This window comes from Syngnathoides biaculeatus, chromosome 10 (assembly GCF_019802595.1).
Source record: "Syngnathoides biaculeatus isolate LvHL_M chromosome 10, ASM1980259v1, whole genome shotgun sequence".
NCBI classification, from domain to species: domain Eukaryota; kingdom Metazoa; phylum Chordata; class Actinopteri; order Syngnathiformes; family Syngnathidae; genus Syngnathoides; species Syngnathoides biaculeatus.
This window is the reverse complement of record NC_084649.1, coordinates 10,232,607-10,304,695: the sequence shown is the minus strand read 5'-3', so window position 1 is coordinate 10,304,695 and position 72,089 is coordinate 10,232,607. Positions and strand designations below refer to the sequence as shown.

Below are 72,089 nucleotides of genomic sequence, written 5' to 3'. Positions count from 1 at the left end.
ACATAATGCACCCCCTTGCCACCGACCATTAAAAAAGATATAAAATCGGGTTTGGTACCAGTAATTTTTTTTTCAGTAAGCCACTACAGTCACAGAAGTCTAAGTTGGCAACACAGAGTAGCCTTTGCATAATTATTGTCCATTCTACCATCTTTTGTTGTCATGGTAACAAAAAGCCTACTGAGTTTTCCCTTGAGAGAGAACCCCATTCCCTAAAAGAAAATAAGAAATATGAAAAGTTACGACATTTTTCTATAATTCTTTATCCCTAATGTATTTTGTATCTGTCATTTTTTGTCTTTGAAAAATGTTTAAAGAATTCAAACTTCCAATAAAAACATACAAAACTCACATACTTTTTGTCTTTGCTGATACGTCTTCTCTGAATTTCATTTTCAAAAAGCTTGAAGGGCAGAGACGAGAAGAAATGATTGGTTTGTTCCCCACGCTGCAACTCAGACTTGATTGATCCAACTCATTTTGCCTTGGACCTAAGGAGAATTTTTTTTTTTTTTATTTTGAGTTATTTCTTTTGGGCTTTAGTTGTTTATGTTCGTCAATGGATACATTTATAGGTTCTTGCACTCCCTTTCATTTTTAATGAGTCTTCGGTGGCCAGCAAGCAGTTTCTTGTTTGGGCCTTGTGGTGTCTTGCCCCTCCCGCTCTCTCTCTCATTCTGTCTCTCTCTCTCACTTTCTCTCTCACACACTCGCTCAGAGTTCAATATTCACTGGAGTGAAAAATGCCATAAAGGATCACTTTAAAAATGCATGTTGTTGATGTGCACCATGAAACAATCTTTCATGCATCTGTTCTAAAAGGCAATAGGCAAGTAATATGTATGCTTCAAAAGGTCAGTCAAGCAAGGCAGGTTTATTTTAGTTACTGGCACAATCCATTATTAAGTTTTGTGTGCACTTCAGTGTTCCATTTAAATGACTGTAGGTTGTTTCTTTGACTTTGGCGTGCTATTGTGTTTTCCAAGAATTTTACAGATTCTTTGAAAGCGAGTGAGCGTATGACAAAATAACAGTTGTCACATATGTCAAAGCGAGCTCTGAGAATGCAAGAAACAAAACACTTGTGGAGAGGTTTGGAGCAGCAGTGGTTTTGTTCATCATAATCTTAGATTCTTCCCCAACAGAAGCAGGCTCCACTTCAGGAAACTACTGCAAGCGCAAGATGGTGGTAGCTCAGAGGAGACAGACACAGAGGAGATTTGACGAATAGATTGAAGTCAAGGCCGACTCTATTGACACCTCACCGACTGCAATCACTGTGCTATTGTCTGTAGATGGATTGATTCTGTATGGGACAGAAGGTGTATACCAAGTGTACCTGCTACGCGGGCGGAAACAGTTCAAGGGAATCAGAACGTCCTGTTTTCGATGATGGAGCCAGAACTAACAGTTAACTGTATACTGAGGATTTTTTTAAGCAACCAATTTTCCCTTTAATCCCTTGAATCTGTCATACGAGAATTGGATGTCAGTATTTCAAAAATCACTCATGGTTTTAGTGTATTGTTTATTTGAAAATTGAAAGCAGTGTCATGGTGAATTGGTATGCATTCCACCAAACACATGCTACTGTATATGCCTGCTGAATACAACTCCTGTAGCACACAGTGTAACACTTTCAATATAATCGTCATGTGCCAGTGCCAATGGGCAATGCACCAAAAATTCTATGAGTGCAGAGGGGGTTCTCCGAATGCCAGACATCAAAGATCTGACACACACACGGCTGGCCTGCTCCGAGAGACTGGCAGAGAGGAGAGGAACTGAATTGGGAAATGAAAGGGGGAAGGATGGGGCAATCCGTCAGTGTGGAAATAATGGTCGAACAAAGAACGAAGGTGGAGATGATCAGACGAGAATTGAAAGAGAAAGTTGTGTGTTTTCAACAAGAAAGTAAAGCAGCTTGGAGGAAAAAGTGGAGAATCTTCAAATGGTGAGGCTAGCTATAATCTTCCTGTATAAATCAACTTTGATAATTTCAACACATTTACCTTTTTAGTACAATATCTTAATTCCCATGTCTTTTGTCTGTGTTCTGTATATTGCCTTATGTCTCTATGATGAAGCCTGATACAAGCATCACATTGTCGTCTCATTCTGTAATTGTGATATTATTAAAAATCCCACTCAAATTCTAGGGAGGAGACGACCCACTTCAACGTAATTGTCTGAAGGATACGCACCACTACAATACAATACAATACAATACACTTTACTGCAGCCCTTTCTGCATCAAATATGTATCTATCTCATTCTACAAACAAATGGCATTGATGCCAAGAGTGAAAACTATCTTTTAATCTCAATTTACTTATCAAATAGAACCTGGCATACCGTCTTCTCACCCAAGTACCTTTAACAGACTGTGTGTTCGTATGTATGCATTTCCGTGCTTTAGCGTCATGCAGTCTCTCAGGGATTACGCTTAAAATGGAGAAAATATTAGCTAAACAGAACACACAGGGAAAGGCCTTCAAAAAGCAATTACGCTTTAGGGGTTACACTTTAAAGAGCAGAACCAGATGTCACCATAAACAATGACAACAGCTTCAGCGCCAGCTGCAAGTGCAATTGGTGTTTCAACTCATGTAGAAAACTTACTTTTAGGAGTTCATGGACATTCATTCATTCATTCATCTTTTCCTCACTAAGGGTGCCGGACCTTATCCCAGCTATCTTCGTGTGAGAGGCTGGGTACACCTTGAACTGATCACAAGCCAGTCACAGCTTTTAGTAGTTTAATAACAGTTTATTTTATTTGAAATTAGCATCTTGATATTCTTATATTTAAAAATGGTTCATGCGTCGCCATGGCAACCACCGGCTCACCTACGTTTGGGACAAGTGCACATATTCTCATTGCACAACAGTGAGATCATTGCGGTTGCATTTGCTTATTGATGATATACAGCTAGTAAGTGCATGACACGTACACAACTATTTAAGTTAGTGATTACCACACAGTGCATTTTTGTTTTGTTTGTTTTTTGCAATTTTGGAAGGCTTTATTCTGTTGGCATACTCAAATTTAGTATTGTTATTCTTTGTCTGCCCTCTGGTTCTTCCCATAATTGGCCCAAACTCACCAGTTCTTTGTGCATTTACTTATTTATACTCTTTGAATTCCCTCAAGGTGCTTTTCCGTTGTCGTTCGACTGCATTTGTGTGAGACTTCGCTTTGTTCCCAGGTTTCTTAACACTTCACACCGCACTCACGTCAGTTCACCTCTACTGCCTCCATTCCCCTGACAAATGAGACCACTGGCAGGCCGTGAGTTGCACCGCATCAAGGACGTGACTCTGCCAGGTCGAGTAGTTCAAACGATACCAAATCCCCTGTCAAGCTGTTTCCGTTCTCAGACTTTCTTTTGGAATTTGTGTGCATCCCAGGATAAGCTTGTCACTGTGCTGAATGCCAACTAAAGAGGTCTTTGTGCAGAGGAAATGTGCTGCATACCGCAAGAGCTGGAACTTTCATATTGTGAGGGGAAAATGCAAGGACAACTGACATATTTAAAGCTGTTGGGTATGCCTTCAGCTGGCTTATGCTTGTAAGAGCGGATGCTGCAGTCGATCGATAAGGATGCCCTTCACAAAGTTTCTGAAGGTGAAACTTCTCTTGGGAAGACAGGAGCTCATCTGTAAATACTTTGGGCTTTGAAACTGGAGAGTCACAATTGGAGATTTGCTGCAGACAAAAAGAAATTACAGCTAGTTGTTTAAGAGAAGCTTGTCTTCATGCTGGATACTCATGAGTTGCCCTTGAGCAGTGCAAGACACCTAACGTGTGCGTGCCTGTTCTGGTTCTTTGTTTGGTATGAAAAATTCAGTGTTCCCTCAACCTTCATGTGGCCTCTCTGTTACACGATTTTTGTTGTTGTTGTTCGTTTTTACAATGCGGCAGGCTTTTTTTTTTTTTTTTTTTTTTTTTTTTTACAGCGTATGAATGCACATTGTGTTCTGTATCCTGATTTGATAAGGGAATCCCCACAAGTTGTTCTGCGTCCCTGATTAGCTAAGGGACTGTAGACCACTGTCATCCACCCTAAGTACCAGAACTGCCACTATGGGGGTGGGCGGCAGGCCCCGCGGTGATTCGGTGCACCCGCATAATGCAGCGTGGCGTTTGTAAAACAAACGAAAGGCAAAGTTAATGTATTTATATAGTACATTTCATACACCAAGTAACTCAATATGCTTGATATGATTAAAAGAAAACAAAGAAACGGCATTTAAAACAACGGAAAAATGATAAATTAAGATAAATAAAATTAAGAAAACAGTGTACAGTGCAAGAAATATTAAAACGTGGAAATAGCATGAGAAAAAAGGAGTTTTCAACCTGGATTTAAAAACATTCACACTTGGGGCTGACGTCACCTCTGTATGCAACTTCCATCCATCCATCCATCCTTTTTCTTCACTGCTTATCCTCACGAGGGTCATCGGGAGTGCTGTAGCCTATCTCAGTTGTCAACGGGCAGGAGGTGGGGTGCACCCTGAACCGGTTGCCAGCCAATCCCGGGGCACATTGAGACAAACAGCCACACTCACTATCACACCTAGGGGCAATTTAGAGTGTCTAATTAATGTGGCATGTTTTTGGAATATGGGAGGAAACTGGAGTGCCCGGAGGAAACCCACGCAGACACGGGGAGAACATGCAAACTCCACACAGGCGGGTCCGGGGTTGAACCGGGGACCTCAGAACAGTAAGGCCAACACTTTACCAGCTGAACTGTTGGCAACTTATTATTATTATTTTTTTTTTTTTTTTTTTTTTATCAGCATACTAGCTAAATGCTGCTTGACCATGTTTGCTTTGGACTCTGCGCTCCACTATTTGATCAGTCGATCTCAGAGCTCTACTGGGTTTGTATTCCGTAAGCATTTCTTTTAGGTATTCAGGAATTAAACCATTTAGTGGTTTATAGAGTAGTTTCAGAACTTTAAAATCTATTTTAAAGATGACTGGAAGCCATTCCAAGGACTTTCGGATTGGAGTTATATGCTCTGACCGCTTTGTTCTGGTCAGAATGCAAGCTGCAGCTGTTTAATGCTCTTTTTGGGGAGTCCAGTCAGAAGACCATAACAGTAGTCAAGTCTACTTGAGATAAAAAGCATGGATGTGCTTTTCCTGGTCAGCTTGACACATACAAGCCTTCACTCTTGATATGTTTGTCACACGATAAACATATCAAGATAATTTGTGATTGATTTGGTATGACTGTTGAAAGTCAGGTTAGAATTTATCAGAACACCAAGGTTTCAGAGTTGGTCTTTATCTTTAAAAATAGTGAGTCTAGGGGTCTTTACTAACAGAAATTCTATTTTCTTTATTGCCAAAAACAATTATCTCGGTTTTGTTGTGGTTTAGTTGAAACTTTTTTTGGCTCATCCAGTTATTTATCTGCTTTAGACAGTGGCACAACACCTCAATTGAACTATCGTCATTTGGAGGCACGACTAAATATAACTGTGTGTCATCTGGATAGTTTGTAGAACGCCGTGACACATTGTGCCTATGTTGTGCTACGTTGGTGGTCCCGTTACTTAGGGTAGATGATCACGGGGGCCCCCGAACCCTGCTGCTGGATGAGCGCCCTGAGCTCAGTGCAGTTTGCTGACATTTATTGGTCATGGTTGTCAAGTTTTCTCAACACCACTTCTGTCCGCTTCTTCCTCTTCGGCACAAAAGAGCCACTCTGCTAGCATCGAACAATTATGGAAATTAGTCAAGCTGAACACTTTCTGTACTGTACAGGACACTTGGCATGGATGAGATTGATTGACCTTCAGCGAAATCCACTGAGCTCAGGTGCACTTTTCTGACAGTGGGGTTCAGGGGGTGCCGGTGGAGCAGCATGTTGCCGCGGGAGCCGGCTGGCCCCATGGCATTTTGCCACACCCGCACAAAGTGTCGTGGCTTCAGTTCTCCAACCTATTCGAAGGTGGCATGTCTGTTTATAAGAATATTCTCATCCAGAAGAAAAAATAGCACCAACAATGACCCATAGCTATGTTTTCTTTCACAAAAAGACACGTGTACCAAGGACGCTTCAGCAGAGCCGCACCAACTGGCCAGAGGAACTGTTAATTATGCCTGAGTCGCTGATAAAAGTTTCTTGTGTGTCCAATCTCATAGAATGAGCATTAAAATTCAATTTATTGTGTCTAAAAGCTATAATATTTTTCTTTTTAAAGGAAAATGTTTATAACCGGTCTGGGATAAAGCGGAAGAAAATGGATGAAGGGAGAGTTATTTCTCAAATAAATGTTTTGGCCTAAAACCGGTTTTGATCTTTGGTTTCATACTACAATACAGCAGTGTACTTTTTTTTTTTTTTAAATCTGCAAAGGTTTGAACTTTGAAAGAGTTTAAATGAGAAAAATGTGAGAAAATGTTCATGCCTGTCTGCAAAGGATTTATAAAGTGTGGTTAGGGTTTTAATACATACAGTATATAATAAATAAAAAAAAAACATACCATAAATGAAATTAACACTATTAATAAAAAAACATACTGGGAATGATAAAAACAACCTGTAAACAAAAAAAAAAGGACTGTAAATGGAAAAAAACATCCTGTAAATGAAAAAGTATACAATGAATAAAAGAGACAAAAGATGAAAAAAAAATCATCTTCTACAACACGGATTTCATTTAACCCGTATTTTTTGGAACATAACCGCTTCATTAAATGAGAGCACACTGTGTACAGGAGAGTATTAATTGAATTTCTGCTTGAGGGAAATGTTTATAATAAACCTCACAAATGCTGTATTAGCGTGTTGCGCCTCAGTAATCTTTTGGGAAAGTATCCATTATTGTGCTAAGGTCAAAGCATTACTGTACCATGTAAGTGTACAAATACTGCTTCTAATCAATGTATTGCTTTGGTGCCATCTTGTGGAACCATTGGAAGTGAGTTGAAAAACTTCCTTTCGACAAAAGTAGTGTTTTGCCAACATCTTGTAACATATAAGCAACGACAGAGCTTTTCAGAGTGGTAATCACTATTCGTGGCAGCGCTCGGTCCTGACTCCCTATCCCCTGTGAACGGCAGGGGAAGTACTGTTTTGCCGAATACTTTGTCTCTGAATAACATCGGTCAACACATCACCTTTTGCATTTGTCAAATGCTGTTTCCTTCAACAATTGCCACTTTTTGTGATTGTTCATCTTTCAATCTCTCTGCCAGCTCTGTTCACAGAGGTGCCCCACGACATCACGACACAGAGCGGCGAGGATGTCGAGATGGCGTGCTCCTTCCGCGGGGCAGGTTCTCCCTCTTCCTTGGAGATCCAGTGGTGGTACACCAAGGACCACAATGACTGGCCCAAGAAACCTGCGCATATCACAAATGATGTAAGATGCAAGGCTTTTTTTTTTCTCATTAGTGGAATAAATGTCACATACAAACACAAGTTGGCCACTGATTGTTACATTCAATTCTTTTTTTTTTTTTTTTTTTTTTCAATATAAATGTTATTGTTCACTTAATGTTGTGTTAGCTATTTTGTGCTGAGCAGCCTGGATAGAGCAAATGACTCCAGTCATCATGGATAAAGTTACTACAGTGGAATTTCTGAAATGGAGGAATAATAATAATTTGAAAATAGCGCTTATCTTTTACTGACTTCATTATATGAGCAATGTAATAAGACAAAAACAATTATAACTTGTCACCACACAGCAATTCCTTCTCAGCATTCTGCAATGTATACATTTTTACATCCCTGCTTTCTTTGTGTGCATGTCAAAGCTGGCTTTGACATATGAACACTTCATTGTAAAGCCATGTGACGCATATAAAGATCTGACTCAGAAAAAGAGAATCTTTCTGCAAGCAGATATGAGTTGCCAAAACAACCAGACGCCAGGCTTTGCGGGTCTCAAGGCTGTAACGGACAAAAATACTGTATGTATTTGTGTAACCTTGAGAAATTGGAGGATGGCTCAGTAATAAAAACATCTTAACTGTCTTTTGTACTATGGCATTTTTCTAAGGTGCCAAAAAGGTAGAAAAGTACTCCATATGATCATGATTAAAAAATAACTAAAACAATAAAAATCCCACAATTAGTGATAGAGGACCCCGGTTGTAAAAAGTATCCCCGAGCGTGAGTGCGAAATAAAAAAGATGTGAAACTCATTTTAAAGTAGATTATGACCGTTTAAGAGCATCCTCTGAAGACTGATATTAAAGCATCATAAATGGAAGATAAATTGAATTAATAAAAATGAATCAATTAATGAATAAACAATACTATATCCTATACGATGGTAAAAAATAAAAAAATTGCCCATGCAGAGTCCATCCAAGCAGACTGGATGGTAAGGGTCCAGATAGGTAAACGGCCTGGCACCCTTCAGCTAAAACATTTTCAGCTGCATATTCCGTTTGCCTTTTATTGGAAGCAATATTGCACTCCCAAGCAGCCAGGACAAGTTGTTGTTGACAAATCACAGATTTATTTCCAATTCAGCGATCATTTTAATAGACTTTTTGCTTTTTGTCATATTTTTTCGTGAAAGTCTCAACTGTAATAAAGCAATTAATTCTGGGTGACTTTCAAGGACGACCTGAGCGAAGAGCAATATTTATACTATTCAACAAGATCACAAGTTTCATCCATGAGCTAACGTTCCAGTGGCAGCTGGACTATGTAATTTCTGTGAGAGCCAATCAGTAAAGGATGTTTCCAATTTTACAACTAATGAAGGTACCGAAGTTGTTAGATTTTGTGGGGTAGTAAAACTGAGAGAAGAGTCAGAAGGCCATAAAATGATATCAATAATTGAAAGAGGACCTCCAAGGTATACTTCGCCCAGCAGATTTAGATTTGCTTTGTCAGCAGTTTTAGTTTTAGAAAAGAGATCCTGTATTAATATAGAAGTTGCTTTCTTAAGACAATATATCACGGTCACCTTTATGTTATACACTGACGCCAAGCAAGCAAGAGACCCAAAGAGTGCAAATGACAACAGAAAGAAAACTTTGATATGTTGATTTTAGACAGATTATGTATTTTTTGTGTGTTTTAGTGTTGAGGCAGCTTCGTACTGGACCTAACATCTTGCACTAAATCTAAAGATCACTGACGATTATAAAATCCTTATCTCCCATAAATCCCGTGGCAGAGAAATGAAGGGCTAATTACTAACTGACTGTTGCCAAGACTGGAGAAACAGGTTGCCTCCCTCCCAGGACGGGGCAACTTATGCTCTCCTGTGCCATCTCCAGACACTGTAATTGGCACTGAAAAATAAATAGATTTTGAAAATGTCTATGGCATGCATAATTCATATCAATACCCAAAAGAAATGCATCGGTGCAGTTGCGCACACATATTCTGCAGAGCGCTGAGATGGGTACTTGCTGTTGAGGAAGAACTTGTGCAGTATTAGAATGCATAGTGTATGAGACTAGAAAAGCCATATATAAAGATCAGCTAGCATTTGAGCAGAATATGAATTTAAAACATTACTGATTCATTACTATTCAATAGCAGTCTACATTTCTCTGCTGAAGTCTACAGTAAGTGATTAACAGGACTCAATTTTTTTGTGCAGGTTGTTCCTCTGGAGGAAACCTTGAAAGATGCCACTAAAATTAGTGTAAGTACAAAGCCAACCATTCACCTCCAACCGATGGGCTCTAATTTCATGACTGGTCTAAATCTGGTACAACCCATGCCATAACTGCGTGGAGGCAGGTCAGACCCCGTTTTGGCAATTCTATGGACCAGCGCGCCTCGGTGCATTTAAAGAGGGACCACTGCACTGCTGTGGATGTGACCGTAGCCGACTTTAATTCTGTCCAATCAAAGCGGCTCCTCTCATTTCCTTTAAATGTGGCACTCACAGTCTTGCATGGAGACGTCTCTGTGGAAGTGGACGAGATGTAAGAGTGAGATGGGAATTCCCATGATAGATATTGTGAAAGTTTTTCTGCCTTCAGTGCGAGTGTCTCACTAAGATGAACTGTGCTTCTCAAAGTGTGCTGTGATATTTATGGAGGTATATGAAGTTTCCATAGCTGATGTCATGTAATTCCTATTCAAACTGCAAAGTAGTTGAGACTAAATCAACAAGAGCTCTGTTGACTGAAGCCAGCGAGTACACTCCGTGTTGCCTCATTTACTTCTAGGCGCCGTTAACCAACAATCAATTCCACACAATCGACAATATCATCAGTAACAAAGCCAAGGAGAACTCAGTGAGCTGTAAATCGCTAGTCTTTAATTTTTGTGACTCTTAGGTGGTGAAAGTGGCCGGCAGCAACATTTCACACAAACTGCGCCTGTCCAGCGTAAAGACATCAGACGAGGGCACCTACGAGTGTCGCGTCATTGACTTCAGCGGCTCTGTGACGCAGCGCCATCATGTTCGGGCCTACCTCCGTGTGGAGCCTCGTCGTGGTTCAGACGTCCAGGTCCTTGGGTCGGGGCATCGGTCAGACCAGCAGGGAGGCCGGCAGTGGAGAGAGGAAGATGAAAAGGAGATGAGGTCACAGCGCTAATGACTGCACTGCACCGCAGAGGATGAAGTCTGCTTGTTAGTGTGCATGTTGAGGACTGAACAGGAAAAGATCATCATCATCACTGAGAGATGAGGCAGTGCTCACAACTGGTCTCTTTGTGCACCGCTATTTATTTGTATACATTGTTGCAGTGTTGTAAAATTCCAGGACAAAAAACATTTTAATCAAAAACATGTTCAATGCATTTGCTTTGTTTTAAATGTGAAATTGTGGATGTTGTTTTTATGAGTAAAATCTCTTTCTGCAGTTTTGTTTTTGTAAAAAGGTGATCGTTACGAGTACCAAGAAAACCCGGCCGAGCATTTTTTTGAATGTGCAATTAAACTGCAATTGAAAGGAAAGATCCACCCATTTTTATGGACCACTTTTCCTCATTAGGGCTGCAGAACTGGAAATTATTCCAACTGACTTTAGGAGTGAGGTCGGATACACCCTAGATTCGTCAGCCAAGCACAGGGGGAGATAACCTTCAATTTACACATTTTAGAGTACTTGAATGAACCTAACGTTTTTGTAATGCTTATAGGAAGCTGTAGCACCCAGAGAAAACCCATGCAAGCACATGTGAACTGTTTTACCTGGCTGCAGCCAAGATTAAAACGGGGAATCTTCCAGTTGCGAAGCAGACAGCAGTGCGTCATGTACTGCATGAAAGAAAATATTCTGTACATCATAAAATATAACTCCACCCTCAAATGGGACAAGTTCATTATTTTGCACATTTCATATAATTTGGTTTCCAGATGAAAAACTATTAATAATATGGGAAATGGATTGCTGAATGTATTATCTGTCATATCCATCAATGGTTGCAAGGTCACTAAAAAAGTTTTTTAAATGTCTTCAGCAATGTATCGTCTGCCTTGTAATAGTTGCTCTCTTCATTTTCTTATCATTTTGTTCACAGTAAAACAGCTTGCATGCACCTTTGTGCCGACTTTGTGATGTGTCTCATCGCAATCCACACCAACTCATTGTTTTGTTTCCTTTACGAATTAAACCAAGTTGCCAATTAAATTGCTTTACTTATTCTCAGATAAACACTACTAAAGCTTTATTGTCCATTATGTTTCTACCACGGCTTGTACAGTTGTCTTATTTTCAACATGTTAAATAATTATTAGTTGTGGGCAACAGAGCGCAGTACTGTCACATTAACAAAACATTTTTTGCAGGTAATTTTTTAATATTAAATGGTGCGAGGCTCAATTTCCAAGATCAGCTTTATTTATGTCATTGAAGCCCAATTTACAGAGCAAAGTGAGGGTACAGTAGAACTGCCAGTCTAAATATTTGGAATTGATGTAAATTTTTCTGGGAAAAAAATGCCCAAATTTGAAATTCAAACCATCGTTACCTGAGACATCAGACATTTTTTCCCCTTCTCTTTTGGAGCCAGTTTAATCTCAGGACACTGCAACTATTCCGTTTGAATTTTGAAGGTTGAATTTTTTTACATGTTGAATTTGTTAACATTGAAAAGTTAAACTGAAATACAGCTATTGAAAATGTGATTACTTTGAAGTAACAATGTGAATTTTACAACAAATTTTCAGTGGGATTTTTAATTCAAATCCTGGTGGCATAGATTTACTTCCATATTATGGAACTTCCATATGGCTGCACTTCACCAATGCAATCCATTATGTACGTGCAAAAATTAAGTGTACTCAGGCAAATGAATATAAAACATAATTTTGAGCCTGTAACAAATTAAAGGAACACTTTCTCCAAAGTAATGGGAATGGGAGTGCGGAATAAAAGTTAGTGGATGAGGGTTCAGTGTTTCTTTTAATGCCAAAATTATCCCCAGATTTAATCAAGAAACATGTCTAAATTGGAGAAGTATTCGCAAAATTCCACTCTCGCTCAGACATTTCAATTTATCCAGCTGGAAAACTGACAGCCACTCAGCGTTTGCAACGTCTGCAGTGCTTCCTGTTCTGAACCACCATTGCTTGTAGATACCGAGAACGCCCACTATCTGGCATTTTATGGCCGATTTTTGTGAAAAATGATTACAAACAAACAACAAAAATAGCATAATGTACAATGTTCAAGGCTGGGCGTTTGAACTAGAATACACACGGGCGGAACTTGACTTGTTGGAGAGGGGGCGTGATGCTGACGAAGGAGCACAACAATTCCAAAATATGGACCTCAGAGATCTTCCAGACAGGCTCGTTTCGAAAGACTGGTGTTCGTGTTCTCTTTGTGACCAAATGCCAACTGTGGCGGAATGCCAGTGTTGTCGTGAGTTTGAAAAGGTCGAACAAAAAAATGGAGCATACCGAAATGAACTCAGATCACGATCAACATGTCTGCATAAGTTCCTCAGATAGATATGAAGTTTGTTTGGATGAAGACGTGTTACATATCAATTTACTTTCGATCCATGACAGTTTGATGAAAGGACCACTTGTACATCCAGTGGAAAATCGGTGAGTACACATTTTTAACCGTCTTTGGAATCCTATGTGAATGCTATGTGAGCTATATGAATGCTCTGGGCTATGTTCAAAGTTGATAAAAAATACAAGCTTATTTTCTGAGTATGACGTAGATATGAAGAGTTTGTTTTCAAAACGTGACATAGGCATTTTTTCAGATTTACGAAACTCGCGCCAAAATTATCCAGCTCCGAATGGTAGTTATCGGGATACTCTGATTTTTGTTCAAAGTGCTACTTATCGTTCTATATCAGCCAAGGAAGATCGCGTTTTATTTCAAAATGCGACATATCGAGATCTTATTTAGAGCAAAATGCGACATAATTTCGTTCAATCAGCGTGCGCTGCAGAAGCAAGCAGCATCCAATCAGAATTCGTCTAGAGGGAAGTTCCGGTATCTTCCACATCATCATCCAAAATGGCTGCGCCCACGTTTGAGAGAGATGCTAATGCCGAGTTTGATTTTATATACGAGACACCGGAGAGAATGAAGCTGGGAAGGAAAAGAAACCCAGCGGAAACGGGGTCAGAAAAGAAGAAGCGCTTCAAGTGTTTCTTGCTTTCAAGCTGAACTAAGTCTTGTATTTTGTTTATCAATGTTTAATAATATCGAATAAATGAATCAGTGATTGTGCTGGTTTACTTGCAGGCTGTCCCATTGTAAGGGTGCTTTTCCTATTTAATTTTAATTCTTTATGAAATTATTGCAATTTAATACTTCAGTTCTCATCCAAGTACCATTGTATCTGAATGTAATAAACATACTGTTTTGTCTATGATTGTGTAATGCTTGAATAGTAATTTTGTTGTTCAAAATATTTCACCAACGATCATTAATGAATGAATAAATTTTTATAATTCTATGCAATCTTTTTTTTGCCATTTTTTATAAGGAAAGTTATCGGCTATGACTTAAGAAAAGTTGACATTAAAAGGAAATCAACACCCTTGGAGTAGACTCAATTTCTGTCTATGAGCATTATGAATACTGTTATTATTACTACAGACTTATATCCTATTCTGCAGTGTTCTTTCCCCCGACAGCGACAGCTATAAATAAAATCAAAAGAAAGCAGACTCAATGAGTCAGATTTCAAACAGTGAATTTGTGAGTTTGAAACTGATTTCATTTTGGAGATGTGTGTATGAGATCGACTACCTATTTTTTTCTGCTGGTATCCCTCGCAACCCATATTAACCTTGGTAGACTGGTTTGAAGCAGTTTACTTTCTTAATGATCTCACATCAACTTATAAACAAAATGAATCAACTGAGTGACACAATGCCTGCAGACGTCGGATTGCAGAATCGCATACAGATACACAAAATTGCAATGATGTAAACTCAGCCTTTCCAAGACCTCATAGTGAACAAACAGTTTCTAAATAACTGAAAAACACCTTTTTAAAAGAAATTGCCATTTTTTCATCTCCTTTTTCAACATCTGACATTAGTGAGCTAATTGTGAAAATTGTGACTGGTGACTGACCCTTATTTCTGATACCTAACTCTCTAAATGTGGTGGTCATGGTCTTAAATATTATTTTAAAATGCTTGAAATGTTGAAAGGCAAATAGTTTTCATGATTGCCTATCAAAAGCAACTGATTTTTTAAAAAAAATACAGCTGCTCCTGAAGGTTTAAGTCGAAATTTGGATATGTCTCACGTTGCCAAGAATAGAATGTTTGGATATGTATCATTTTGGAGAAAAAAATGAAATTTGTCATCAAAAAAACTCGGTGAATATTAATGCCAATGTTTTTATTTTTTTTTGTAGTATGGTGTTTAGTTACTTTTTAGCATCTCTTTCCATCCCCCAATAGTTAGAAACATAAATTGAGTTTATTGTTTTCACTTCAATACCAAGCTCTTTTCTGAAAATGAAAAAAAACGGATATGTCTCATTTTGAAAACAAACTCTTCATATATCCATCCATCCATTTTCTTAGCCACACGAGAGTCACGGGAGCGTTGGAGCCTATCCCAGCTGCCAATGGGCAGGAGGCAAGTTACACACACGCAGACACGGGGAGAACATACAAACGCCACACACGGAAGTCCGGGATTGAGCCCGGGTCCTCATAACTGTGAGGCCAACGCTTTACAGCTGCCCCACCATGCCACCTCATAAAGTCTGTTGTTGCTTATACAGTGCCGGCACGAGAGGCTATGGCTAATTGGCTATTAATGAGTCATGATTCGATCCATGTAAATTTATCCGACTGACGAAGGAGCCTCAACTGTGACAGTCACAGCTTTATCCTGTCAGGTTGACGCCACGGGAGGTTAAAGAAGGCGAAATTTGGGTGTGTTCTCTTAGTTTTGTTGCAGTTTGGTGCACAACACGTCGGCATCTTGGTTTAGCTCGAACGAATGCTATGTAATGCAACGTCAGGGGTGGGGTCAAGGATGTTTGTTCCGGATTTGGCTGTGAAATCTGGCAGAAATCCAGCATTTGCTAGGATTTCAAAAATGTTCTTTATTTTCATTTTTTTTCAATTAATGTCCAAAATATATGTAATAATAATATTACTTGACATTGGAATTTTATTGTACATGTGAATTTTGGGGATATTTTTTTTTTTTTTATCTCTGTACATTTTATCTGAAATCACAACAATTTGGAAGTGGACTAGTCATGCAAATATGCGTTCGTTGAAGACTGCACTCTATAGTAAGTAATTGATTCTTAGTGGCTTCAAATATTTGCAAAATAAAAAAGAAACACTCACTGCACCTTTATGTTTAGAAATATTGTATTTTATGAAGACTTGCTTAAAATGGCAATCATACACTTTAACACCAATATGCTTAACAACACTTCTGTATTTAATGTATAAAATGGTTATTTGCAGTTTTATATACAAAGATATCCCACGTTGAACTATTCTTTTGTAACATTACACTGTTTGTCTCAGAATTAAAATATTTGTGGGGTTATGTTTTGCATAACACAAAGAAGAGCTGTTTGCTGAAGGCCTCATATTGCTCTTATCTCACAGGTGATTATTTTCCAATGATGACATTTTTGTAGCCCTTGACGTGACACAGTTTACTGCTGTCAAAATTGACCACCAGCTTTCTCAGCCCACTGTGGGTGGGGGTGAAGTACATTTTCACCTTGGCGTCTTCCCCAGGTCCCACTGTGGCGCTTAGCCTGTGGGCCAAAGTAAATATTAGCAGCAAGCAATCTCACAGGCCTGTGCTAACCTAAATATTTATGTGACAATATTTTTGCAACTATTAATACTGCAGTCATAACAGTTATCTTTATACACGGATAAGTAAGACACAATGTTTGAAGTGCTCAGCTTATAAGTGTTGATAAGAGAAACCACAGACAACTTAACTTTAATCTAAAACATTGATTAAGGTGTGAAGCAGTATGCCTGACTGTTCAACAAAACAAAACTCTGGTATCATTCCCATAAAGCATATTTCAAAATTTCTTAAAGATTAAATGCTTGTATTGTGCTAAAAAGTTAAATCCAACTTAATTGCACTTAGCTTGTGATTCTTTCAGGTAGTTGCAATACTAGCACCAGGATTCTAGTCAACTACAGTACTGCATATGGTTTGAGAGATTATGACTCATAGAGTACTGTATAAAATATGGAGCTTGGCATTGACATTATAGAAATCAATTTTGACCTACACCTTTATAACTTTCTTGCGTTATTTGTAGATGAAAAATGACCATTTAATCAATAAAACGGGGGTCTCAAACTGGCAACCAAGGGCCATTTGTGGCCCACAAGCCAATATTTTGTGGCCCCCACCTTAATGTGAAGGTTTAATGTTGGTGCAGCCCTTGACTTTTTTTCTGAATGGCACTCTTACAGTGTTGTGAGAGGCCCCCATAGCTCAGTGGTTAGAGCACTGGTTTGGTAAATCAGGGGTTGTGGGTTCGTATCCCACTGGGGCCTCCACTCCCTGAGAAGGGTTGCGTCAGGAAGGGCATCCGGTGTAAAAATTGTGCCAAACATATACGTGCGTTCATCTGAGATGACACACTGTGGCGACCCCGAAAGGGACAAGCCAAAAGAAACTTACTTTTTTACTCTTACTGTGTTGTGTGTGGAGGTGACAAACCTACGGATCATGGTGGGGTTTATGACTCTTGGGGGCGTGACATCGACCGGGCTTGATACAAGTAGAGAAACATTTTTCAGAGTGAAATTTGCAGCAACATTGCCATGGAGACTTATATTAGTAGTTTTGCACACAACGTTTTTACACCAGCATCCTTGTTCATTTTATTTTGTGTTAAAAAAGTAACAAATACGTTTGAAACGATTAGAATTTATTTTTTTAAAAACTAATTTAAAATGCGCTCATGTGCATGTGCATCTGCACCTGCAGCCCAGGTTTAGCCAGATTCGGCCTCCAGTGGCCTAAGGTATATTGAGTTTGAGACCCCTGCAATCAAAAGTCGCGATCTCAAAATTTGGCAAAAGCGAATCATTTTGGTCTTAACTATAGGTTACATTTTCATGCCTTGCTGCTTGCGGTTTACCACTAAAGTACAAGAAAATATATTTAGATGAAGATTACTCATACTGTAGTTTAATGGAGATGGTATCTATCTGCAGGTAACATTTTGATGTAAGCCATTCAGTGACAAATAGACATTGGACATGATGGAGCATAGATAACCTCTCAGAGATGACGCTTCCTCCAGTCAGGTTGGCCCCCTCCATGCTAAAGCAGCAATTTTCCAAGGGCTCTGGCAGAGGATTTTTTAGAGTGATCTCGGCCGCCAGTTTGCGATTCTCCTTGGGTTCACCCAGGATCTACAGAATTTGAAAGAGACCTCACCATTGTGAGTGCAGCCAAAAGATGTGCTTCCTCACCCCTGCACATTATAACACTCACTTGGACTTTAATTTCAGGATTGTCCAGCACAATGTTTCTCACTGCCAGCATTGCTTTCGAGGTGGTGTAGTCGAATAGAAGAGCAGCCAGACGGATCATGTTGTCCTCAGTGAGCATCCCACCATATTTTGAATAGTTTAGCCTTAGTGGAACCTTCCTGTCTTAAATAAAACAACGCAATATACATTTAGCGGCCAACTGATGTTTCATTTCTTGAATGGGTATATTTTAGCAAATAACACAATTTGCCATTTTCATTTTAGAACTTCTACTGTATCGGACAGTTTTGAGGAAGTGGAACTCTTCTGCAATATTCTAAGAATTCCCTGTAAAGGACTGTATTAAGAATGATTTTTCCTTCCAGGTCTCCCCCAAAAACCATCTCAGCAGTCGAACATATTCAATATTTCTGATCATTTTTCATCAAGTGTGTGATAAAGACCGCAGGTGAAGTTTTCACCCTGGGCCGATATCTTTTGCTCATTAATATGCTATAATTTATCATTAGGTCAATATAGTATTGACACGTTATGGCCATTGAGCAATAGCAATGTGTGTGCCCTATTAAAGTTCTCACATAGTCTGGAGCAATAATAGATGCATTAAAAATTAGCTCTTAGAAGCAGAATGTAATTATGTGTACTGTATTTTGAAAAATTAATTACTTGGTTGAAAGTGGGTTGCAACTTAATGACCACACATAAATCCAGGTGAGAACCGAGGTCCTGCTCGGGACTTGAGGTGCCGTGAAATAATAGCACTTGGGGGCCTCAAGTATTTTCGAGTGTGCCTCTCAGAATCATCATCACCTTTCTCCCGCGGGTTGAGAACCCCTGCTTTAGTTTGTGCAGATTTATTTTCCATACACATTTATACAATAGCAACTTGCTCACCTCCTCCAGGTGACAGCTCAACATTGAGCAAATCTTTGAAGCCACAATTGCCTCCCTGAAAGCCGTTATAGGACACGGCGCAGGATCCAAAGAGGAGACGGCACTTCTTGTCACTCAGCGTGTTGTTGGTCACCACAGCAAACACGTCAAAGTCGCAGCCCTTGTTCATCTCGGTGGAGACTTTGATGGTCACGTTCAGACCTTCGTTCTCCTTCATCTGGAGTAGCTTGTTTTGGTGGTTGGCCTTCTTCAAGGCCCCACGCTCCTCGTCGGAGCCTGACAATACAGAACAATGGAATAATTTCATGACCATTTAACTTAACATTTTATGGTGAATAGGTATGTTTTGGCATGATGCGTTGTTGCTTACCTTCAGGATACTTGTAGAGATGAGTAATGTCTTCTCTGTTGTCAGTGCCAATGCCTTTGGTACTGACCATCTTTCCAACCAGTTGGGTAGAGATAACTTTGGATGTACTGCCATCAGTTTTCTTCATAATGGTGATGACATCAGCGTTGACTTCAGCAAAGACAAAGGGGCCATCATACTTGTACATGAGCTCACCCTCCTTGATGGCCTTGACAGGGATGGGCCCACAGCAGAACACTCCTGGCAAGGACAAATGTGGGTGTCGGGACTTGTTCCACACCCGTATTCATAGATACAAATATTTGGAGAGTTCTGTAATCAAAAGGGTCGTGTACCGTCACTTTTTTCTTGAGGGGTTGGGTCACTGGCCTGCCAGCCGTTATAAGCAGAATCATTTAGGTCTGGTCGGGTCATCCAGCTCTCAACCCAGCAGTGATAGTTCCTACAAGATACCATCGCAATAAACACACCTCAATGTGCGTTATTCACAATTCCCTACAGCAAAAGTTGGGTCTGCATTTTTCTTTTTTTTTTTTTTTTAAATCGGACTGTTGGGGTTCAAATTTTTATAGCTTTCATTTGACTTTGAAATCATAATCAATATGTACACTAAGCAATAAGAATGACATCAAAAACTCTGCCTTTCCCAAGATACTAATGCTCTCTTTTGAGTTACATGATCAGAAATGAATGACACATCCACTTTCTTTTCTTTATGAGGATTCTTGGTGCACTTGAGCCAATCGCGTTTGACTTTAGATAAAAGAGCTCCAACCTTTACTGGTCACCAATCAATCGATGGGCATGTAGAGAACTCACCATAAACATGACCTTTGCATAATTTAGTCTCCAATGAACCTAAATACATGTTCTGGAAATTTGGGTGCACATGGAGAAGTTCCACAAGAACAGGGGGAACAACAACTCCACACAGGAGGGCCAGAGCCAAGATTCAAACACCAGACCTCAGATCTTTGAGGTAGATGTAATATCCACTAGGTCACTGAAAGGAATGCTGTACTCCCATAACCTTGTGGTTAACACTCTCACTCAATCTCCAAAACATGCCTTGAAAAATGCCTACAAAAGTTGAATGATTTGTCTATTGTACAATTTCATAGACTTCAAACTCACACATAATTTCAAGTTGAAACTTTGAAAGGTTTCAGCTCAATGTACTTCTCCTTGTGAGTTTTGCCTTTAGTTTGTCTTTTTACACAAACATACACCAATGATTAATTCAAGTAATATCTATAAAATACTGGCAGTATTGTTCTGCAAAAATCTTCTTATTCTCTCTCCGTCACATGTCCTGTTACATGTCTTCAAAGGGTGAGTAGTCTTACTTAATTTATTTTTTTAAAATGGAGATTAAATTCTCTTTATACCTACACAACATTTAGCAATATTAAAACCTTACTTAAGACATTGCTGGAAAAACGTTTATTAGAGCAAAAGATTCACTTGGACTTAGGTCACTCTGTTGGTGTCATTACATTTTACTTTACTTTTACTATCCATTATATGGACAGAAAATAACAAATAGAATTAAAAATATGTTAGTTTAACTGTGATTGACTGGTAACCAGCCCAGGATGTGCCCCGCCTGTCGCCCAGAGTCCCAATTGAGGACAAGTACTGTACTACAGAAAATGAATGGATGGATTATCAGTCAATAAAAATTGTGACGTATTAAAAAAAAATGTAAACCTCCATTATATATGTCATCATAATGGAAAAATATATTTTGAAGTACTTCAAAAAGTTTTGTAATTTGATAAATTGATACCAGATCATTTCTTTGGATCGAATGAGTTCCCCATTTTCGTTGATGTAGCGTTCAATCACGAGGTTGCTGTTGACGTCATGGGCTGAGTGGTAGTTAGTAACAACTCTGCAGGGGATGCCAAGAGCTCTGGAAACTACAGTGGTAGTACATGAATGAGTAGTGCGATACTGTATTGACATAAAAATATACATCATAACTTTTCACGTATACACTTGTACATTGTGTCACAATAAGGCAAAGTGTGTTTCCTGAGATAGGTTGGAACGCTCGACATTGTCCTATCTTACTTGAGCAGGCGACAGCAGCAAAGACCCAGCACTGGCCGAAACGAACAGGCTGACAAGCTTGTGTGTCCCAGTTGCGCAGAATCTCCACACTGCCCTTCCAGAACATGGGGCTCACGCCCCCATCATAGTTATTTGTCCAGTTTCCCAGCACAACCCCTTTGTCATCATTACAATTAACCTAAAAGGCAAAATTTGTGTCAACACGTAGTTAAAAAAACAACAACAACGCAGTACGGTGAGAAAGTTAACTCACCATAGCACTGAGAACTCTCGCCACATAAATGGGATTTCTCCTGCCTGAGCAGTCTTTGCCTGGATTACGCAGACATTTTGGATTCATGTCCAAAATCCTCAGACACACATCCAGGATTCCACTTTCAAACTGTGTAATTAAAAAAAAAAAAGGGTTATTGCCATCCCTCTGAGAAACAACATGTGTGCGAAACATGCTTTGCAAACTAGTGAACAGGTGCAGTTATAGCACATAAGGCCTCAGTAATCACATAAGGCATGTGCTGGAGATGCCAGAAGTGGAATTAGACTGGTAACTATAACAGACCTCTGTTGTTTGCTGTTTCATTCAACAGCCTTCTTTCCTAATTTTCAGGATGGTCATCTCAAAAGTTATGTAACACAGCATATACCAATGGATTTTGGAGGAATTGTTCATAAATTTTATAAATGTATGTGATCCTGCAGAGCTTTGGCTCCCAGCAACAAAGGTATGCAAGTGTGAGGTAAGACTGGAAACTTCAGTGTTGGTGTTGGTACCTGGCCAAAGTTCCATGGAGTTGCAATTGGATATTTGGCATCACCTCGAAAAATAATCCCATCCTGGGACAAGACATATTCTTCCAAACTTTCCTTATTGTCCATATATACAGCATCTCCTGTTGCCAAGAAACACTGTCAAACAAACTGGGGCTATCCATGGGTGTGCTGATCCTGATGCACTTCATGGAAATTAAATTTAAAAGATTACAGTAGATTCATTTGGGGTACTTGTGTTCACTCAATCAATTCATTTGTTCTCAATCAAACAATCAATCGATACATATCTCTCCATTTGACATATATCTACTTTATCCAGCCATCCACTAGACATGAGCATTACATTCATTTTCATACACTTTTACATAGATGCGCCGTACAAGAACTATCAGAAGGTTCTGTTCACCCACCTGAGCACCAGGGGTTAAATAACAGGATGAAGTCAATCCGTGCAGAATGTCCCAAGGTCAGGGTGTAGCGCCCTATGGGTGCATTGGGGGCGGCACAGAGGGACAGCGCCACTGTGTCTCCGGGGGGGCTGACAACCGCCGCACTCCAGCGCGAAGTGTCGATTTTGGCCGACAGGCTGAAGGAGGCCCGGGTGCCATACTGCTCAGAAGGTTGAGGTCCTGGAGAAATAATTGTGGAAGAAGGAAAGAGAAGTGAAACATTTGAGTCTGGATAACAAACCCAGAGGGAACACTTTGAAATGACCCAAACTCTGAATCTCTTCGCAGGAATGATTATTACACGAGCACATGACTGACTATGACTGAAATGATTTGGAACTTATATGGCCCTAAATAGCCAATGCTCTGATTGCTGTTCTGGTAAGTTACATAAGCCCCAGACTGGCCATGCATGCTTCCAATTCTTTCACATCTTTCAGTGCCCACTTAAACCAAAAGGATCGTGGACTCAAGGATCCTCATTGAACCCATTAAAATATGCTTAACTTGAAATGGTAGACAGGCGACACTGTTATCAGTAATTCCACACATCTCCTGTTGGAAAGTAGCACTTCCTGCTGAAACTGTCTGCTTTGCTGGTAAGAAATCTTATCACTGTGGGCATTACAAGTTCCTGAAGTGTTAAAAGACAAGTAGAAGTTGATGAATGAATTACATTGCCCTCGGTTGGAGAAAAGTGTGCACAATGCAATAAATAATGTCCTGTAGTTTAAGTAAATGAGGGTAGAGTAAAAGAAAAAAAAACTCAGTGTTTCCTTTTCCTTTCCATCAGCATCACATCTCATTTCCTCTCTTTCATGTCTGAAATGACAATTGGCTGCAAAACAACACGGGTCAGCATGAAACGGGGGAGGTAATCCACTGCCACTGGGCGTGCCAAGAATTCTATTAACATCCGAACAGGACGCAACCACAATAGGTCACTTTTCACCTTTGGAACTTGGACCATGTTCCAGTCGGAGGTGTTTTTTTGGGGGGGATGTGTAGCATATATTTAATATTCACAAGCTCCAAAAGTAGCCTATCCCAGCTGACCTTTACTGAGTGGTGGGGTACACCCTGGACTGGTCACGATCCAAATGTAGGGCATGTATAGGGTAACAACTATTCACACTCACAGCTAACAATTTAAAGTCTTACATGAACAGAATATTGAAGGAAAACCCATCCAAGGACAGGAAGAACAACTGATCTGAAATTTTACCTTACTCCCAGTTTGCATCCATTGATCCTAATTAAGAAAGATGTCAGACAAGCAGGGTCACCTGTCTCTGCAATGAAGTCCAGAAAGCTGTGTCCTGGTTCGTAGCTTCCTGAGCGAAGGGACAAGCTGATATTGAACGGTTGGCCCCTCCTCACGATCAGGCGATCCACACCGTTGAGGTCAGTGTAATGCTCTGTGTTGTTGAAGTCACACTCCAAGTTGCAGCGATCAATGTCAAGAGCTTAAAAAGGCAGAGAGTATTTTCAAACAATTGACATATTTATATTCCATTAATTTTAAGATGACAGTTGTTGATTATTTTCCTGAACATTTCTATAATCAGGCCATGGCTTGTCAGTCACATCATGCGTTTGAATTTGAATCAAATCAAGCAAACAATTCAAAGCTAAGCACCATCTTCCCTGGATTGGAAAGGAAGAAGAAGAACAGATAAAATTGAGTCTACACCAAAATATAATGTTTTCTTCCTTGGCCAATGTCACATTCAACCACATTTTTTTTGCTAATCTGGATAAGCAGTCGCTGTATGTTGTATATCTGCAGCTTTCTGTCATGGTATGATGTGTATCAGTGTGCGGTGAATTTTGACAAGTAGAAAAATACATTTGACAGTGTCTTCCTATCTTTTCTGTGGGCTGTACCACAGATAGAAAAGCATTCTTAGAAATTAATGTTTTTGTTTGCAAATGTTCTCATTTCTTCATAGGAGTGAAATGTTTCTCATAAAATTACAGGTTGTATACCTGTAAAATTATAGTTCCTTTACATGGACAAAAAGTCATGTATTTTAGACAAAAAGGTCACAAAGTTCTTTGCAAAATGAAGGCGTGCGAGTTTAAACGCTAAACAAAAACAAAAAAACATTTCATCACATCAACCTTTACAAGAAAATTACCACTTTTTCGATTGTCCTTTGAAATTCCTGGTTAAGTTAGTGCTCAACTGAGTGTCTCTAACCTCTCCAAGAGGCTTATGGAGAATGTATGTCTTACAGTATCCAAACCCTTCAAAAGAATGACCCAATACAAGGTGAGCACGGTCAAGACCGTAGAGGTAGAGGACTTCATGAAACATCTTTGCCACAGCTGCCCCTCATGCGCTCCAACTGCCATGTGTCAACCGTCAAAACCTTCAAATTCCAGGAGATTACGATTACAGTCTCTCAGGCTTGCACTGGGAGGCAAACATCAACTCCATCCTCAAAAAGGACCAGCAGAGAATGTATTTCCTGCAGCTTCTGAGCAAACACGGCACAAGGAAGCTTTTGAGGGAGTTCAACACAGCAGTGAATTGATTCTGTGTACATCCATCACGGTTTGTTTTGTGCTGCCTTGGACAAAATCACACTGCAATGGACAGCAAGATTGCCAAAACAAAATAGCGCAACCCACCTACCTACTCTTGAAGGACTTCCACTCTGCCAGGACAATAACAGGAACATGCAAAATCCTCTTGGACACGCTTCATCTTTGTCACAATTCAAACTAAAACCTGTAGGCTTTCCAACAGCTTCTTCACTCTCGCCCCCAATCTCTTAATAGTTCAATTACAATTTCATGTTAACGATTTTGGACATCTCTGTTGGGATACTTTACATGAATCATGCAATGTCACTATCATGCCGCACTATTTCCATCCTGTTTTTGAATACTACCAGCAACTTACACTGCCTTGTGAAAGTATTTGCCCCCCTTGAACTTTTCAACCTTTCGCCACATTTCAGGCTTCAAATATTAAGATATAAAATGTTGTTTTTTTTTTTTTGTCAAGAATCAACAAAAAGTGGGAAGCAATCGTGAAGTGGAAGGAAATTTATTGGATATTTCAAACTTTTTTAACAAATAAAAACCTGAAAAGTGGGACATGCAACATTATTCGGTCCCTTTGCATTAATACTTTGTAGCACAACCTTTTGTTGCAATTACAGCTGCAAGTCACTTGGGGCATGTCTCAGTTTTGCACATTGAGTGACTGAAATTCTTGCCCATTCTTCCATGCAAAACAGCTCGAGCTCAGTGAGGTTGGATGGAGAGGGTTTGCGAACAGCAGTCTTCAGCTCTGCCCACACATTCTCGATTGGATTCAGCTCTGGACTTTAACTTGACCATTCTAACACCTGGATATGTTTATTTTCGAACCATTCCATTGTAAATTTGGGTTGATGTTTTGGATCATTGTCCTGTTGGAAGATAAATTCCTCTCCCAGTCTAAGGTCTTTTGCAGACTCCAACAGGTTTTCTTCCATAATGGTCCTCTAATTGGCTCCATTCATCTTCCCATCAATTTTAACAATCTTCCCTGTCCCTCCAGAAGAAAATCAGGCCAAAACCATGAGGCTGCCACCACCATGTTTGACAGTGGGAATGGTGCGTTCAGGGTGATGAGCTGTGTTGTTTTTACGTCAAACATCGTTTTGCATTGTGGCCAAAAAGCTCAATTTTGGTTTCATCTGACCAGAGCACCTTCTTCCACATCTTTGGTGTGTCTCCTAGGTGGCTTGTGGCAAACTTTAAATGAGACTTTTTATGGATATCGTTGAGAAATGGCTTTCTTCTTGCCCACCTTCCATAAAGGACAGATTTGTTCAGTGTACGACTGATTGTTGTCCTATGGACAGGCTCTCCCACCTCAGTTTTAGATCCCTGCAGTTCATCCAGAGCCTCTTGGCTGCATCCCTGATCTGTCTTTTCCTTGTTCAAGGTGAAAGTTTCGAGGGACGGCCGGATCTTAGTATATTTGCAATGGTCTGATACTCCTTCCATTTCAATATGACTGGTTGCACAGATCTCCTTGAGATGTTTAAAGCTTGGGAAATCTTTTTGTATCCAAATCTCGCTTTAAACCTCTCCACAACAGTATCTCGGACCTGCTTGGTGTGTTCCTTGGTCTTCATGATGCTGTCTGCACTTTTAACAGAACCCTGAGACTATCACAGAGCAGGTGCATTCATACGGAGACTTGATTACACACAGGTGGATTCTATTTATCAGTCAACATAGAATCATTCAGAGATCCTCACTGAATGTCTAATAATATATTATATATATGAATAATATTGCACACCCCTCTTTTCAGGTTTTTATGTGTTAAAGAAGTATAAAATATCCAATAAATTTCAGTCCACTTCACGATTGTGCCCCACTTGTTGTTGATTCTTTACAAAAAAATATTAATTTCACATCTTTATATTTGAAGCCTGAAATGTGGCGAAAGGTTGAAATGTTTAAGATGGCTTTAAGCTACTTTCACAAGGCACTGTATGTGTTTGAGAACTCTGCACCATTTGCACAATCGTCACTGTCCCAGATCATAGCGCTGTTACCTTAAATTGCTCTAAATTGCTTGAGGACTGCATCATTTGCACAAGTGACATATCGGCATTACAAGACGAGTGGAAGAGTTCCATTGCTTTGCACTCCCATTACTTTCCATACGTTTATGTCCTCAATGCATGTATTTTTATACCGGATGTTTATTGTCATATTAGAGTGGCTGCAACTTCCAGAGAAAAATTCCATGTGTCTTGGAACAGACATTGCCAGTAAATACGACTCTGGTTCTGGTTAAGAATATTAGGGGAAAAAAAGGTGTGCTACATTCACTTGGAGACTTTCGAACGCTTATCATCATTGCATTTTTTCAAGATGACTGCATGACTCGTTCACAAATGAAGGTGGAGAACATGTACTTCCATTGCGAGTGTACGTGCGCAGACACAGACAAGCACACGGCCGCGCCTTCTCTCCAGGATGAGCCGTGACTAACAAGCCCACCCTATGATTTCCTGTTGAAGCGTTTTCTGTTTATTGCTTTCGTTGTCGGTCTCCAGCCAAAACGGTCCTATTGATGAGATGTCAGAAGGTTAAACACCCCCACGTCTGTTTTGTCTTGGTGTCTGTACACGAGCACGAGGTTGCGATGTCATGGTCAGGTGAGGCCAAAGTAAACACAGACTAACCCTTGAAGACTTCCTGCTGGTTTATATGAAGCCAATGGGGATCCAGTCTAATCCCATACGCTGCAGTTTTACTGACTTGAGTTTTTGCCCTAATTGAACAGATGTCAGTGCCACAATTTTTTTTTTTCCTGTCCAACTGTTAGTTCAAGCAAAAAGGAAGATCTATATCCCTTTCATTGTGTCACGAAACTTTTTAAACTGTCACTATGGTTTCTTTGTACTGTACGATGGATATTTATTGAGAATTACAGTTGTTCAGTTACACAGCAAAAAGATTTTAAAGGGGAGCGACACAATCAAGCAGAGTGCAAAAGTATTTTAAGACAATAAAAGACAGCAGTAGTTGTATACAAGTTGAGGAAAGTAAAGCATTACATAACTAGTACAGCAACTCCTTGGATTCAATTGTTATATGGGTCAGTTGTGTTACATACTGTGAAGGACGGACAGGACAATATAGGACAGGACAGATCGAGGAGGGGAAATACAAGAGGCAGGCAATGGTCATGGGCACAACTGTTAAAGTGAAGTGTGGTAGGAGTGGCATGACTTGAAATGAAAATCAACTTTGCGGTTTGGCCTTAGCGCAACCTGGACTCATTTCATTCCATTCGATCTGTGCAAATATCCTAAAAAAACCCAAATGTGAGGAAAGTTAGAAACAACCTGCAAATAACAATAATGAACTATTTCGTCCAACAAATCAATTTTTATGCCTTCTTTTGATGAACACTGCCTTACAAAGCACTCACACCATTGAGCCCAATAAAGAAAATACGAGGTTGACAGAATGTGGAAACAATGAAAAATATTAACATAAAATCAACGTGTCAGAGCTGAATCTATCAGTATCGGCATGCTTATGTTTAAATCATAAACAGCTGTTATTCCCTAAGTAGGGGGATACTATTTGTAGACGGGCCATGTTAACTAATGCCAGTGCAAATACATCTAATTCACTTGCAGAGATACAGCATGCAAAAGCACAAAAAGCACACACTCCCCCACATTGGCTATCTGTCGGTTGCTACCCACCAAGTGGACCTTCAATAGGAGAATCTATCTTGAAGCCTGAGTTTCCCTTATAAGGCAAATATATATATATATATATAGAGCTTTTCTGTTGAAACACAACTTTAGTTTTCGAAGCTGTAAACATGAAAAACTATCCTCATTTTTAGTATCAGTTATGGTGGTGCAATTTCAGTTGCATGCTTTTTGCAGCAGCCGGAAAGTAAGTGAGATTATTTGTGAAAACAGAAGTGATATTTCAGTCAGTGGCATTGATTCACATAAATACGTTTTTATTAACAAACGTACACATTATGACTACTGCAGGCAGTGTTGTTGCCATCCTGTTGAAAATGGAATACTGTATTAAATTAATATATACATATCCCATTATTAACAGGGCATACATCTATGTAGAAAACGAGCAGTGGGACTACACTTGTATTTTCCTTCTTACTACTCCCGTTTGATGTTCTTTGTTTCTTTAAAAACATTTTTCTTTAATTTATATTCTCATGTCTTTTGTCATATGTCAGTCAAAATCTAAGACGTCGGCATCCGTTTCAAACATAATACGATAAAGATAGATTATGGCATGCTATCAATTGTCCAGGCTGACATTAATGGTGACAAGGGGACTGATTTCTCTCTGGGAGTATGGAAATTCCTCCCAAGGGGAAATGCTTTATTGGGAAAGGATTGGTGGGGGAGGCTGGGGCTTAGGGAATCCCCATATAGTCTGCTACTATTCTGAGTGGTCCAGTTTTAAAAGGTTCAATCATAGGGGTGATTTTTAAAATTTTAGTGGACTTTTGTTTTTTTTTTTAACATCCATAGATCTTTGAAGTGTGCTGGGTGTGTGCAGTACAGACAGTTTAAACATCCTAAATATCTAACAAGTTGCTTTAAAATAACAACCACAGTGATATTCATGGTAAACATGCTCAACGTGTTAATCCTTTAATCATCACCAAATTACATCAAACAGTAAAGAACACAGTATAGATAAAAAAAAGAACAATCATCGTGAATGAATTGATTTTCATGGAAAATAAATGAAGACCCAAGTGCTAATTAACTTATTAGCATGAGTATGACTTACCTTGAGCCATGAGTGTTTTGGGGATGGAGTATCACGCGAGTACCAGCTCAGTGGAAATAAAGTGCATGTTCGCCGCTATATGCATGTTATTTGTACTCCTACTTCCCATGCAAGTATGCTGAGTGGGCGTGATGTGGCCCTCCCCTCAAAACGACGTGAGTGTGTGTATGTGGGGTGAGGGGGAGGGGTCCCGCTGACTCACTTTATATTTAGGGTAGAGTGGACTTTTTCCCCCTGCACTCAAGAAGCGTACTTGTATTGCTTTTGGTCTGTCGGTGCACGGTCACCACACAAGGCAGACTTGTTTGGATGATTCAATGATGATGTCATGACGGCTTTTAGGAAGCACTAATAGAATGGTAAATTACAGGCATTCATGTACAACACAGCAGGTTACTTAATTCTCAAGTCAATAGTTCATTCATCCTCAATGACGTCCTTTGTTCATTGCACCTTTTTATTGCAAAACCTGAATATTACTAAACAGTCCTCTTGCACGGTACATCTCAGATTAACACCAGTGGGATTCTGTCTTGGACCATGTGATCACAGCAACTACAGCAGGGGGGAAGGAAGAAAATATCTTTATTGTAGCTTCCACTCTTTTGAGTCGTAGAAGAGGTTCTTGGAAGCTATTACGGCGAGGATATTGTAATGGAGTCCAGGTTAGTACGTCTCGCTTCCCAGTTGAGAGATGCTGGGTCTAAAACTCAACTCAGGCCCTCATGTCTAGTGTTTGCATGTTGTCCCTGTCACTTTTTCTCCACTTTGACCAGCTTTATCTCACATTCCCAAAACATGGGTGTTAATTAGAAACAGGACCCTGCTCCCTGTGATTGGCTGGCAACCAGTCAAGCCTGTAATAGACTGTGATGGTCATCTGGAATAGAATGCAACCCTGTGTGAGGAACAAACTGGTGGATAATGTAGGGCAGTACCGAGCCTGGAAGCAGAGGGGCTGTCATGAAGGGCATCTTGACTTAAAACTTTGCCAAAAAAATGTGAGCATTTATCGAGAAGAGGAATCATCTTTGTCATGAACATGCAAACAAGATATGTTGTCTTTATTTTACCCATCAATGAGAACATACACACTTGTTAGTGGAACACACTGGAGCTCATGCGACCCAAATGAGGACAAGCACTTGAATCCCTTATTTGTGTGAAAATTGTTGAAACACGTTAAATACATCTGATAAAACTCATCATCCCACTGAATAGAGTGGTTTTATCCAGACATACTTTTATTGGAATAGATTGAGGCAAATGTGGAAATTTCCTTTGTCCGCTGTGCTCCTCTATTTGACCTTAATCTGTCGATATCAGAGCCCCACTGGGTTTGGATGCCATTGTGGTGGTCGACATAATTCACCCACAGGACCTCGAGTTAGATTACGAGGTTCCGCACGGACGTTCTTGTTGGCTACACTTCTGGTGTTAGTGTGTTAGAGAGTTCCCGTCGTAATGGGTTCACTCTGTTAATGTCTGGAATACAAGGTTTGCTCCTGTGTTCAACACTGCGCCTCTGACTCCTTTTCTTCGGCGCTACACTTGTGACGCCGAAGTCAGTCCCAGCGTTTCCGAGACTGAACCCAACATGGCAACCGCTATCCTCAAATTGCCGGAGTTTTGGGAGACGTCCGCGACAGCGTGGTTCGCGCAGACGGAGGCTTGATTCGCCCTCCACGGGATCTCAGATGATCGCGTGCGTTATTACCACATTATCTCAGCCCTCGGGAGATCAACGGCACCCAGAGCACTGAGTTTCATCACATCTCCCCCGGCGCCCGTCATGGACACCCTTTCCGGGCGCAAATTCCTTTGCGACACCGGGGCCCAGAGGAGTGTCCTGACTGCCACCGCGGATACGCCGCTGGCGGGACTCAGGGGCCACCCATACTGTCCGCTATTGGCTCCCCTATCCGCATGTAGGGCATAAAGACTGTGGACTTGTGTTTCGGGGGTCTGCGCTTTACATAGGACTTTGTCACTGCCGATGTCTCCTCGGCGCTGATATTTTTTGGGCCCACGGGCTGCTGGTGGACGTGAAGAAGGGCCGTCTGGTGGATGCATTGACTTTTTCCTCGGTTGCCTGTGTCCGCAACAAGGCGACTTATGGCGGTCTCTCCAGTTCACTCACAGATGGCACCAAGTATCAGCTCCTCCTTGGTGCGTACCCTGGCTTGACACGACCCACTTTCTCCTCTGCCACTACTAAACATGGGGTCGAGCACCACATCGAGACCAAGGGGCCCCAGATTCACGCTAGAGCCCAAAAGTTCGACCCCGAGAAGCTAGCAGTCGCTAAGTCCGAGTTTCCCAACATGGAACGCCTGGATCTCGTCCACGAGCTCGGATAGCCCATGGGCCTCGCCGCTACACATTGTCCCTAGATCAGAGGGCGCATGGCGATCATGTGGTGACTACTGCCGCCTTAACGACGCCACTGCACCCGACCGCTTCCCTGTCCCCCACATTCAGGACTTCTTGGCCCACCTGGTGGGCAAAATCCTGTTCTCCAAAGTAGACCTGGTGCGCGGTTATCACCAGGTCCCCATGCACCCCTCAGACATTCCCAAGACGGCTGTAGTCACACCGTTTGGCCCGTTCGAGTTTCTGAGGATGCCGTTTGGACTCAAAAACGCGACCCGGTCTTTCCAACGGTTAATGGATTCGGTGCTCAGAGACTTACCCTTCATCTTCGTCTATTTGGACGACATCCTTGTCACCAGCTCCTCGGAGGAAGAACATCTGAAGCACCTCCAGGACCTCTTCACGAGACTCGAGCGGCATGGCCATGATCATCAACCCGGTGAAGTGTGTTTTCCTCCATCCACTTCCCCAGGCATCTCATCGACAAAAATGGCGCCGCCCCCCTTCCGTCAATGGTGGAGGCCGTCTCCGTTTTTCCCCGACCTCGCTTGGCTCGGGGTTCCGGGAGGTTCTGGGGATGGTGACTGTCTATCACCGGTTCATCCGCCGGGCGGCCCACACTATGCGCCCACTGTATGAGGCTCCTCAGGGCAAGGCCCCAAACCAGGACATTTAATGGACGTCTGAGAGGGTGGAAGCTTTCGGGGCCACGTAGGCCGCGCTGAGCCGGGCAGCTATGCTGGCCCACCCGTCCTCTGGGGCCCTCGTCGCTCTCTGCCCCAACGGGTCGGACTACGCCGTTGGGGCCGTATTCGATCAGTGGGTCGGCGGCGCAACTTGCATTTTTCAATCGTTAGTTGGTCCCCAGGGAACGCAAATACAGCACATTCGATAGAGAGCTCCTCGGCCTCTGGCTGGCGATCCGCCACTTCCGTTCCCTACTGGAAGGCCGTGAGCTTAGGCATTTATGGGCCACAAACCCTTCACTGTCGCCATGTCCAAGGTGGCCGAGCCATGGGCCGCCTGCCAGCAACGCCAACTGTCGTTCATCTCGGAGTACACTACGGACATCCGACACATCGCCGGCAAATCCATTGTGGTCGCGGACTGCCTCTCCAGGGCTGTCGCCAGCACTGTACATCTGGGGCTTGACTACTCCCGTATGAGCGCGGACTAGGCCTCGGACCACAAGATACAGACCTGAGTTGACTCGTGTGTGGCCTGTCAGGGTGCTAAGGTGCATCGCCACACAAAAGCCCCTGTGGAGTCCTTTGCTGTCCCCGAGGGGAGGTTCGACCACGTCAACGTCAACTTGGTGGGTCATGCTTGGCCTCAGGTGTGCCACCAAGGAAGGACTGATGTCCTCATTCTTTGGGGTTGGCCTTCCCCCTATGCTGGGGGCGGCCCCCTTTGCCCTGACTCCCTGCACCTGGTGGGGTGCCCTTGACCCCGTCAGGGCCCTGGCCCCGTGACTCAATGGACAGTGGGATCCCCCCCGGCCCCTGCATTGCACACCTGCCGGGGTCGGGCCATCGTCCCTCCACGGCACAGGGATTTTGACGATGGGTGAATTCTGGGGGGGCTGGTGTGGTGGTCTACATAATTCACCCACAGGACCTCGAGTTAGGTTACGAGGTTCCGCACAGACGTTCTTGTTGGTTACACTTCTGGTGTTAGTGTGTCAGAGAATTCCCGCCGTAATGGGTTCACTCTGTTGATGTCTGCAATAAAATGAAGTTTTCTCCTGTGTTCAACACTCCGCCTCCAACTCCTTTTCTTCGGCGCTACACCATTACCATTCTTTCATGTATTCAGGACCTAAACCATCTATCCATCCATCCATTTTCTCACCCGCTTATTCTCACAAAGGTCGCGGGGAGTGCCGGAGCCTATTCCAGCTGTCAACAGCCAGGAGGCAGGGTAGACCCTGAACTGGCTACCAACCCATAGCAGGGTCGACCTAAACTATTTATTGATGTATATAGATCAGTAGTCAGACTTTCTGTTCCATCTATTTAAATCTATTCTAAAGCTGAGTGGGAGCCAGTGTAAAACTTTAGAATTGGAATAATATGCACAGACCCTGATAAATATTATTATCCTGTTTCCTGGTCAGCATTCTGAATGAGCTCCAGCTATTATTATTATCTTTTTTGGGGTGGTGGGGCAGTCATTAGACTATTACAATAGTCAAGTCTACTTGAGATAAAAGCATGGATGAGGTTATCCTGGTCTGACTATAACATGCAAGCCAAACAAATGTAAATCTTAAACTATACATTCAAAGCCTATTGTGGTTGTCCATTTGTAAATCTTATTTATTATTAGAAAAATATGAGGTAAAAGTAAAAATACAGTATCAACCAAACATACACGTCACTGTGGCAAATTGAAAGTCATACAGTTGTTAATATCAGTGACACGTTAGTCTTGTAAATACAATGTGTTTACATAAAGCTGGATACATATGTACAGAAAGCTATTAATTATGTAATATTACAGTGCCATGTCTTAGTAACCATAATAGTACCGTCAAACTCTTATTTAGAGACACTGATGGAGCTTTGTGTCTGCATATTATTCAACTACATTCATCAATTGTTAAGTTTGCAATAACTGAGAAAGAACAGATAATTAAATATTGTTATAATCCTGTTTGCATTCAGGCTATACAAGACTGTCAACTGTATATTTTATAAGTAATCAATTTTGAATAGACTTTTCTTTCAAACTGCGATAAGAAAACCGATCTATACAATATTATACAAAGTGTGATTGTTTGCATTGTCAACTGCTACCAAAAAATCTTGGCCCTCTTGGGGATACTCAAATCTGGAAAAAGAAAAAAAGAAAACTGAGTTAGCTAATCAGAAATGCAAATAATAAATTATGTCCAACAACACTTTCACCCACCGTGGCACAAAACCTTGAGTAATTGTTCAAACTTCGGTGGACTTGCCACCATTTAAGTTCTGTAAGAAAGAGTAATTTAAGGTATGATCAAACTTTGTCTGTAAATGGGATAACATAAAATCAAGATTGCATACTGACAAAATTAACCAAGATTGTTGAACCCCAAGGCTTGGTAGCGAACCTGGGGAGAGAGCGGGCTCTTGACCCGAGGTGGAACTGTTGCTTGGCATTGCTCAGAGAATTCACAAGCTCCAGTTTGACTGGACTCCGCCACCTCTCCAATAGCAATGGTGGCGGTACAGACTGAAGATGCATCCTCAGCCTCCCTTTCTAGTGCAGAGCGGCAACTGTGAGCTGAGCTGCTGAGACCACTGACACTATCTCCAGAAGACTCCGAGCTGTCCACTGTACAAAAACAGGACTGAGTCAGGAGAGAACGAAGGGTCTCGGTGGTGCATTGCATGACAGCCAACTTCACCTGCTGCTGGTTTGTGGTTCTTTGCTGGCTTCACTAATATCTTCCACTAATTGAAAAGCATGCATCGCTTGAAGGAAATTTCTTTAAAAGTATGTGAATGGTCATCATTCCTCTGCATCATTTACTTTAAATAGTATAGCCTCATATACGCCTCATTTGCCCATATCAGAATACTGGGTTCACTGTGTTTGACATTGTTTAGTATACTTTCCAGTATCATCTGGCTATCTTATGTTACTTTCCATATCTTGAAGGTTACTACTGATTTGCAACTTATTCTATTTAATACAATTTTTCCTCAACTAGTCTTCCTCTGCCATCATTTAATCTATCTTACAGTGAGGTACGGAAATTAGCAACTCGAGACATTTGAAGATAAACACGTAGCGTGATGACCAAGTAAATCACCTGATCTAGACTCCATAGAACATGCATTTCAAAGAAAGGAGCAAGTGAAGGCAGGTGAAGTGAAGGCATAGCAATACATCTCCATTGAGGAAAGTTTGAACTCAGTAATTTTCTTTTCAAGGAATTTATATTGAAATGAAGGTTAATCATGTCAGATGTGAAAACCTAAGATGAAAAATGGCTATAATTGTTAAATAGTGAATGACTAATTATTAGCTTCAACTTAAAAGTCGTCAAATCAAGTCATCATTGTGGTGGACCATAGCAAAATGGCAAACTCTCTCTGTCCAAATAATTTTGCCAAATCACACACATTGTTTCATCAGATCAGTTGAAATTGGCCATTACACAATAAGTTGTGACTCCCACTCTCACGGTCCATGTCATCCTCCTCTAGAACCCCTACTGGTGATATGTATCCTTCAAAGGCACTTGTTAACTCCTTCCGCTTTGGCCCACTGGAATATACTGTTGGGGGCAGGGAACCCAGTCCTGAGGAAGAGGAGGAGGATGAAGTACTCCGTGAACCAGCAGATTTTGGTCGTGCCTCAGGTAGCCCATTGTGTGGCCCATTTGGTGCAACATAGGGAAACACCTTGCTTTCTAAGGAGAGCAGCACAAGTGAAACATAAAAGTTTTGATAAGAAACACATTTCCTTTTTCTATATAGTTTATCTTCATTTGGGTTACAGGTTGAACTGTAGCCTATCCGAGCTGATGTTCATTGAGAGAGGGCTACATTCTGGACAGATTGCCAGCCAAATGGGGGGCACATACAGACAAACATTCCCATTCACACCTGTGGATAATTTAGTCTTCACTTGACCTCATGGCCATGTCTTTGGGATTTGGGAGGAAAATGTGATACCCAAAGAAAAACAAACCCTGAACCATTGAGCTGTGAGGCAGTTACAGTATATTCTGTCCAAAATAATGTAAAATAATGGATATTAGTTTACCTCTTGCCATCAGTCCACAGTCAACAGCTCTGTCACTGATAGCTGCGTCACTGGGTTGGATGTCCATGAAGGGCTTGTTTCCAATTCCCATGAACACTCTCTCTTGCATACGGACCTCTGATGGACACATGGAATAAATGATACAGAAATAAGAAATGTGCTGCTCCTGAATTGAAAACAATTTGATTCCCTGTAATGTGTTTGAATGTGTATAACTGTCAGTGCAGTACCTCGGTTGTGTAGCGCCTGATCCCAGAGGATCCGTTCCAGGTCCTTAGTCCAAGCCTCCTTCACTTCTCGACTAACTGCTTGCAGTGTGTATGTGTCTTGGGTTTTCCGCTTTCTGAACCAAATTTCAAAGCAAAGGCCGGTGTCGCCAGTGTTCTGGGTCATGCCAACATCTGACGTCTGAGTACAAACACCAAGTCATAGTCATTAATTGGTGGTTGGCTGTGTGAACTTTACTTTAATCAGGCAATACAGTATGACAAAAATTATGTATTCATAGATGGAGCAACAGTGTTGTCTTTTAGCATCTATTAAATATGTATGTGTTGTTTTTCAATTTGTTAACCTGTGTATCACATTGAGTGAACAGTGTTGGTCATGTACAACATAGAGTTATGCTCAAGTTCAATAAAAGTTTTATGATTGCTGAAAGAGTGTGCAAACATAAGCACACACGAACCTCCTCGGTTCCCTAATATGTTGCATGATTTGGAAATAATATTCTGAGACCAGTATATCATAGAGCATATTCCGCCACCTATCAGTAGAGGCGGGCTACAATTCTACAAAATACCAGGAATGAATTCAAATTAACCACATACCCATAAAAATTACATTTTTCAACATCATTTTTCATTTAGAGTTGGCTTCTCTTGGCTACTGGCATATATGTGAAAACCACAGATACGCGCATTTTTGCTTAAATAACACACTGAGAGAGTTTATCATCAATATCATGTAGACCATGATGTGGCCAAACGGAACGCATGCATTCAATTACTCATTTGATTAGTGAAGGTCTACAAGATTTAAAGGAAAACTTGCCATTTGATTGACCATTAACAATACCAAGTTACCGTTTAACCACTACCAAAACCATAATTCTGCAAGTATAATTTTTGCATTGATGTAAGTCACACGTGACTGTGTTTAACCGCATTGTCTAAACATTTTGTTGATACCATGAAGAAGCTACCATATTTTTTTGTCTCCAGGCAGGTCACACTATAATCATCATATTAGCTTTGCAGCATCATTGATTTTGACATGGACCATGTTGACATACCAAAAGAGGCAGTCACTTAGGGTAGGTAGTTTAAATCTATTTTTTTTTTCACTTTTTTGAAAATGTGCTTTAAATTACTTCATATCATTCATTCTTTGACAACTTTGACCTAACCCTGTAATGATCCTGCCGCTCCAGCACGAGCTGCGCAGGTGCGCTGATTGGGGCGCACACCTGCGTCTCATGCGGGCTGGTTACTTTGAGTTTGCTCCATCACAGAGCAAGCGGGCAAAATATGTAGACACCAGATCAAAGAGTGTTACACACACATTAACTCAGGTCTCCCTCCTTTTTGCAGGATCATGAAGATGATTATGACCCATTGCCTGAGCAGTATAGGCATATCAGAAGATCCGAGAGAATGGTGAGAGATGAGGTTTACCAGGCAATGACTGAGCTTGATGGGTATGGAGTTTCATACAGAGAATGCCAGCTGGCAATTATGGTTGTTGGAAATACAATGTTTGGTCGTGAATGGAAAATGCCATCTGAGGAATCATGCACAACAGTAGGCGATGAAGAAGAAGAGGGTACTTGAAGTGAATTCGACACTGATACACTACCAACAATCCGCCGAATTCGCAGTATGTTGAAGAACATCAGTGCACATTCCCAAAAGCTTGTTGCTGAGAGAGTAATAGAAGCAAAAGAAGAAGGTGCAGTCATTACGCATGCCACGGACACCACTACCAGAAAAGTAGTTGGAGCATTTGCACCAGCAGGCTTGCATATCAATAAAGATGAGTATGTTCCTCTTCCCACCCTCGGGATTGCTACAGAAACCACTGAAAATACAGCAGATGCAATAGCAGTTGACTTTAAGCTTCTAGAAGTTGCATCTGGACATACAGCAGAGGAACTCTACAAAGCTGTAGATGTTCACATGACTGCCTCCACTGCTCACAACAAAGGTGTGGCGGCTACAGTGGCAATTAAGTTCAACCGAGATGGAACAGCTAGACAAATATTTTGTGATAGTCACACAACACTTGGATTTGATCGTGGTATGTCCAAAGTTGTCAACAGTATTGAGGATAAGATGGGAATGCAAAACCTATTCACTGGTTTCCTTTTAGATCTGGATATTGACCAAAGAAAAGATAAGGTCTCCATGAAAACTGTCTTCTGGGCACTGAGTCTCTTTGGACCAGACAACATTCAAAAACCATGGAACTTCTATGAGGATTTCAAAGTCTTCATGCAGCAGAAAGCCAAGCCAACTCATCTATCTATGAAGGATGCCCGTTTTGGTGCGCTTTCAAAATCATGTGCTATCATGTGCCATCACTGGGATGATTTCAGGAGTTTACCAACAAGCTAGCCTGCCTTGTTTGAGATGCGTTTGCTCTTGAATATGTCAAAGTGGTTATTGCTGTTGTTGCTGCCTTTGGCTTGCACCTTGTTGCTCCATTTCATGCAAAGACTATTTCAAGCAAAGCAACACATACAAGCCTTTCAGAATTCTTTGCATCACTCCACATTGATTTCCAGAACACAGAAGTTGATGAAGAATTCTTCTGTTTCCAGCAACCTACTTTCAGTGGAATTTCTCAGGTTTTCTTTGATGCAGACAAGGCAAACTACAAGCTTGATGTAGTTGAATCTGTCAAAGAGATGGCAACTACACATACCAAAGAATGTGTATCTTTGGCAAACAGAATTCTTCCCAAAATGGCTGATGTCCTTGGCAAATTAGGATTTTGGAGGATACCAGAATATCGACAAGGCTCCTGTTCACAACTTGCAGTTGGAAAGGCATTGTGGAGATACAGATCAGCGGCTAAAGAAGAAGCCTAGCCTTTGGACACTCTATCTCGTGGCAATATACTAAAGCTGACTAAACACTTGCGCCAAAAAGAAGCTTCAAGTGATTTCCGTAAAATGTGCCCAGTGGTCAAAATTATGGAAAATATTACTGCAGACTGGAACAAACGCCAGCAGGATCTTAGAGCTGTTGGGTTTAGTAAAAAGGAAGCTAATCTGCTGCACATTGAGAACAGAAAACTAAATATTTTAGACAGACTGAAGCACCAAGGTGGACCATTCACAGCAGCTGAACATGTTGATGAGTACCTTCAGAATACAGCATATGACCTAAAGACAAAGACCAAGAGAATGAAAGACGGAGTAACATATGCCAGAGATACCTCAATGTCACTACCCAGAACAAGCCATGTCTTCAGGATGTTCAACACTGAAGGTCGAAAGCGGAAGATGCTGACTCCTGAACAGTTTGGTGACAATCTTTTGTTTGGCCATGGAGCAACTTCCCTGACACTATATCCAATAGCTGAATGTGAATAGCCTGACATTTGACAGTTATACAAGGATGCATACTGAATAGTTCTGCAAAATAACAATTTTAAGGATATAGTCATGTATTTCATAAAATGAAAGTAGCCGCGAGATGCAAAATCACAGAGAGAAATAACATTTAGATATCTTCTTTATGTACAATAAAGGTTGATTTAAACTCATTCCCGGGTGTTTTTCCTCCAAAAAGGCATCTATAGCTTCCATATCAGTAAGATTCCATGACTTTGTGTTGAAAAAATCTCAGTGGCCGTGTGTACCTTGAATGATTGTTTGTAAACATATGTATCATTCCCCACATCAGTCTTCCTGGTTTTGCTGAAGAGGATGAGCTCTTGAAAGAGGAAAATATGACGGGAACATTTTTTCTTCCTGAATGTTACAGAGAACTCATCTTGGCGAATCAGCTGTCCTTGCTCCTTGAGATTAACCTGCATGACAAAGAAAGAAATCTCAATCAAGGATGGAATTCTTTAGCATATTTTGTAAAAGAGTCAATTTCTTCGTAAACCAGATGGAATATTGCCTTACTTCTGACGGCACATGATATTAATTGTCTTTCATTTCATAGAGCAAATGGAACAAAGTATTTGCATTCTAAACTCCTTCTAAGTCCTGCCACTTGGCCCAAACCAGAAGGATGATTGAGTTCAGGTTGAGGCTGCATAAATGATGCCTCTGCACCTCAAATTGAAACAATGATCGAATTTGCATACGATCAATGACTGAATATTTTGATTATCTGTAGTTCTGACATAAAAACAGATACAGTATGGACAAAAGTGGAGTGGTTCTCACATCACATTGGTGGATGGCGTCCATGGCCAGAAGATTGTTGCCATGTCTGAGCTGGAAGTGAATTACCTCCAAGGCATTTTTGAGTTCAGCCAGCTCTCTGACTTGTCCTGGTGCACACTCCCTCATCATGTCTTGCAGCAGCAGGCTGTACTTACTGATCCGCTGCACTGGTTTCAGTAAGTAAGACCAAAGGTCCATTTTGTCCCTTAGATTCAGCTGTTTTTGCTGGTGGACAAGGACACAGGAGAGAGCAGTCAAAGAAATTACACAAGCAAAGTGATTTCTTCCGGAAAACTGTTTGGATCTAGAGTTAGGTGTTTACTGGTTTGTAAAATCCATTAAGGATCACATGTACACAATGAAATTCAGGAGTTGGTAGCTAACGTTCAAATTTTAGAGTGCCACTGTCAGAAACTAAAGCTTACTATTGAAGCCGACTTTCATATACCTGGAACTAACTGCACCACAACGACCAAAAGGTACAATAATAAACACTTCATCAAATACGGCTCTCTGTGTAGCTAATGTCTTGTCCGTGGAGAGTAAAATATTATTATGTACATAGTATCCCTACTTTAATAATTATAGCTATGTGCTATGCTAATATAGTCAACAGTTCTACATTGAATGAAAAACCCTTAAGTTAGGTGTTTTAGAGATTTGGCTAACAACATTTAGACTTTAGAAGAATTGCTGATTATTAATCCCATTGGGACATGAATTATGTTCTACTTGCACTCTAACCAGGAGCATGTAAGCTGAAACAGGTGCAACATGGCTTTGAATATCATTCCTACAGTATACCATTCATTTTCCTCCCTCGCATGTTAAAAAAATTGCATGGTTTTAAAGAAAGATTAAATTCAGAGAAAAATGCTATTCACCTTGAAGAAAGTCTTTCCATGATTGATGAGAAGACTATCAGACTGTGGTTTATTTTTGCTGTAAAGGGCATACAAAGCAAAGTTTTCTCTCTAAAAAGAGGAGAATGAAATGAATAGCATTAGATACAAGCATCATCACTCTCATTCTGTGTCGCACTGACACATTACCCAGTGTTTATGACATTCCACAATTTCATAATAACAAAACTCTTGCTGTTGGTTGTGTACGTCTGTGTGTGGAACCATTCCGTCCCCAAGTAACCTACATGTCGTAGAAAGGAGCGTCCCACCCTGAAGGGTTCATTCACACAGTTCTCCAGCTCACTCAGGAAATGATGACGGTGGAAGTCATGAAGTTTTTCGAGATTACCAAAGATACTCCCCTTCTGGCCCCTGAGGTCCTGCGGTACGTCATTTCTCTCTAACTCAGGGAAGTAATGTTCTCGTACATAGCCCAGGGCATTAACGTATTCCCTTTCCGTGGAAAGGAGCTCCTCCATGATCTTTCGCAGTTTCCTGAAAATCCAAAATATTTCAATGCAATGCAGAGAGTTCAAGGTTCTGCTCACTGAAAGAAAACATGACTCAAGTTTCCGGGACAGGACCTTGTGATACTTTAAATTGAGTGTGGGAGCATAACTTACAAAATATTGCTTCCATTGTTTTCTTTTGATATGATTAATGTCTCCTTTATATCTTCTGAGATTTGGGTTGAGGCTGTATGTTCTTTGGTGGGACATTCTTCATTCCCATCTCTTGATTTGAAGCTCAACCTCTCAATGTGGGGAGCAGAGAGATTTTGGAGAGGATCCAAGTTTTGTTCCAACAGCTGCTTATTCCTCTGACAGAGTGGCTGTCTTACATTAAAAGGTGAACCACCAATGGCAAATGGCACATGAGTGGTTATACATGAGCCCTCACTCATGGACCGACCCAAGACTTGATACCGTGGAACGTTAGCATCACCTTGAACTAAAGCTGTCCTACTCAGGTCAACCTCACTGTGATGCCCTCTTGATTTCCATTTTATGTCTGGATGAGTAGGAGTTTCTCCATTTCTGAGTGGAAGTAACTCCAGAGCTTCAGGTTCTATTTCGCCATTCCGTTTCAAGGGTGATGATGCAGCTGTGGTGTGTTCATTTTCAGGCATATGAACTACATAATTCTGATAGGTTGGTTGGAGGGTCAGGGACCATTCAACCTCCCTCATGTCAGGCTTAATCTCCATTTCTCCAGCTTCCCCACGAGTCCTTTCAGCTGTGGTCTGTTGGTTTTGCTTCTTATCTCTGCATACCATCTTCTTCTGCATCTTCTCAAGATGTTGCTTGACTTCCTGGCAATGCGCCCAAGCCACATTCCACATGCTCATTGCACTCGAGGACCCTGACCTTAAAGAACAGGCTTTAGATTTCAAGGCCTGGAAATGACGGGTGGAGAATTCATCACCTAATCTGTCTTCATACATCTGCAGTGTGCTGAGAGTGGTCTGAGGCAAGTAACAACCCGACTCTACCTGATCCAAAAAATGACTGCATTCCTTGGCCAAAGCAGATGCCTACAGAAAGAGAGAAAAAAAAAAGAAGCAAATGTAGCATTTAGGTTTGCTAATGTCCCTTAAAATTGGAGTATACTGCAGTTAAAGCCTACAACAACAATAGCCAATCAAACCTGGTCACAGAAATGATGCACTTTCACAAGTGTCTCAAGTTCTTTGTGCATCTGCTGCACACGTTCCATAAAGTCATCTACATTGCGCTTGAAGGTGTTAAGGAGAGTCAGAAAAACATCTGTCACTGGACTGGAGACACTGGTACCCACATGTTTTTCAGCTTCATTCGCTAAAGTTGAGGCATACTGCTGTTTCCCCTAAAACAGATGGTGGGGCAAGTTTTGTTAACGGGAACAGGATGCCTTAGTTCAGCAAATGTTAGTATCGTTATAACGATATCTACCTTTGCAAGAAGGAAGAACGTGTCAAACCGCTGCAAGATATCTTCCGTGTACACATTATCATCTTTTGTGTCAAACTCCTTTAGTCTATTTTCACCATCCTCACAGAACCACACAGCAGACTGCAGGTTGGAGCACAAAAAACATTGTACAGCAATATTACAGATGCTTTACTCCACAATGTAAACTGAAACAGTACCTCTTTTATTTTTGCATCCATGTCTCTAAGCACGAAAAGGAACTCCAGTTGCTGAAATGACTCATTTGATCTCATCACTAGCATGTGGAGTTTCTCCTCCACCTGGTTGTACAAATGTGTCACTGACTCCAGAGCATCTCTGCGAGAACAGAACAAGAACATTCAAATTAACTAAAAGACAAAATTTCCCCCATTTCCTTAATTTATCTATTGATTTTTTTAAATATTATTTTTGATTGCAAAATCTGAATGTTACAATCATGACCAGTGAAGTGTGCAATGCCAAAGGTCTGCATTGATATTGCTCAGGTTTTCACAGCTGCAATTGTGCTGAAAAGGCAACTAAATCTGTTTTTATTAAGCACTAGTGTAAGATCAATCAACAAATTTAGCTGAGAGAAAATGTGAGTTATGAAAGGAACAGAGGATTGCAACCATTTCTTCCCTGAGAAATAACAGACAAAAGAAGAACAATAATCCAATCCACCAAACTCGAAGATCAAACTCATCAACGACTCAAACAAAAGAAAAGAAAACAAATTGGCTTGGCTTGGCAGTTTCTGTGTAATGACAAACAACTCAGCGGACAGAAAATGTGATACCTGTAGTCTTCAGACTGTGGAAACCGGAACTCTTCCCTCCTCATTCGGGCCAATACCGCCCCACCCTCTCTCTGCAGTGTCACCAACCGAGTGTCCTCCAGCACCTCCTTCATTAAATCCCTCTGTTCCTGAATGCATTGGTGTACTTCCTGCAGCAGTAAAATCACTTATTGAGGACACTTTTCTAAAAAAAAAAAATCTCAGTAAAAGCACACATTCATCCAGACACTATTTGTTGCATTTATTTTTACCTGGGCTGTGTCCATGACATTGCTCTCATTCACTTTTGTAATAGCCTTCTGCAACAAACTGTCAGCCTCTTGCAGGTCAGTTATGAAAGAAACCAGTCTCTGAAATGCAATACAAATAAGCTTAAATAGAACAGAACAGAACAGAACAGTAACTGTATGAAGAAACCATAGTCACCACCATTCCAAAATGCAGATTTGTACTTCATTCTGTCATTCATTTCCTTTTTATGAAAATCAAAGCTACTTCTTGGTTACTTATTAATGCAAAGGACTACCAATTTGACAACAAGCAACACATTTGCAACAGTTATTTGGGTGTAAATATGCCCACCATCGTTGCTCCACAAATGCCATATTTGGTTCATGTGCTACAATACTGAACTTTGAACAATGCTAGTTTATTATATATTATTTCCAAATGGATGTAAATTTAAGTGTGATTTAAAGAAGAACTGCAATGAAAAGATTTTGATTCGCCTCACCAGTATATTGTGCTATTTTTAAAATGAGTATTTATTTGTTTTGTTACAATGGAAACAAACAAAAAAAAAAAAGACCATCACGCTATTTTTACAACAGACCTACTGGCCACTTATGTGGACCTGAGGTTCTTCCTGGTGCCCAGATATTTGTTTGTTTGTTTTTTGCCCACATTCTTCTGCTGGTCAGTGACTAAAACCAGGTCCCAGTGGCAGGTGATGATTTTATCCACTTGGCCACTGCTGCCCCAAATTTAATGGGCCTGCAAACATTTCTGTGTAATGGTCGAGGATGAGGAAAACAAAACAGAGCCCAATTTAATATTTGACATCGCCACGGCAACCCATCATATTAATCAGGACCTGACACAAAATGGTTTATTCACATTTGTGTCATCTGCGCTATCAATTGTTTTTTATTTATTATTTTTGCTTGAAGTCGTCTAAATATGATGGATCGCAGTAGTCACTTTCAAACTTTGAGTTGATCAAGTGACTAAAAAACATTGGGAGGGGTGCACACATGGTCACATGCTAATTGATGTCATATACAGTACTGTATTTATAGTAAAAGCATCTGGACATCTTTCCTCACATCACAAATGAACAAACGCACATAATTTAGATTCTCATATATCTCCCCTTGTTAAATCCAAGTCTTGGTCGGAAGACTGTGGAATTGTTGGTATTACCTGATGGAACTGCAGCCAATCCTTATGGCAGTAGCTAAAGGTTCCTCCCAGCTCATTTGTCAACTGGGAAGCATCCACTGTCTTGTAAAGGGACTTCATCGACGTCACCAAGTCCATCTAAGGAAAGCAACCAGATTATCTAAACAGGCGCAGGAAGGCTCATCTCTACCCTGTGGCTGTCTACTGATATTATTTACCTGCAGCCCTGGCTGCTTTTCAGGGCGTGGACATGTGTCTTTGTCCACCAGCATTATTATGCTATGAACTGCATGAAGTGCTTGCTCCTGTTGTAGACAGAAAAGACTAAAGATTTGAGTACAATCACATGTACAACTCACCAGCATTTTAATGTGGTTTGTGTTTGCTTATCCAGCCATGCATTTTCTTTGGCGCTTATCCTCACGAGGAGTGTTGGAGCCTATCCCAGCTGTCAACAGGCAGGAGGCGGGGGACACCCTGAACTGTTTGCAAACCAATTGCAGGGCACATCGAGACAGACAACAGCCGCACTCACAATCACAATCAGGGGCAATTTAGAGTGTCCAATTAATGTTGCATGTCTTTGGGATGTGGGAGGAAACCGGAGTGCCCGGAGAAAACCCACACAGGCATGGGGAGAACATGCAAACTCCACACAGGCAGGGCCGGGATAGAACCTCAGAACTGTGAGGCCAATGCTTTACCAGCTGAGCCACCGTGCCGCCTGTGTTTGCTTATCTGATCTAATAACACAAAATAAGAAGAAGGGGAAAAAAAACATTGAAACGGCTTACTCGATCTTGTTTGGTTCCCTGTTACCTTGAATCTTACTTATTTAGCATACCAAGACAATGCATTGCAATTCAAATGTATAATTTTGTGGCACTTCCTCTGACCTAAAAAAAATATGTTGGGTGAAAGGGCAAAAATTTCTACACTCATGTCATTAATTATTTTAGAAAATGTTCCCATAACTGTTGTAGCTGCAAGTGGGTAGGGGCCAATTCTCAGAACTTTTTGTCCATAAGATGAGGCTGTCGTTCTCTAGTGGATGCCTTTTCTTTTGCGTTTCCTAAAAACTGCTGCGACATGACAATGTGAATTACCAAGTGCGCCACGAGAAAATTTAGATGTGTTTATTTAACACAAATTATATATAGGTATATGACAGTTCTGAAAAAGGACATTTTGAAGTTAGTAGTTGAAAAAACAAGTCATCATGGAGCACAAGAAATCCAGCTGACTTTCTCCAGTATTTAGTTTTTTATTTAATTGTTTTATTTATTGTATACAGCCTACAAGGCTTTTTCATACAAAAATTTAATGAAATTATTTAGCACTTAGCTGGGAAAGGCTCCAGCACTCCTGCAAAGCAACTGAACAAAATGGATGAATGACTGGACTTCACTACTGTGTTGGTGTAAGTTGGCTATTTTACGTTTCGTCATATTCCCACTAAAGTCCGAATTGAGGTGATGTCTCAGTAGTAATGGAAGTCAACCGAGGGCCCGCTGTTCTGTTTTGTTACACAATCTTTTCAATCTGTTCACAACCCGACTAAGGACAAGCAGTACAGAGAAAGGATTGAAGGGTGAATGTGTATTGTTATTTTAACCTGCGCCATGAGCAGAGCTTTGTAGAGGTGAGGCGGAGGAGGCTTCTTCCTGGCATCGATGATCAAGGTCATTCCCAGCTCTCGTACATCTTTCCTAAGAATTCAGTCAGTCACATCAGGGCACATTCAAGCATGTTCTCTTTATCACAGAGAGAGCAGTTTCTCACCAACTCTTGCATTTTTCTTGGCATTACTCCACCATTCATTGTCTCAGTCAGAGACATAGACATCATAAGGGCCTGGTCTTGAGTTAGTTGAGCCTACATCAGCTATGTGTGTTAATTCTACCAGGGCACTACACACCAACCAGTTGGCATCTGGCCTGGGTGCATACTCTTCAGCTATGTTTTTTTTTTTTTTTAAACAGAAAAAAGGCGTGCTATCAAACTAGTCCAATTGATTTCTTAAAGTGCAAAGACTGTGAGTGCCAGTGTAACCATAATGCACTGTTGTTTTGTTATTAATTGAGCGTAAGTGATACACAGAGTTCAGCATGGGCCACTATTAATGCCAGTTGACCCTAAGGATTCACTGATAAGATGTAGAGCATGTGTACTTTCAAGTGATTGGTCTGTTGAAAATATTTTGGATGAAGTCAATGTGCGCACTGGCAGTATATTAGACGATTGCATTCTACTTCCCTCTCGTGGTCATAACAGTTACTGCAAAACCACCACGTTGGCGTTTCCCAGTCCTGTACACAACTGGGGGAACTTTATGAATCAAATCTGAATACTAACACATAAACATCAAAGTAGTGTTAGTTTATAGGCTGCTCCTACATATTCGAACCCATCATTAAAACACATTAATATTATTATTATTAACTTGTCACAAAACAGTTTTTGGCACTTGGAAGCCTGCTTGTGTTTCGACAGATCAAAGTGAGAGAACAAATAATATGATAATGATAATAATAAGCATTATAATTATCTGTTATCACAGGTAGTAAGGTGCTACTTTTTTAAGTTTCATTGGGAGTGATAGTGTTCTAATAAGACCAATTTCAATAAATCTGGCCTATTTTAGTGGACACAACAATACTGTGCAAAGTACCTTGGTATGGAGTGAAGATAGAGTAGTAACTGGCAGAGATTCTGTGCTGACAAAGGAGGTGTGGTGCACTCCTTGTCACAGAGAATCTCCACCACTGCTCGACCAGTCTTGTCCCGACTGCCTGGAGATGAACAAATAGAAATATTACTAATGCCAACATAAAATCATTTGGTGAATAATCGAAAAGGTTAATGTTGATCTTCATAAATACTTTCCTTCGTTTATGAGAATCAATTGATCTCTACTGTAATTGTTCAAAAATTAAGGCCAAGTACCTGGTAAATAAATGATAGCCAGTTCAAGCAAGCCACTGATGCTTTTGAAAGTGGACTTTAGACTTTGGAAAGACTGAGGCAGCGTAAAGCTGACAGAGGGGAGCTCAGAGGAAGATTTGTCGTCTGTCTTTGAGTCCTGGAGGCTCATGTCAAGACCATCTGAAGTGGAGGGTGGTTCACTTCCACCGGGTTGCGAATCTGTCAGGAAACACAAGTGTGTAGTTTTACACTGCCACACTAGTAGTAATAAAGCCACAATTTTACAAACATCCATCAATCCGTCCACACATTTTATGTTCAGGGTCACGGCAGGGTCAGGGGCCTAAACCAGCAAATGGCTCTCCCCTGGAAGGTTTGACTGTTAATCATACAACAATTGTGAATGAGGAATTTACTACTACTAATACTACAAATAAGAACACGCCTATTACCAGTAGCCATCCATCCATCTCTTCATTGTCTATACTTGTCCTCAAAAGATTTATAGGTGAGCTGGAGTCTATCCCTGCAGGCATGGAAATTATAGGGAACATAAAGGCAAACAAGCACTCACACTCACATGCACACCTAAAGACAGTTTAAAGTCTTCTATTAACCTAACATGCATGCTTTTGGAATATGTGAGGAAATACGCAAAAGCCCAGAGGTAAACATGGAAACGCCACACGGGAAGTCCACTACCACTGCTAGTAATAATAAAAAGTACATAGACTACTGAGGATGCTTAACAGGTTGTCATTGGGCGACAAGCAATTGATTCCATGTGAACCACTACACTATAAACCTTCGCACTTTTATACTATTTACATTGGAGGTGATGACCCTTGATAGCCTTCTTTAAACAACTCCAGACACCTGCATAGCTGTGTGTAAAGAATTACAAATGTGCACATACTTGCTCTAACTTAACAGTGCAGTGGGCCAGCTACTAAGCTAGCCTTTGATTTTAAAAAAGAAATCTTAATTGGTTTTTCTTCTGAGCCAACAAAGCCTTGTCTGTGCTTTCAGCCTTTGCTGCTTTAATAGCCCGTGACATGCATATCTCCGGTCAAGATCTGGGCATGCATCCTCTCGAGGCGCAAGGGATCGTGTATGTCAATGGTACACATGGTTCTTCTGGCATGCTATAATGTCCGTCTGCACAGTAAATTACAAAGCATCAACGCATCAGAACCTCCCCATATAAATGGGGCACAGCGGGCTATTTCCTGTAATCGCAGTGATGCAAATGCGGCTATATTATAACCCAAAAAAAATGTGAGAAGATTTATTGAGGATACTTTGACTATTAAACGACCATTACGAATAGCCATTATGATGTGTGACCTTCAGTGAATCATGCAACTTAATGGTACCATTTGCAAATGTTCCGGAGCCTTTCCAGTATTTCAAAATGTCTTCAGCAAGACGACTAATGGAAATATTTAAAAAGAGGAATATTCACTTGGACATCTTACCTTTTTTGTAGGATTTCAGTCTTTCCAGTTGTGGAGGGACTTGATGTGGCAGATCAGCTTTCTTGCACTGCATCACACTGCTCACTGTCTCAGGGCAAATATCACTGTGGCTCCTGTTGTTGTGTTTGGAGAAAAGTGGACTACCTTTAGGAGTGTCAGAGACAGTTGACAAAGACCTCGACTTGGATTTGTGTTTCGCTGATGATTTCATGACATCCACGTTCTGGTGTGGGTTCTTGTCCCAATCATCAGATGTGTTGCAAGGCAGCATGGGTTGCCCCATGTGCTCAGACTGAGAAAGAAATTTCATCTGAACTTTATGACTGTAACTTGAGCCAGGTGTTGATGTCAAAATAACGGGTGATTCCTTCAGAATATCCTCTGAGTCGAGGGTTGCGGGGATGTTTTTGTGAGTGCAGCCCGATATTTGTGTTGTTGGCTCATAGCTGTGTCTGTATTGGCAGAAGTCCTGGCGTGACATGGGTGTATTACAGTGGATACAAAATTGTCCCAGTTCATTGTTTTGGTCCAAATCTTCAGAAAGGCTGACCTCTTCTAAAGCTGCAAGGTCAACGCTACTTTTTTCAAAAGGCACTGGATTTGTTTGCGCTGCCAGATAAGAATCTCTGTACCTGCACTTGAAGCTGATGTCTTCTTCTGACTGGTTTCCCTGTCTGCATGGCAGACAAGGCTCTTCTGCATACTGAAGTGTACGTCCACAGAAAACATTGTTCGCCACTGGTGCGGATGGAGGTGGTCTGACAGGTTTGACCAAGGCCGCATTTGGTGGATCGGAATGGCTTCCATGTTTCGTCACAAAATCTGTTCCTTTTGCAACATCTACCAAGTCAACATAATCACCTTCAATTTCTGGATGGTTGCGGCTGTCCCAGGAATTAGGGGACACCCAACCGACAGGTTTGATTAGAGGTTTAGAATAGGATCTGGGGATTCCTTTGTAATGTTGTAATTTGACAAGTTTGGAAGAACAGTCTCCAGGTTTTAGAGATGCTGACGTCTTATCTTTTAATTGAAGAACCCGTGCCTCCAATGGGAGAGTGGATGCTCCATAAGTACACGGAACTGACATTAGCTTTGGCTCAGGAGGAACTTCCTGATGAGTGGTCATAAACTTGGGCTTGTCCAAAAACTCTGGTATGGCCACCTCTGCCCATGGCAACTTGATTACCCCTTGGTCAGTGCAAAGTAAGCAGCGAGACAGAGGGGTCCCGTGACGTCCGTCATTGATTTCCCGCAGCCAGTCTTCAGTGAAGATGCACGAGTACGACGTCTCAGAAATCGGAGTCTCCTCCACTTCCCGACATCCGACTTCCAAAAGGCTTTTTAGGACAATCCGAGCAGCCTGATCGCCAAAAGGTTCCACCTGGAGATAAAAGTCTCCAGGACGCAGCAGCAAAGGGTTAACAGGTGCTAACTGGACCACTGTTTTGTCATGGAGGCAGAGAGGCCAGCCTTCACAGCGGAAAACCACATCTGAGTATCCAGCCTGGAAATGTTAAAGCAGAGTTAGATGAGACCTTTTTGTTATGCTACAACGCCACTACATAATCTATCTCTTGTTTGATGTGCATGGAAACTTGTTTTTGATTGGCTCACCTAAGTACGTTTAACTTGTTGTCATGGGGACATGGTTGGAAGGTATGGAGATTACTTACACATGCAGCTTGCTGTACACTTTCCAGCAGGTGTTTGGAAGGGATGAGGAAATCCAGTAGGCACTGCAAGGCATCGCCATGGTAACGTTCCTCAATGGTGCGAAAGAGCTGGCTGAGGATGATGGGTGCTGTGGCTTCAAAAGGAGGGTAGAGGGCTGAGAGGGCACTCTGAATGGACGAGTCCAGAGATTCTGGGTTCTGGACAACAACAACAAATGATTGAGCTCAGTAACTGTCTCTATTTTAAGAAAAAGGTCACAAATGGGGCTCTGGTTCTCATTTGTTTGACTTCCATCTAGCCATCAGTTCTCTCTCAGTGCTGGTGTAAATACAAGTGTGAAAGGTTGTCGCTTTCTGTATGTGCCTTGGAATTGACTGGTCCAAGTTGTAATGTACCTTTTACCTGCAGTCAGGTGAGATAAACTGCAGTTCAAAGTGAACCCTGAACAGTTAACATGAGATGGAGAGTAAATAAATAATAACCAAATGGGAACCCAAAATTAAAATTTGTGAACTGCAAAACAAGACAAAAACAAATGAAAAAAATGGAGCAATCTCATCCAAGTAAGCCAGTTCCAAGTAAATACAAAATAAAAAAGAAATAAATCACATTTTGTAACTAGAGCTGGAGAATATTAAATCAGCATATTTGTGGCTTGTTTCTGGTTTGATTTCAGGGTCTTTGAAAAAGTCCGAGAACCAGCTGGACATCTTTGGAAGTCCTGCAGAACACATTGTAGACATTAATAATTTGCCTACAATGATTGCTACATAATATTGACTGTCAAATTAATCTGTAATAGCTTGCAAGTAATTAGCAAAATTTGTTGATATCATATTTCGACTTCCATTGACACACAAACTCACAACTATAGACAATTTAAAGTTATCAATGAACCAAACATCATGCATATTTCTGGAATCCAGGAGTATGTCAGACAATAAAGAGAAAATGCACGCAAGCGCCGGGAATACTATCTCTCTCTCTCTCTCTCTCTCTCTATATATATATATATATATATATATATATATATATATATATGAAGAGTTTGTTTTCAAAACGAGACATAGGCATTTTTATCAGATTTACGAATCTCGCGCCAAAATTATCCAGATCCAAATGGATAATTTTGGCGCGAGTTTCGCAAATTATTTATTTTTTTATATTTTGTTGACCGCACGATTCCTCACTTTAAAAGGCTCCCTTTCCACAATTGACATTGTTAACAGACTTATATGTATAGATTTTGCACATGTTATAAGGAATAGTTCCTATAAACAGAATGTCAGATGTCTCTTGTTCCTGTTCTTCTTGCTATGTTCTGCATGTCGTACCAGGGCAGCGTTGACTGCCGGCGAAAAATTCCTTGTATGCTTTTACACACTTGGCCATTGGAGCTGATTCTGATTCTGATTCACTAGAATTAAAATAAGATGAGGGCACCATGCAATGCCACAAAGTCAAAGTTTAGTTTAAAATCATCAGAGTTCATCATCTACATATCATGATTGTCTGTAGGAAACCTCCATCAAGATCGTCCAATACGCCATTTTCACAGCTGACATAATTTTAATTGTGTAATCAACATAAAGAAAGGTAAGGAAAGAAGGAAGCAAATATGTCTCACATTTGAGATGTTCTGGGTTCAAAATCCCCACATAGGTTTGGAGTGTGCATGTAAATATGCATATGAGTAGTTGTATAGGGTTTACTCTGCCTCTTGCTCAGCCAGCTAGGATAGGTTCCAGGTCACGCATGACCCTAATGAGAAAACGTGCGAGAGAAAAAGGATGGATAAAGATGTACTGGATACTGTGGTTCACATTTCCCGAGTTTTTAAATCTAAACAGACAAGACCACAGAAAATGCAGTAATTACCTTTATTCAAATCTGATGTGAGCATGAAAATAACAATCGATGTCTGGGTTCAAATTCATGAATGGCACATCGTCAGGATCTGGGAAGGTCTTAGGTACATGTCTGCTATTCATACGATCAGTTCATAGTGCCCTGCTGTGTTAATCTCTCAGGCCCACAAAGCCTCTTTTCAGTCCCTTCCTCGTTTAGAATGACGGCCACACCAAGACCAGGTCCTGACCCAGAGTAAACACACTGCTGCGCCTTCAAAGACCTCACACTGGTTAGGCTGGGACTGATGCTGGTGTGACATGTTGAACATTCGTGGCACACTGGGAACTGAGATCATAGTGTAAAATATTAAGTTTTGCTTAAATATGCTGTGCATTTCTCATATTAAAAATGTTTGATCTCACAGGGTTTTGTATAGCTTGTGGACAGTGCGAGTGCTAAGTAGAAAAGAATGTTTCCTTCTTTGTGTGCACATCTGTAACAATAGATTATCTAAAGGAGAGCAACATACCTCCCGAGTCTGGCTCATGAGCGGTAATGCATCACAGATGTTTTTGACTGTACTGTATGTATGTGAGCCTGATGTTACAGCTATTAAAAATTATCACTGGCAACTGCCTTAAAAAATTTCATTTCCCATTATAGAATTCAATTGCTTCAAGGTTTCTTTTGCCATGTCTTGTCTTACTGTTGTAAATTAATGTAATGTATCAGCAATGATTCAAGCATGCTTCAAAAGCATGCTATTCTCTACTGTAGTACACATTTGACAAATTGTTACCACAACATTTTAGAAAGTGCCTCTGTTCTATTGAGCTCGTTCATCTTCAATACAGAAGTGTACAAAAAAAGTTTTGATTTGGCTTGGCTTGTTCTTCAAAGGCATTTAAAACCTGACAGGTTTTAGCCCGAGTGGACCTCTGTGTGTGGTCGGGTTAGTGATATTCACATGAGTAAGAGAGCATCAGTGGAGATTTTGCTAGAACCAGGTCTCACGGTCCAGGCGGCCAAGGGAGTTGCCTTATTTTGTTTCACATCCTCAATAAAGGACCAGAACTTAACATTTCTAGTTAAGTGTGTTCCACAATAATTACACCCGTGACCCTTGTGAGGATAAGTGGCTTGGAAAATAGATGAATGTTAAAAACCAGATCATCACAATGACAAAATAGGGAATATGCAACATGATACTAACTGCCAATTCAATCCAATCAATACATAACTAAACACATTTTGTTCTGGTTTCCAGTTAGTGGGGCTTTGTAGTTGTGTTTGTTTGTTTTTTTTTTTTTTTTTTGTTAACCGACATAATCAAGATTATATACTCAACTTTATTTAATAGAGCACTTAAACACTAATAACATTTGCACACGCTATGGCTCCAGTAATAATCACACCGCCACAACTTTATGATGTCTATGATACAAGATGTTCTGGGCGGCATAGGTATTGCATGCTTCTTCACACAACAGACCTACAGTATACACATGTATGAACTATATACTGTAAATGTATGACTTATGTAAGCATGTTATGTCTAGTGGCATAATTATGTATATTTTTTGAGGGTGGGTGGCTTCAGCGTATCGGTCACCATTTCCTCAACATTTTCAGCATTATCAAGTATGACAACTCTTCCCTTTTTGCTTTGCAAACTGAGTAGTTTTTGTGAATGACTCCCTTCCAAAACATTTGGCCAATTACAGCCAAGTATTAAGTGATTACTAGCTGCCTCAGATTTCATATGAGTTTTTATAAGCGGGAAACGTAAGATTTAAACTTTTTTTCTTTTTAATATAGAGCACAATACCATCAGATAATTTAAACCAGAGGTCACTAACTGGCGCACCACCATCCTGGTGGAGACACACACGCAGTCCCATATGGACAAATGCTATAGCCAAAAAAAGAAGTTATGATTCAGAACAGTCGGGGTGCTTCTATTGTAAGGATGCAGGATTCTGAACTTTGTAGATGTCACGACCCATCGGAACGGGAGTAGGACCCAAATGCAGGACTCGGACGATGCAAGGTAGTTCGGGGAGAAACGTTTATTATTCCGTGGTCGGGGATCGAGCAGGCAGTCCGGTGCAGCAGCGGTAGTTCGGACGTCGGGCGAAGAGAGCAGGTGAGCGGGCAGGCAGGATTCAGTACACAGGAGAACGATTAAAGCAGGCAGAAGTGTCAAAGGAGTCAGGCTTACAGGGTTGGTCGGAGAACAGGCAAAGGTCGGTACACATGGGTTGTCGATCATGGATACGGGAGTACTCGAACTGACATGAAGCTCAACGAACTGGCCCGGGACCAGTCGTCATCTGGGTCATATAAATACACAGGATAATCAGCCCACATGAGGTGCAGGTGTGCGCCTCCCAATCAGCCCAACCGCGCAGGCACCCACACAGCCGGGGCTGGAGCGGCAGGATGATGACAGTAGCATTTACAGTGAAGAAAATAAGTAATTGAGCACCCTGCTATATTGCAAGTTATCCCACTTAGAAATCATGGAGGGGTCTGACATTTTCATTGTAGGTGCATGTCCACTGTGAGAGAGATAATCTAAAAAGAAAAATCCAGAAATCACAATGTATGCTTTTTTTTTTAAATGATTTATTTGTGTGATACAGCTGCAAATAAGTATTTGAATACCTGAGTAAACCAATGTTAATATTTGGGACACTTGCCTTTATTTGCAATTACAGAGGTCAAATGTTTCCTGTAGTTGTTCACCAGGTTTGCACACACTGCAGGAGGGATTTTGGCCCACTCCTACACACAGATCTTTTCTAGATCACACAGGTTTCTGGGCTGTCACTGAGAAACACGGAATTTCAGCTCCCTACAAAGATTTTCTATTTGGTTTAGGTCTGGAGATTGGCTAGGCCACGCCCGAACCTTGATATGCTTCCTATGGAGCCACTCCTTGGTTTTCCTGGGTGTGTGTTTCGGGTCATTGTCATGTTGAAAGACCCAGGCACGACGCATCTTCAATGCTCTGACTGAGGGAAAGAGGTTGTTCCCCAAAATCTCACAATACACGGCCGCGGTCATCTTCTCCTTAATAGAGTGCAGTCGTCCTGTCCCATGTGCACAAAAACATCGCCAAAGCATGAGGCTACCACCCCCATGATTCACAGTAGGGATGGTGTTCTTGGGATGGAACTCATCATTCGTCTTCCTCCAAACACGGTTAGTGGAATTATGACCAAAAAAGTTCCATTTTGGTCTCATCTGACCACAAAACCTTCTCCCATGTCTACTCTGTATCATTCAAATGGTCATTGGCAAACTTAAGACTTGCCTTGACATGTGCTGGTTTAAGAAGGGGATCCTTCCATTCCCTGCATGATTTCAAACCATGACGTCTTAGTGTATTACCAACGGTCACCTTGGAAACAGTGGTCCCAGCTCTTTTCAGGTCATTGACCAAGTTCTGTTGTGTTGTCTTGGGCTGATTCCTCACCTTTCTAAGGATCATTGAGACCCCACGAGGTGATATCTCGCATGGGGCTCCACTCTGATTGAGAATGACTGTCATGTTCAGCTTATTCCATTTTCTAATGATTCCTCCAACAGTGGACCTTTTTTTTTATCAAGCTGCTTGGCAATTTCTCCGTAGCCCTTTCCAGCCGTGTGGAGTTCTACAATTTTGTCTCTGATGTCTTTGGACAGCTCTTTGGTCTTGACCATGTTACAAGTTTAAGTCTTACTGATTGTATGGAGTGGACAGGTGTCTTTATGCAGCTAACAACCTCACACAGATGTGTCTCATTCAGGATAATACATGGAGTGGAGGTGGACTTTTAAAGGTGGACTAACGGGTCTTTGAAGGTCAGAATTCTAGCTGATGGACAGGTGTTCAAATACTTATTTGCAGCTGTATCACACAAATAAATCGTTAAAAAAATCATACATTGTGATTTTGGGATTTTTCTTTTTAAATGATCTCTCTCACAGTGGACCTAACCCTATGATGAAAATTTCAGACCCCTCCATGATGTGTAAGTGAGAGAACATGCAATATAGCAGGGTGTTCAAATACTTATTTTCTTCACTGTAAAGCAGTTAATGCTCATCTGAGTGATCGTTTACTAAAAGGACAATTGTGGAAAGGGTGTCAAGACTTCAAGGAGTGTATCAAGACTTTAAGGAGTGTATGCAGTTTAAAGTGACGAGTTGTGCAATAGTCTATCGAATACAATACTAATACCGATAGGCCCAGCAGGGTGTGACAACAATTTGAGGCACAAAAGTAGCAGGATGTTTGAGTGGAATTGTACATTAATTGTTCATGGCAATAGTACCTTTGGAAATATATTTAGTGGGATAAATGGCAATGTGTTAAATACTTTTTTATTTATTTGTTTTTGCCCACCACAATTTGGGCCCATACATGAAATCTCTTTTAGAGTCACAAAAATACTTGGCCCAGAACCTGTTTGATATGCATATTGATTATATGTATACCAGCAACAGCCTGATGATAATCGGTTCAGAACCCCAAACTGAATAAAAATGATTCCAAAATAAATAAATAAATAAAATATTTAAAAAAAACCACCTCAATCAGAACAATCAGGCTCAATCCAAATGACATATCATCCAGTTTCACAAGGTTGGAATCTTCTTTTTGCCAAGCTGATCAGAAGTAAATTTGAGCCATCTATGACGTCATTTCGAATAAAGCTCTATCTGAGCATGCTTTGGATCAACGTAAATAAAATGCGCAGTGCCGTTATTATTTACAAACGGCACGGCTATAGCTCAAGAGACACCGGACCGCCATCTTGAAAAATGCAATGACGCTCACAATAAAGTGCGCATGTCCCTCAGTTCTTTCAATTAAATGTAGTGCCCATCATGTATACACCCTGTCGTAATAGATCACATCATCACAATCATCAGAATGGTATTGGTATGTGTGTCCTCCTTGAAAGTAATTTCTATATTTATTTCCTGTATCAACTATTGTTGCTGACACAACACACATTTTCCCATTTTGTCACAAATAAATGTTATCATGTCGTCCATCCATCTATTTTCTGTGCCGCTTATCCTCACGAGAGTTTCGGGAAGTGTTGGAGCCTATCCCAGCTGTCAACGGGCAGGAGGCGGAAACACCCTCAACTGGTTGCCAGCCAATCGCAGGGCACATTGAGACAAACAGCCGCAGTCACAGTCACACCTCGGGGCAATTTAGAGTGTCCAATTAATGTTGAATGTTTTTGGGATGTGGGAGGAAACCGGAATGTCTGGAGAAAACCCACGCTAGTATGGGGGGGACATGCAAACTTCACACAGGCGGGGCTGGGAACGAACCCTGGACCTCAGAACTGTGAGGCCAACACTATACAGCTGTACAACCATGCCGCGGTTATCATGTCGTATGTTATCTTAAATCACAATCATTGTTTTCCATCTTAATTAATCTCACCAGTTACAAGTCACACAGTTCTCTAAATCGCCTTCAAAAGGCCTTGTCCATCTTCTGAGGCCTTTACTTTCTTCTTGGTTGAGGAACAAAACACTGGCAACTTCTCACAGTTTCACTCCCACAAACATTCCATCGGACTTCTATCCCAGGCTTTATCTCCCTTGCACCAAATGCAAAGTTTGGTGAGCTGATGGTCAAATTCCACACCCACCACCTCTCTGCCCACTATTGCCCACATTGCATGTGATTTAGCTCAAAAAAGAGATTCGGTGTGCAGCAAAGCTCATTGTGTATACTGATTTGACATGCTGGTGTGGGCAATTATTTCCTTACAGGTTCCTGCTCTCTTTGTCTTGCCTACCATTTAAGGCCCCCATTATGGCTATTGCAGCCTTTGTCTCTCCATGTTGCCTCTGGTTTTGTGTCAAATAAGCAGATTTGAGCACAAGTATAAACAAGCAGTCGAGAATTGTACAGCAGTCTCTCTCTGCCATTAGCCCTTTAGTAACTAAAACTAAACTGTGATTGTAGAGATTAACTAAATAGACACAAACTCTGATGACTGACAACACATTTGCAGATGTCATCATGTCCCTCCCAAAATATCTTGAAAGAGAGTGACCTCAAGGCCAACATCAGTTAGCAACACAAGCGCCGTGTTGTCTCATGCATGTATGGACAAGTCAAAACATCCAAGGGCCATATATGAAAACAACAACAAGTCAGCCTTGACAACAGAAAGTATGGCAACAAAGTGCTGATTGGATGTGAGACCAGTGCGTTTGCTCAATAGACAGGCACCTACATGATGTCAAAAAAAGATGCTAACGCTATCTAAAGAAATTAGTGTCGGGTCAAGGCTGTTACCATGGCTTAAGAGCCCCAAAAATCCTGATCATGCAAAAACTATAGCCTTTGAAAACATAAATCACATTTTAAACTTAACTCCACGTCTATGTGTTCAAAGTGCCTTTCAGAGCACCATATTACGAAATATAGGATTAACATGACAACTGCATCCACAAATACTAGCACTTTATATTGGCACTGCGTCCTTTTAAGGAAAGTGCAACATAATCCCCTTTGTATTCTTTTAAGGAGATAAAGGTTGAAGACCAAAGTAATCATCACAGTTCTTGCAGTCTGTGTTGCTATAAGAACACAAATGGCATTTTTCTGTGTGAGGGTAGCTATAAAAATACACTGTAATACTATCACATGAAATACAGAACACAATACGGCATTAATGGAGCATACCTGCTTGTACCATGTGAAAAAGTATTGTTACGCAATCAAAAAAAAACCCATATTGATAACATCGGACACTGAGTACCCCATGTATTTTTTTTTTTTTTTTTACTATTGGTCAGTGACACAGCTAAAATTGCTCCATGACCCACTTTTGGATCCCGACCCACAAGTTTAGAATCAGTGGTGTAGGATAGCCACTTCCAAAAGGGGCTCATTTGGTTTAAGTCCCTAAAAGGAGTAAACCTGCAAGCAATCAAATATCCAAAATTCAGAATCAGTCAAAAGTGGACAAAAATCAAATATGAATTGAATATGTTCCAGTGTGAATACAACATTAAGACAGATGGATACCCATCAAAATATGCAGAATGGGATGAACACATACACATATCCACCCAAAATAACACAAATATGAGGTAAATATGGTATACATACAGGATTTGTGTAATGTACCTTATTTTGAACTCTTCCAATGCATGTCCTGACTCCATTTGTGCAGTCATTTTTTCAAAACCTCAACTTTTATGTATGTTTTGAAATGCAATCTCAGGCTGCAATCTTTTTGTGATGCTCTGTAAACAACCAACGCCGTTTTTTATGCATTTTCCATAGAAAGAGAGCAGTAATCATCCTATATTATCAATCTTGTTGTTTTAGCCCAGCCCATATAACCATGTAAACATCTAACTGGGCCCTACATGTTGCTCTGCCTCTTCCACTCTTTCCTTCGCTGAGTGGAAGGGGGAGTCTCTCTTGTCTTTGTGTGTGATCCATTTTTGTTAACATAAGGAGAAAGGCATTCTATTCAGAGGTGACATCTTAAGCCCTTTTAAAAAAAGCCCATCCAGGATGAAGTGCCTCCATTGCTTCTGTTCCAGCGGATGCCAAAAATTAAGCAAATTTGTTTCTTTTTCAAGCTATGGTTGAGATTATTTGTTTTTTTTATTTTCTCCTTGTAATGTGCCGTTTCTAACAAGGGGAGGTTGCACAAATGCATGCTTCCACATTAATGAGTTAAGATTTCAATTCACAAATTTAGCATGGCTTTGTAAGTACTAAGTATTTAGCACATTTTTGACAACAATGCTGAATCATACACACAATGCATTTTGCATTTCACCATTCTGTAGAACAAGCAAACATGTTTGCCTGTACTCTACAAATATGGAAAATCACAACACACCTGCTCGTTATTCTTGAGTTAAGTAAAAACTGAGATGGGAAGCATACCATCCATCCATTTTCTGAGCCGCTTATCCTCACGAGCGTCACAAGAGTACTGGAGCCTATCCCAGCTATCACTGGGCAGGAGCTGGGGTACACCCTGAATCGGATGTCATCCAATCGCAGGGCACAAAGAGACAGACAACAACCGCACTCACAATCACACCTAAGGGCATTTTAGAGTAGAAAATTAATGCATGTTTTTTGTGATTTAGGAGGAAACTGGAGTGCCCGGAGAAAACCCACGTCGGCATGGGGAGAACATGCAAACTCCATACAGACAGGTGCTGGGATTTGAATCCCGGTCCTCAGAACTGTGAGGACAACATTCTAACCAATTGATCCGCCGTGTCACCGCACATCAAACCATAAAAACTATATTGGTGCAATTTATTTAGTCAAGCAACATTGAAAATTTTTCCTTGGGCCCGCCACTCCTATGAAGTCTAATCTACTACTAAGCCACTGTCATAAATGTACACTCACAAAACTGACAAATACATCATCATAAGTTCAAATAGTTAAGCCAGGGTATGTGCATAGTAAATAATGAAGATATTCAGACTGCACAAAAAAAATATATATAACAGCAGAAAGTCAGAGGTCAGATTCTGTCACAACATTAACAGAGGCACTTTCACTTTCTCTTCATTACAAGCCAATTTTACTATCAACTTGCTACACACTTTTGTTTGAAAGTTAAGTTACAAGGGCCACATTGTGGAAGATGCAAAAGAAAACCTCATGAAATCATATATGACGCAAGGAATTTTCAAGTGCAGCATGTGTTTTTCAAAGGAGTGTGTTCACATTTTGCGTGTTCCTAGACTAGAGAAAGTTTTAAATGGTGTAAGCCCTCACACCCTCAAAAAATCTGTACATTCATTTCGCATGCTGAACAGTTTTAGTGCAATACTTTTGCTCAGATAACCAAACTCAATTCAAGACCGTGTACTGTACTGTACGCTACAGTGTGGTTTAATTCTTTAGTAAAATGGCACATCAGTAAATAAGTGTCGAGTCTCTTAAGGGACTACATTGTCACTGCACCTACTGGAAGTGAAAATGCAAGTAAATAAATAACGTCATCCAAAAATGAAATGAAGAATTGGGTTCAGAAAGGGAGGGCAGTCCAAATCCTCTATTTACTTGTTCAACTAGTTTTGTAAGAACCAGAAACAAAGGATTACCAATTGGTAAGGTGAGCCAATGTACTGTTATACTGTTTGTTTTAAAACAAACTTTAACCACTGGGGGAAGGGCTCACTCATAGAAATCCAGTTGCAACACACATCTTCTATTCACTCAGCAATGGTTCTGTTGTGAAAACACACTGCACGCCACTTGACCCACTTTTGTGAAACAAAGACAATAAACACAGTCAAACGACTTCCCACAGCGCAGAAATGTATTTTCTCTTCTTATTAGAACAAATGAAGAAAAATGAATTGGCTCATTCAGTTATGTGAGGCACATTTTTCAAGTTTCAGCAGATGTTTTTCATACATGTGTCATTAGGAATTTGGCAAAAATCAAAATGGGCAGGAAGTATAATTTTGCTTCCTGAGGGGAGCTCAGATCGTTTTAAGTGAAGAAGTGATGACACGTTATTGGCAAGGAAGTGAGCTTCTGATGGCCTTCACTCGGCCACTCACAGAAATAAACAAAGATGAAGAAGGGACACATACTGGACTTCATAAGGAGTTTGTGTGCTTAATAAAAGTCTCATTCACTGACCATTGCTTTAGTAGAGTTAGAAGTCAAGCCAAATGTATTTGTTATTTGGCGAAATTTTGAGCGACACATTTGCGCTGTCAGTGAATGGGACGTGATTTCACACTGTCGCCACCGCAATCAAGTGTACAAGTGCTACACTTAAAATGTTAAAATGACAGAAAAATAGATATTTAAAATGTTTTTATATTTATTTATACAATTAAAATAAAATTCACTTTAATTCATAACTTGGACAGGACACAAACCCCTTTGAGCCTCATTTTAATGTATAGCCACTTTTCTTTAGAAAATAATCATCCTCTTAGTATGGCAAATAATAACTATGAAAACCTAGCCAAACCTTTAAATGTATACTGTATTTATGCTTTTGAACGACCATCACTGCACGTACTGTCACCACTTTGCACGAATCACTATTAAACTGGCCAGTCTGGATCAAATGTTTTGAAAAGAGAATGCAAAGAGCTGCGGGAAAAATCATTCACATTTCCATTATTTGTATTCATTTTGTTTACATTTGGTCAGACATTAACTTTGAAAATGCAATTACTGTTTGCTGTACAAATCATTTAACACCTTGAGAAGAAGGTACACCAAAAAACTCCATTTTCTACCTTGGAAAGAGTGTCTTGGTCACTGGGAGGTAGGGTGGGGGTGGTGGGGTCTTAAATGTGGGGTGGTCAGCATAAATCATCAGCCCCTACAAACAGTCCTGGCTGGTAAAACCAGTGCCACAGTATGCAAAGTGCAGTGACAACCATTGACAACCAAAGCAACACTTTATTAAATAACATCTCTCGAGCTATAGTTTAAGCAGCTTCCATGGACAGATGTTATGGCTCTGCATGCTTCTCATATTAGGAAAGCTAAATATACTTTAGCTATAGGCAAGAGGATTATGGCACTGCCGTCTTGATATTAATACTAGCTATCGATTTCTTCCAAATAGTATTGTACAGTACAATCTAAATTCATTAACAATCTTAATGGGAAGGAGTGACTTTATCTTGTACATTGGATTAATGTCGCATTAGTATTTTTGGCTCTGTGAGAATCGTGTGATGTCAAAAGGGGATAGAGGAAAAGGGTGATCATAACAATAAACTCTTCTTTTTTTTTTTACTTGTGTCATAGGAAGAGGTTGGGACGCTCAGTACAATACAATTAATTGATCTCTAACTTTTATAAATATGAAATACATGTCAAAAATGCTCTATAAAAAACATCTGGAAATCCCTTCCTGCTCCCTCTTCCTTGTGTTTCTTTCTGGTGTGGTCTAAAAGTGAGAATACTTTACTTTTTGGTAGTTTTCATTTGTTTCATTATTTATGAAATCTAAGAGTATAAAAATGTGTGCATAGTTAGTAAAGCATGGCGACAGTTTCATCATGGAATTCATTGTCTGTTGGGATTCATTTGAAATTAGATCAACTTTGAAGTTCTCCTGCAGTTTTGTATACTGCAAGTGATATCCCATAATTGTGTGAGAATCTGTTTAACAAAACAGAAATAAACACATATTCAAATTTACTGCATGTTGTTTTTAATAGGAGGAGTTTGCTCCTCTGTGGTATGAACTGTTGAACTGCAAAGCTGCAAAGGCATTTATACACCCCAAACTCCCTCCACTCACTGAAGAATTTGGCCCGTCTGCATGAATTGAAGCCTTTTAAAAAGTGAAGGACTTGAGGAAGCTTAACAACTGCCTGTGTCGCTCTCTTTGTCACTGTTCTCACACTCCAGCAGCTTTCGACGCTGCAGTCTGCTGATGGGAACGAGTCCCACCAACTGCGCGGAGAACAACAAAGTTTTATGGTCTTTCAAGTGACACCCACTTTTGTGTAGCCCGGTGCGCGGGTACTGCCGTTGGGTGGGCCTCGTTTGTGTTCATGTGTTGAAATTAGACACACAAAAACCGAAAAGAAACCTGACTTCACTTGTAAACCCACTTGACAAAGACAAAGAGGCAACCATGCCCAATCGAGACACTCATGCTCTCTCCCAGTAGGTCAGTGGAGCAATGGGGATTCAAACCGTGGTGTATATTTACCATCTTCACAGAAGTTTCTCTTCTACGCGGCAGCAACTTTGATCAGAATCCTCTGCAGAGACGCTGCCTGAGAGTCTTGCCATGTTTAGTGCACCAGCAGAGAGGCTGTCATCTGTTAAGGTATGTCCACATGACAGTCCCGATGGAAAACTGACAAAAAGCAAAGCAGGTTGTTTCCTCATAAGGTTTTCCACGCAAGCACCGTGAGGAAGGAAAACAAAAAACAAGTTGTCAAGAAAGTCTACTTGTTCACGTCTCTCTGGCTTCTCTGAGTTGTTTGGAGCAAGCTGGGGGTGAACTGGGGAGAGAGGAGGAGAGAAGGAGGGAGGGAAGGAAAGATTGTTAGAGAGAGGGGGTGGAGAAAAGCTTTCCCTTTTGGAGGAAATCCCCCTGGAGGCTTTTCAGTTTCTTCACACACATACACAACATTCACACAGTCTATCCCGGCTTTATCACACACCCAAACACACCCTCAGACATAATATCACCCAGGGGAAACAACCCACTCTGCACAAACACTGATGGCATGCGTGGCTATAAGCAAAGAATGGATTTGTCATGCGTTGAAGCACACGTCTGTGCAGATGTTTACACACATTTCATTATGAGAGAGCAAGCACCCCTTGGATGTGGCCCCTTTCATTCTATTTTAATCGGTCAGGGCATTTAGACAAATGAGCATGTCTTCCTCCATACACAGTCTGCTTCAGGCTTTCTCATTTCCTTCCTTCAGTGATTGTCTTCAGGCGAACAGTCCAGCCTTTGACTCCAATCACAGAGGAGACACAAGAGGGGCTTCCCTGCCTCAGGCAGCAGGCTAACCGCATTCACATTTGACCTGAGGAATGCTGTTGTGTGCCCTCCAGACATCTTCCTTTCGAACATCTGGGCTTGGGAGAGCCAGTAGTGTTTGAAAGCGGTGTCAGGCTGCATCACATTCGCAAAAGGGAAGATTGACAGGCCTTCGCTTATTTCACTCGGCCGACTGCCAGAAAATGAGCTTAAGTGGGGTCCTCCGACTGTTGGTTCTTTCCAGTTCCAGATCGTTGCATGAATATTTTTGTTATGAGTGGATGGGTGTGTTATATTTCTTTTAATCCATCAGGTACTCAGCGGGTGAAGCCGGAGGTCAAGCCTCACTCCTGTGCTTGTGATTCTTATGAGGTTTTTGGAATTTCTTTCAGATATGAAGCTGTGCCAATGTCCTTTCTTCCCCATACTACAAAATCCTGTGAGAAAAAGGCCCATGTCTCTTGTTTCTGTAATCTCGATATACGTGTACTCTCGTCAGAAAGCCAGAATACAAGTGTGTAATATATAATGTGCTCAAATGATGTCATTGATAGCTACAAATTGTGGAAACAATGCAAATGGGTTAGCTAAAGTGTAAAATCAACAATAAATTGACTGATGTGAACTAGCTGCTCCAAGCAACATCAGCAGAACAACTTCATGGAACAATCAAAATGAAATCAAATGAAATCAAAAAACAATGGGCTCTAGTTATGTAGGAAGATTGACTGACCCTGATTTCTGTACAAGCACAAGGCTCGGTGCACGTATTTGGCATTTGGGTCAAGTGGTCTACGGCAAGCTGGAAATTCCCGGGGAGGGAGTGTCCTCGGATATGCGCCTGGCGGAGTGAAAATTTAGTGGCAGAAAGTTGGACTAAACTTGTCCACTAAGACCACATATAGGTCCTGGTGCAATGCTGGCTGCTAGGCTCATGCGATTTCAGTGAATTCGAGTAGAGCGTAGGCAGACATATACCAAACTACACAGACAAATGGAAATCTCCAGCAGGGATAACAATCTTATTTTATATTTAATAAGGGTGCCAACTAACATAGCAGTGACAATGCTCCACTCATGCACAGATAGCTGCGATTGGACATTATCCTCTTACACAAAAAGAAAAGCGGCGTGTCGCCAAGCAAAACTGGTAGCGCGCCACATTTGAAAGGCAATGAGAGCAACCGATTTGATTGGTGGTGATTGAAGTCAGCTGCGACACCCGCACAGTCTCAGATCTGCCAGCTGGCGCTCATCTAAGAAATAACTAACACGGGTCTAACTCGACTCTGATGCAGGTTTGCGCCGCCCGCCATGCAGAATTTGTAATGTTCACAAAAATACTTCCTCATGAGCAAAAGTATCTTTTACATGGTAAATTAATTATTATATCAACAGGATTCCTGTCATATTAGATGCTACTCCCTTTAAAGTACCCCACAACATGGTAAACTGGAAGACACTAATGTTATTGTATGGGCCAAGTACAAGTAGGCAACATTTTGGACTAGAATGCTTCCAGATGTCCTTGCTAGCCCTGATGGAAAGTTGAAAACAACCAGACTGATTTACTGTATTATGTTTCACAGAATTAAATGCAAACTGCATCTTTCATATCTTTCATGAACAAAACTACCATTTTATAAAATGGCCTTAAATGTCATGTTGTTACTTTATAAAAATGTATATGGCAGAACATAAAACTTTTTGGGGATGTGGGAGGAAACCAGAGTGCCCAGAGAAAACCCATGCAGACACAGGGAGAAGATGTAAACTCCACACAGGCAGGACTGGGATTTGAACCCTGGTTCTCAGAACTGTGAGGTCAATACTCTAAGGATTTTCTTCACCATGCCACTTTCTAACTTTATATGAATCAATCTTTTTTTTTCTGTTCAATGTGGGCCCCAATCATCCTTGTGGCTACAGTTTATATTGCGGTAGTACCACGGTGAGCACTGGGCACTATCCTTTAAAATTGATCCATTTGCATTTCTTGTTATTGTTTCAGTCGGTTCTATTGTGCTGTTGTTCTATTGTTCAAGATTCTGTGCTGACAAAAACATTTCTTTTGTTTTACACTAGTGTTTCCTTCTGTTGTTTACACAGCAGTGCCGACTTCAGCCTTTCTTTTTCTCACGGCTCTTGTTTTCAGTTTAGCGCTTTTATTGACAATATTTCCCCCTGCCAAGTTTGCCATTTATTGGCGTATGTTGTTTCTTCATTGGTAAACAAGCTTATTTGCCCAGTTTCAACATTTGACCCCTCTTCAATGACACGGCTATTGCTAAAACCTTTTTTGAGAGGTTCCTGTATGGGATAGACCATGTTTAAATTTGAAGTTGCAGCGTTGTAAAATGTTTGTCACACTTGGTGCGAATGCAATCACGCTTAAATAGTGATTTAACAGAAAAATTTAATCATATTGAGCTTTGTTTGGTTTACTTTCACTCATTGTCAAGGTCCAGAGCCATCCAGTCTGCTTGTTCCCCAGAATTGTGAGAGCAAAGTTGCTGATGGGAAGGATGAAAGTGGTCCACAGCGGGCCATCTCTCTGTTCTGATCCCTCTTTCATGGAAACCAGATGGGCTGTCCATCTAGAGCAACAAAGACATGGCGGAGGAGGTGGTCGGGGAGCTGCTCTCTGTCTTGTGACTCAGTGATCCGGGAGATTTGATACGGGCCACACAAAAAAATGCAGACATAAACACACATATGCACACACTTGTAGAGAAGCAGAGTAAACCAGACAGGGGAATGTACACACAGATAGAGAGCAAGACTTCCAGACAGAGAGCCAAAGTCAGGAAGTTTGAGGAACACACCCAAGTGGGTTCATTAAGCTGCCGTATAAACATGCTCTGCAGTTTCATAAATATTGTTCAGACATAAACACGTACTGTACAATGCACATTAGCAAACAGGCACTCGGGTGCAGACATCCTTCTGCCCATACCCATCCATCTCCAATCACGGGGGAGCAAACAAGACCCTACAGTGATTTAATTCAAACAACCAGTGGAGCACACACTGTAACATCTCGTGCACACTGCTGAGTTGATAAAGCATGAGTCACAGAGAACACGCACACTAACCTCACTATAAAAAGTGTTGTCGAAGATCAACTTTTGTCTGCATGTTGCACCCTAGTTCCCGGACTCACAGGCTTATAATACTTATATTAAAAGTTGTTTTTATTAACACGCGTAGTGGGGGAGAACTTTCTCTTAAATGACTCGTGCATTTTTTTTTTTGTTTTTTTTTGTTGGGGGGGAAATATCTGAAATATTTTGATGGAGAGTCATTGATGGTGTAGTGGTACACGTCCCTGCCTTTTGTGTGGGCAGCATGGGATCAATTCCTGCTCAGTGCTGTTGTCAATATCTGCCCTCCGACGGACTTGTGACCAGTTCAGGGTCTAATCCACCTTTCGCCCGACGCGAGTTTGGATAAGTTCCAGCTTTCCCGCAAACCTTGTGAGGATAAGCGGCTTGAATCATAACATGACATATCTGAATGGCATTTTTAGAAAGTCTACTGTCTCTGTTGATGAGTGTGTGAATAGCGGGTTGATCATTCACATTCTTGATGGCATGAAAAGAGGATAAAGGACCTCGTGGCTTTTTGGACTCTCTCAGGCGTCGTCAGCATTCAGATCTTTTGTTTTTTTGTGACATCATTTCCTGAGTGAGCAGGTCTGTCGAGATCAGCTTGTGATCTGTACATTTGCCTGTACAAACCACCTAAAGCAAACAGAGGCATCTGTCTCCACCACAGATGTTCTTTTGCTTGAGTGTACTCTGTGACTCTTTAAAGGGAATATTTTGAGCCTGTTTTGAGCCGCTTGTCACTCAAGAAAAATGTGTGAGATCTGAAGAAAGAGATGTGCGTTATTAGGGACATTCCAACGGGCTTAGTGAAACTGTGTGTTTGTGAGGTCCCAAATTTCTGGCACCCTTTTTCTCAAAAGTCAGTTTTAATATTAGCTTTGTGTTTAGAGAAGTTATAGTTATGGTTACACCACATGAATTCGGTTATGTTTGAGTGTTGTGGTATGGCACGTATCTGTGATTGTGTGTGTGATTTTGCTTTTCTTTTGGCCTTCATTCGTCATTCTTCATTGAATGAGCTTGCCAAATTTAGGCAATGTATTTTGACTCCCAAATGTTGTGACTTTCTTGCAAGTGTTCCTTGTTTCATCCTTGTTTTTTTTTTTCACTATCAGGCTCATGGCAAGCAAACGGTTCCCACTTCCTATGCGTCATTATTATTATCCTTTATGTGAGGATGAATCCTATTTGAAGACCGAAAGGTATTAGAATGTCAAGGTAATGTTTTGTTGTCAGCGTGACTAATTTGGGTGTATTAATTTTTGATGAAAAAGATATATGATTATAGTGATAAACCATCCCAAACAGTGCAATAATGCCCTCTGTCGATGGTCATAGTGAAGCAGCTCGGTTATTATCTAGGTTATTCCCTTCTCATGTTATTATATCATAAAACCCTGTTTAGCATAAATCCACAACACAATCCTCAGTCCCGTTTAGAACACAATACGCTTGCGCTGTAAATCTCATCCATAATCCATCCAGGCTATAAGATGTCTGTTTGGAGTACTATATTGTACTATATGTGTGTGAAAGCTTATCAGAATGGATGAGCAAGAGGGGGAAATAAAACATGTTCTGCGTACTTTATAACAGGGTTGATACTATGAGAATTTGCAAAAGTAGGAATTTCTGCCAGAGGGAGAAGTTTGTGTTCCATGTACTTTAGTCATTTCACACCATTCCTCAGAATAGCTGCTGACTACTTAATGTGCATCTGAGCCCAATTCGTTCTTCCAGAGATAAATTCGGATTCAGACCTTTTTTGGCATGTCTGTGGAACAAGGCAAGCTTTTGGTTAATATTTAATTGGGACCCCAATTACACAATGAACATTTCCACATGCTTTGGTTGGTCCCCTTTTGTCCTGATGCATTTTCCTGAAAACCGCAGCACTTTTGACAAGACACAATGTTCTAAAGAGGAAAGGGAATGAGTTACTAACAGAAAATGTTGTGTGAACATGCTGTTCAGTGAAGATGCCATCGTTCCATTCTCAATACCACTTATCCTGTTCAAGGTCATAGGGCGTTGGAGCCTATCAACGGGACTGCAGGCGAAAGGTAGACTACATCCTCAATAGCGACACAGATCATCATCACACCTCTCACTCCCATTTCTGCATTGATCCTTCACAAACAGGATGCGAGACGCATCTTTAAACAACAAAAGATCAACAAAGCGGCGGGCCCAGATCTTGT

The 72,089-nt window shown here is 40.9% G+C and overlaps 3 protein-coding genes across 6 annotated transcripts in view; 1 reads left to right on the top strand and 2 right to left on the bottom strand.

Annotated features, from left to right (window-relative positions):
- Window positions 1-10,981, top strand: part of LOC133508003 (V-set and transmembrane domain-containing protein 2-like protein) — a 19,609-nt gene extending 8,628 nt beyond the window's left edge. The window contains exons 1-4 of one of the 2 annotated variants that reach the window (XM_061833658.1): window positions 3,259-3,292; window positions 7,223-7,389; window positions 9,598-9,642; window positions 10,286-10,981. In XM_061833658.1, the coding sequence (XP_061689642.1) occupies window positions 3,274-3,292; window positions 7,223-7,389; window positions 9,598-9,642; window positions 10,286-10,546 (492 nt within the window). In that variant the 5' untranslated portion in view covers window positions 3,259-3,273 and the 3' untranslated portion in view covers window positions 10,547-10,981. Of the gene's footprint in view, window positions 1-3,258; window positions 3,293-7,222; window positions 7,390-9,597; window positions 9,643-10,285 lie in introns of those variants that run through there. The other variant, XM_061833657.1, reaches the window with a different exon arrangement.
- A 4,775-nt stretch (window positions 10,982-15,756) lies between these two features.
- Window positions 15,757-29,919, bottom strand: tgm2b (transglutaminase 2b). The gene is made up of 13 exons (XM_061833670.1): window positions 29,770-29,919; window positions 23,739-23,918; window positions 22,414-22,632; window positions 22,004-22,122; window positions 21,486-21,614; window positions 21,233-21,410; window positions 20,946-21,078; window positions 19,492-19,598; window positions 19,157-19,396; window positions 18,787-19,062; window positions 17,894-18,054; window positions 17,675-17,811; window positions 15,757-16,175 (listed from the first exon to the last, which is right to left on the bottom strand). The coding sequence occupies exons 1-13, from the start codon at window positions 29,777-29,779 to the stop codon at window positions 16,025-16,027; spliced, it is 2,040 nt and encodes a 679-aa protein (XP_061689654.1). The 5' UTR covers window positions 29,780-29,919; the 3' UTR covers window positions 15,757-16,024.
- Window positions 29,920-34,444: 4,525 nt separating this feature from the next.
- On the bottom strand, window positions 34,445-66,270 carry quo (quattro). 3 transcript variants are annotated; one of them, XR_009796912.1, is made up of 24 exons: window positions 65,987-66,270; window positions 52,421-52,618; window positions 50,745-52,251; window positions 49,288-49,485; window positions 49,013-49,133; window positions 47,957-48,050; window positions 46,560-46,646; window positions 46,363-46,479; window positions 45,192-45,290; window positions 44,941-45,089; window positions 44,339-44,477; window positions 44,142-44,261; window positions 43,858-44,055; window positions 42,834-43,744; window positions 42,456-42,705; window positions 42,190-42,279; window positions 41,306-41,530; window positions 40,768-40,938; window positions 37,131-37,308; window positions 36,901-37,017; window positions 36,290-36,544; window positions 35,194-35,460; window positions 35,056-35,114; window positions 34,445-34,974 (listed from the first exon to the last, which is right to left on the bottom strand). XR_009796912.1 is itself a non-coding variant. In XM_061833295.1 (24 exons), the coding sequence occupies exons 1-23, from the start codon at window positions 65,987-65,989 to the stop codon at window positions 35,082-35,084; spliced, it is 5,484 nt and encodes a 1,827-aa protein (XP_061689279.1). In that variant the 5' UTR covers window positions 65,990-66,270; the 3' UTR covers window positions 34,445-34,974; window positions 35,056-35,081. The 3 variants fall into 3 exon arrangements, 1 of the variants encoding a protein (XP_061689279.1); XR_009796913.1 differs by having other exon boundaries at window positions 36,290-36,433; XM_061833295.1 differs by having other exon boundaries at window positions 35,237-35,460.
- Window positions 66,271-72,089: the final 5,819 nt, after the last annotated feature.

Coding starts and splice junctions, on each gene's coding strand:
- tgm2b (XM_061833670.1), bottom strand. Junction 21,079..21,232: donor TGCTGCTGTCGCCTGCTCAA/GTAAGATAGGAC, acceptor CTACCACTGTAG/TTTCCAGAGCTCTTGGCATC. Junction 19,063..19,156: donor TCTCTACAAGTATCCTGAAG/GTAAGCAACAAC, acceptor CTGTATTGTCAG/GCTCCGACGAGGAGCGTGGG.
- quo (XM_061833295.1), bottom strand. Junction 44,056..44,141: donor CGTTCTTCCTTCTTGCAAAG/GTAGATATCGTT, acceptor CATCTGTTTTAG/GGGAAACAGCAGTATGCCTC. Junction 43,745..43,857: donor TGCATCATTTCTGTGACCAG/GTTTGATTGGCT, acceptor CTCTTTCTGTAG/GCATCTGCTTTGGCCAAGGA.